The sequence below is a fragment of the Urocitellus parryii genome, chromosome 4 (genome assembly GCF_045843805.1).
Source record: "Urocitellus parryii isolate mUroPar1 chromosome 4, mUroPar1.hap1, whole genome shotgun sequence".
In the NCBI taxonomy this organism is placed as follows: Eukaryota; Metazoa; Chordata; class Mammalia; order Rodentia; family Sciuridae; genus Urocitellus; species Urocitellus parryii.
In genome coordinates, this window is record NC_135534.1 from 205,416,697 (window position 1) to 205,484,786 (window position 68,090).

Sequence of the window (68,090 nt, forward strand, 5' to 3'; positions counted from 1 at the left end):
GATGTGATTAAATGGAGGATCTTAGGATGGGGGCTTACCCTGGATTATCCAGAGGCTCCCAGATGTTGTCGCAGGATAAGAGGTGAGCGCAGGGATAAGAGGGAGGCAGGGGAAGATTCCTGAGGGTAGAGGTGGCTCCAAGACAGAGGGGAAGCAGGCGCCAGCCAGGAAATGCTGGCAGCCACCAGAGGTGGAGGGAGAGGACCCCTTCCCCCCAGAAGAACCCACCCCAGCCGCCCCGTAAGGACGCAGAACCTCACCTCCAGAGCGGCAGAGAAGAGGTTTCTGTTCTTTTGAGCCACCAGGTTTTTAGCCCTTCGTCACTAGTCCAGCAGATCACTGGGTCCCGCCGAGGGCTGTGGCTCAGGGTCTGTATTCTCACAAGCTGTCCCCACCTCTCCCTCCGCCAGGTGTTCTCACTGAAACACCAGCAGCTCTGCAATGAACAGCAGAGGAACCCGACCGCAAGCGGCCAGTTGGTTAGCCGCGGTTTGGGGCAGCTTCTTTGGGGCTCTGGGGACACTGTCCCACCTGGGTTCCAGTTCCCACCTGCCCCCAGGCCTTGGCACAGGCTGTTCCTGACCTAGGACAGCTTATGACCCCTCCCCCCTCTGGTCATTTCTGGCTCTCTTCCTGGTCCTGTCCTGCACCCTCCCACACAGCCCGTGACCCCCGTCAGAGCACCGGCCTGTAGCTTCTGCTGAGGCTGTAAGATACTGGACCTGCTGACCTGACTACAGGTACCATGCCCACCTGCTCACCTGTTCACTGGCACACACTAAGGACCAGTCAACTCTGTGTGTGTGTGCGTGTGTGTGCATGTGTGCGTGTGTGTGCACGCATGTGTGTGGCGCTGGGGTGGGAACCCAGGGCTTGTGCATTCGAGACAAGCGCTAAACCCCTGAGCTGCACCCCCAGCCTCCTCAAGTATCTGTCTGTCTGTCTGTCTATCTATCTATCTATCTATCTATTTATTGGTACCAAGGATTGAACTCAGGGGCACCCGACACTGAGTCACGTTCACGGCCCTATTTTGTTTTTATTTAGAGGCAGGGTCTCACTGCGCTGCTTAGCTCCTCACTTTTGCTGAGGTCAGCTTTGAACTCCTGATCCTCCTGCCTCAGCCATCCCCCAGAGCCACTGGGATGACAGGTGCGCCACCCCACCGACTCCTGAATGTGCTGAAGAAGACACTGATTGATCTCCACCCCAGAGCTCCGTGGTTGGGGGCAGGGCGACCCAGCCAGCCTCCCCAGTGCCCTGCAGAACTTACACGGGGCCTCAAACACCTTTCCTGCCCTTGCCTGGGCACCCTGCCTGGGTGGCAGCCTAGCAGGTAAAGGGGAGATGCCAGCCACTGCGAAGGAAGGGCTCAATGTTGGGGAGGTTGTCTTTAGGGGCCACCTCTGTTCTGGATTCTGAGCACCTGCTTCTCATCTGGCCTCTGCCTCCAACCAGTTGAGTGGCCGGCCACGGGCAAGACCCTTTCCCTTGCTGGCTCAACCCCAGGGCCCTGGAAGCTCAGCAGCAGGAAGCCCGGCTCCTCTAGTGCTCTTGTGGAGAGCACCCTGTCCAGAGGTTTGCCTTCGGCACCAATGCCCTCCATGGGGGCCAGTGACCCCACTTCAGAGTAGGCCTGCTGCTCCCCATGTGCTACCCCAACAGGCTGCTTGGGCTCCTTGAGGTTCCAAGGCTCCGCGGTCACATGGGTCTTTCCTCTCTGCTCCCAGACAGAAAGCCACCCTGCAAATGAGCATTGCCGCTTCCAAGCCCACACGAGGCTGGTGTGAAGCCATCGAAGGCCATCGTCTGCCTCCCAACCCAGGCCAAACTGCCACCTCCACGTCATGACCTCCAGAACCCTCGGTGGCCCCCACAGCCCACAGCGTGATTTCCACACCTCCCTTCAGCAGGGAGTCTCCCCCTGAACCTGTGTTAGTAAAGCAGACAAGGCGGCCCAGCTGCATAGCGCAGAAGTGGCTGCAGGTGTGTCTGCCAAGGCAGTCCCACCACGGGGGCCCTCCACTCATTCTTGACACAAAACACTGGTAGGAGAGGTGTGGGCCTGGCCCACAGGTCTCCCGCCCCTGGGCATGCAGGCTGAGGGCCTCAGGGGCAGGCGGCCTCCCCAGGGCGAGCTGCACCTCGGTCCAGCAGGGTCCCCTCCTCCCAACAGATGCACCTGCAGATGCCGGACCACTGTCAGCCAGGGCCCAGCACCGGGCCACATGGAGGGCAAGAGCCTGCCTTCCCAGGGCAGCAGCCTCCGCAGGAGGCCTCAGGAAGGAGACAGCCTAGGGCAGCCAATGGCAGTAAGCGCCACAAAAGCCAAGAAGGAAAGAGACATCTTGAGACCAGGGGGGTGAGGAGGGCGTGTCCGGGAGGAAAAGCTGGTTATAGCAAGGGCAGGGAGCAGAGTGTCTGGGGTGAGGGAATGCACATGCAAAGGCCCTGGGCCTCTGAGGCTCCCAGTCAGCCGGGAATCAGGCAATGAACCGAAACGTCACTTCCAGCCTCCAACTCCACAAACGCAGGTCCACGGGCACCCACAGCAGCTCACCCACTGGACTCACGGGCAGAAACAACCCACGTGGTCACTGACAGGAGAGGGGCCAAACAGTGAGATTCTGCGGAGCCATTAAAAAGGACAGCTAGCTAGTAAGGCAGGCAATGACGATGGATCCTCCAAACATAGTACCTAGCAAGAGAAGCCAGGTTCCAGTGCACAGCAGCTTGCAAGTCCATGGACAAGAAGGCCCGAGGACTGAGGTCAGCCTGGGGGTTAGTCGAGGTGGGCATGAGACTGGGAAGGGCCACAGGGAACATTCTGGAGAGACAGGAACATTCTGTGTCTTGCTCCTGGTGACACAAATGTAAGAAATCATGCAGCTCTGGGCTTAAGATGACAGCATCTGCCACCAAGCTGGCGCAGGCTTGTAACCCAGTGGCTTGGGAGGCTGGGGCAGGAGGATCAAGAGTTCAAAGCCAGCTTCAGCAAAAGCGAGGCCCTAAGCAACTCAGGGAGACCCTGTCTCTAAGTAAAACACAGAATAGGGCTGGGGGTGTGGCTCAGTGGTCAGGTGCCCCTGAGTTCAGTCCCTGGTACCCTCCCCCCACCAAAAAAAAAAGATGACAGCATTTTACCAAGTGTAAAATATACCTCAAAAAATGTTAAAAAGAAGGCGAAGCCCGGTCTGAGGTTCTCGGAGAGGACCTGGGTCCAGCCCACCTGCCTGCACCCTGGATCTCTGTGCGAGGTTTGGGCCCAAGTCAGACAAAGACCCCAAGCCCCATCCCCCCAGGACTGTCTGGGTCGGAGTCTGGGGTCCCATCGGTCCCCCTTTCTCTTCCCCTCCCAGCTCCTGTAGTCTCCCTCTTGAGGGCCGGAGTTGGAAGGGTCCCAGGGAGGGAACGAGGTGGACCGCGTGAGGACAGCAGTGGCTGGCTGGGCAGCTGGCTGTAACCCGAGCCTGTGGCCCTCTCCGGGGGCGGGGGTGGGGCCGTCGGGCAACAAAGGGCGAAACCCTTTGAAATCCCGCTTCCTGTCTCCAGCGGCAGAGCAGCCCCGCCACAGCCTTTGTGCCCAGCCGCCCTGGAAGCTCCCAGCTGGGGCCACACTCACACCGCCATCCCCAGGCCCCCAGGGGCCCTGTCCCCTCACCTTCTGCTGCGCTGACCAGAGTGGTGACCCCAACTCTAGACCCACTGTCAGGATCCAGATTCGGTCCCTGGGTGCGGGGGGAGCACTGAGTGTCCAGCCAGGCCAAAGGAGGCTGCCCAAGGAGGCTGCCCAGGAGGCCGGGTCTGAGGTGGCCGCAATGCCGAGGCCGGCTTGAGGGACCTGGAGCGGTTCACTTCCCTTATTGACCCCACTGAGGTGGCCCAGCTGTGGGTTCTCCAGCCTGGAGTGGCAGGACAAGGGCTGTGGACGTCTAGAGTATGGGTTTGGGGGGATTTCAATACTAAGAACCATCTTGGCCCAAGGCCATCCAGCCAGGCCAGCTGCTCAGCCTCAGAGCAGGGGAGGAGGTGAGGGGCCCCCAGGGAGGGGGAGGCAGGCGGGGAGCAGCCACACGCCCACACCCAGTCCTCACACAGTGACACAGTGACACAGTCACTGAACCCCCTGTGGTGTCCTCTGAAGGCCTCTCCACTCTCCAGAGACCGTCCCTGTCCCACCCCCACCTCCAGGCAGCGCTCTCCTGCCTTCCTGGCCTCCCTTCCTGGCCTCGCAGAACTGCCTCCCCCCTCCCACCCCTTTCCCACCCTCAGCCTGGGCTGTCCCCTCCCAGTGCAGGCCAGGACAGGCCCCATGGCTGGCCCCTGGAGTCTCCTGGGCACCCACCCCCCCACGGGCCCCTCGGCTGCTCCTCCGGGACCCGTCCTCCGGCCCTTTTCTTCCCCCTTCAGGCCCCGCTGTCCGACTTCTTCCTGCCGTGTCCAGGCCCAGGGCCAGGGGTTTCAGGGCCACTGAGGACCATTGGAGGAAGTCCCCAGTGCGGTCCCCTGTGAAGGGAGGCAAGGGCGGGAGGAAGCAGGGCATGTCACAGGGGCTGAGCCCGGTGGGGCGGGGCGGCAGGCTGGGGTGCAGCGCACGGTGCTGGCCCCCTCTGGGACCTCTCCTCTCCAGGCAGCTGGACTGACCTCCCCACGCTGGCCTGGGGGTCTCGTCTGAGCTCCTCAGCCCCCGGAAGGCCCCTGCACTGCACGGAGCACCCCAGTAGTCCCCACCCCTGCAGCAGGACCTCCAGGGCCCTGCTCTCTGCCAGTGTGAGTCGGGGACCTTCCGCGCTGGCTCCCGGCTCCAGCAGGCCACGCCTGGCTCCTGAGGAATCTGCCCAGCCTCTGGGCCACGAGCCCAATGCTAGACCTGCCTGGTCAATGAACAATTAAGGAGGACAGGGTCTGACCTCCAGCTGACCTTGAGTCACCCCACCACGCCCGACGACGCCCCCCTCAGTGGAGTATGTGGGCATTCAGAGAGACCCTCTCCCTCGCCTTCCTCTCTCTTGGTGGGTTCTGAACCCTGGGACCTACCAGACCCAGGGAAGTCCTGGGCACACCGGAGGCCCCAGCCATCCCTCCAGGTCACCTGCTGTGGGGACTCCTCCTCTCTGCTCCTCCCCAGAGCCCAGAAAAACAGAACCAAGTTCCCCTCAAGGGCTGGGCTCTGCCACTGAGGTGCCAAGCAACCTGGGGGCAGCTCTCTGGACTGGCCAGCCCAGCGCTGGGCCTCGCTACCCCCTCAGCCACAGGACGAGTTCAGCACGATTGGCAGTCATCACGGGGCTGTGGGAACGGGGAGCCTGTGACAGTGGGAGCCAGCTGAGGCCTGGGGAGCCACTCTGCCATGGTGGGTGACTCAGGGCTCCACCTGGTGAGTGAGGCAGCACTTGGGAGGAAGCAGGGTCCCCTAGTCCTGGCCTCCCCTGGCTGGGAGCCCTGTCTGATGAGCCTCGTCCCTTGTCCTGTTCTGTTCTGCTCATTCAGGTCTTTGAGACAGGGCCCAGAGGGGACCAGGCAGGCTCTTGGCCTCAGGAGGCTCCATCTAGACCCCCACACCACCCAGGGCAGCTGGGAGCGGTGCCAGCAGGGGAGCTTGCCTACCCTCCCCAGGAGCTGGAGGGGCCTGGAGCAGGCCTCGCCCACCAGAGGCCTCCAGAAGAGCCTTCAGTGGACCTGATGAGCCATGGAGGAGCTGGAATCCACCCAGAGAACACGAGGAGCAAACGGTCTGCATCTGGGGAGGGGGTTGTTGGAAAGATGGCTCTGGCCACTGCTGCCTGGGCCTGGCCACTCTGAATGTCGCCCAGGTGAGAGGGGGTCGGGCTGGTGAGAGGGGGAGAAAAGCTGATAGATTCTAAAGTCACTGGTGCCATCCTCCTGCCCCAGCCTCCCAGATAGCTTGGATCACAGGTGCATGCCGCTGTGTCTGACTGACACACTGATTTCCAAAAGGCTGGAGAAACGGCTGTACCACTCCTGGTCCTTCATCCTAAAGAGTTAAAGTCAGGGGCTGGGGACGTGGCTCAAGCGGTAGCGCGCTCGCCTGGCATGCGTGCGGCCCCGGTTCGAGCCTCAGCACCACATACAAACAAAGATGTTGTGTCCGCCAATAACTGAAAAATAAAATGTTGAAATTCTCTCTCCATCTCTCTCTTCTCTCTCTCTAAACAAAAAAAATTAAAAAAAAAAAAGAGTTAAAGTCAGCATGCAATAGTCACACACGCACACCCGTGTTTACAGCAGCACAATTCACAATGGCTAAAATGCGGAACCGTCAACAGAGGAAGTGTGGGGTAGGCACACAGGGAGCTTTACTCTCCCAGAAGGAAGAATGAAATCATGTCACGTGGAGGAAAATGGGTGGGACTTGGGGGCACTGTCCAGACTCAGAAGGTCAAGGGTCATATTTTTCTCTCAATTTTAGAAGCTAGAGAGGAAAAAGGAAAAGTAAATTCAGAGGGAGGGGGGGTCTCATGAACATCAAAAGGAGACCAGTAGAATTGAGGAAAGGGACCCAGGGAGAGGGAAAAGGGGAGGCACAAAATTGACTGAATTCTATTGTTCTTTCTTTTTTCTAATTTTTGTATGATCTTTTTAGATATCCACAGCAGTAGACTTATCATCCGTACACGGAGCAAAAGTGCCCATTCTTGTGGTTGTCATGGTGTGGAGTCACACGGGTTGTGTGTTCACATAGGAACACAGGAAGTGAGTTCTGATTCATTCCACTCTTTCTCATTCCCATCCCCTCTTTCGGTCATTCTCCTTTGTCTAATCGATGAACTTCTATTCTCCCCCACCCCTTGTTGTGAGTCAGCATCCGCATTTCAGTGAGAATGTTCGGCCTTTAGTTTTTTGGGGATTGGCTTACTTCACTTAGCATAATATCCTCCAGCTCCATCCATTTACTGGCAAATGCCATAATTTTATTCTTTTTTAAGGCTGAGTAATATTCCTTTGTGTATGTGTACCACACTTTCTTTATCCATTCATCTATTGAAAGGCATTTAGGTTGGTTCCCTTGTTGAGTTATTTTGAATTGAGTTGCTATAAACATTGATGTGGCTGCGTCAGTAGAGTATGCTGATTTTAAGTCCTTTGGGTATATGCTGAAGAGTGGCATAATTATGTTGTTCCATTGTGTGCAGGTACAAATATGTCACAACAAATCCCACTATTTTGTGTAACTATGAGGCACCAATAAAAAATATGGAGGAAAAAACACAAAAGACTGGAGAAAAAATTATTTTAGAGGATTCGAGGGAAGCATGCCTAGGGTTCACCTGCGGCTAGAATAGTTCCTTCCCACCAGGCAGACTGGAAGAGTCCCCCTCAGAGGATGCTGGGAAGTCCACTCAGGAAGGGGTCACCTCTGAGGTGGGTGATGGACACGGACCCACTGAACCAATCCTAAAACGTGACCCAAAAGCATCAGTTGGTTCCCAAGTAACGTAACTGTTTCCCAGAACCAAACTCAAAAAGATTCAGATGGACACAAAAATGTCCAAAATGCACAACGTCCGGCATTCACTACAAAGTCACCAGGCATGAAGAGGAGGACGCTGTGACCCAGATGGACACCAGGATTCGAACCAACGGGGCTCTACAGCAGTTGTCAAAACTGCATTCTGTATTTTCAAAAAGTCAAGTCAAGACACAGAAGATACGATGGAGAGAATCGGACCTCACTTTCCCATGTTCACGTACACGGCCGTGTAACGCCCGGCAGGACAGCCACAGGAGCGGGAAGTGTGCTCCACGTGTGTAGACAGGTCCAGACACACTCTACCGCCGTGTACTAAAGAGAACAAAGAAAAAAAACCACGGAAGACATTAAAAGATCCTTATTGAACTTTTAGGGTTGAAAAGGACGGTGCTTGACATGAAAAAACACACAGAATGGGCTTCATGGATCAGACAAGGCAGAAGAAAAGATCTGTCAACTCAAGGACACAGCAAAAATGCCATGTCCCGTGTGCCCTCCTTGAATCCCAGGACCTGGGAGTCTGAGGCAGGAGGAGAGCAGGTGTGAGGCCAGCCTGGGGAACCCGGGGAGACCCCATCCCCAAAGGAGATGTAAGAAGAGCCGGGGAGGCACCAGCAGCAGAGCACTCGCCTGCCACGAGCAAGGCCCTGGGCTGGGCCCCCGGCTGGGGAGCAAGGGGACGGGAAGACATGCCTCCAGATGTCTCCCAGCTGAAGGACACCTGTTGGCCAAGAAGCTCCTCACACAAGCCCTTGGCAGTGGCTGGAGGAGCGGGGCTGGGGGGTCCCGGCTCCTGGCTGGGGGCCTGACTGGACAGGGAGGGCTGAGCAGAGACTGGTCAGGTCTGTGGAGATCCACCGTCCAGCTGGACAGGAGGACAGGGACAGAGGCCTGGGAGAGGGTGGCAAGCCCGGGCCCTTCTGGGGAGAGGGAGGGCTGGTGGCAGAGATGGGTGCGGCCACAGGGAGGGCGGGCCAGCAGGCTGACCAGGTGACCTTGTAGTGCCCAGGAGGGAGACTTCAAGTAGGGAGAGAGGATTCCGGGGGACCCAACGTCTTCCGGGAAGATTTTGTGAGTGGCTAACCCAGGGCAAGAGCAGCCAGAGCCACAGAGGGAAGGGACTTCAGGGAGGGGTAGACATGTGGGTGGCAGGCCGCACAGACTTAGTCTGGACTTGCCATGGGAGAGGGAGACAGAGAAGCTGTGCACCTGCAGCCCCGGGGACTCAGGAGGCCGAGGCAGGAGGACCACCAGTTTGAGGCCAGCCCTCAGCGACTTCATGAGGCCCTGTCTCAAAATTTAAAAATAAAAAGGAGGGCTGAGGGGCTGGGGTTGTGGCTCAGTGGCCTAACATGTGTGAGGCACTGGGTTTGATCCTCAGCACCACATAAAAATAAAATATTGTGTCCACCTATAACTAAAAAAATAAATATTAAAAAATAAGAAGAAGAAATAAAAAGGACTGGGATGGGGCTCAGTGGCAGAGTGCTCCTGTCCAACCTCCAGTGCTGTAAAGAGAGAGAGAGAAAGAGAGAGAGAGAGAGAGAGGCGGGGCCGCTGGTTTCCATGAGCTAGGCTCCCCCACTCACCCAGGAGGGCAGCCCAGGGAGGGGTGCTTGTCATGTGGCCTGGCGCGGGCTCCAGCTGCCTGGGAGGAGCGTCTGGGCCCAGCCCCAGCCTAGGCCTTGAAGCCAGGGCCCTGGATGTGGAAAAAGTCGGGAGAAGCCAGACCCCAGAGCCTGGCAGCGCAGTGGGTTCTGCAGGTGGAGAGGCCCAGGGCGCAGGTGTGCGAAGCACACACGGTGGACACGGTGGCAGCAGCACGTCCCTGGGCAAGGGGCCCAGGGGAGGCCTCAGCCTGCTGGCAAAGGCCACCTGCTGTCTCCTGCCCCCAGCCCTGGAGGCCATTCCCCAACCCCAGCTGAGTGAGGGGCAGCTGGCGGCCCTGGCTGGCCTCAGCAGGCGGAGCCAAGCCCCACCCTGTCCTCTCTGTCCTCTAGCGCTTGCAGAGCCCAGGAAAGCACCCCCTTCCCGGGGCAGAGTGCGGTGCCGCACACCCAGGGCTCTGTGCGTGTGCTGAGGGCGCGCAAACGCCAACACGGGCATGGAACAAGCAGCAGCACCTGGGTGTGCAAGTGCCTGGGGAGCCACCCACACTGATGTACAGAAGCGTGTGAAAGAGCCACCACGGGCACAGGACGACCAACCATGAGGTGTGCACCAAGATCAGGCACCAAGATCACAAACAGGCTCCGCCCTTCCACACGCAGCCACACGACTCCACACATCTGTGGAGAAGCCCATTCACATGCAGAAATGTGCACTTTCATGTAAGTGTGCGCTGATGACCACGTACAGACACGGGCAAGTGCAGATGTGCACGCGAACATGCACATCCATGTAGAGGCGCACCCAGTCATGTGTGTACGGTGCTGTTCATACTTGTGCACCTGTACGTGCAAGTTTAGCAAAACGCGTGGAGTCATGCCACGCACACAGGCATGCACGCTTATACACCTACAGGGACGTACACACAGATACACAGTGACCTCAGATATCTGCACGCTTACTGTACAAGCCCAACTAGAGGCACTGACCCACCTCTGTGGACACACACGCATGCGCATGTTCCACACTCCACAGGAAGCTACCTGAGGGCAGGGACCACAGCCCTGGTGCTCAGCCACCCCCCTGGTGCCCAGCTCGGAGATGGCGGAGATGGCGAGGTGGAATACTGGGAACAGCCTGGGCGAAGGCTCAGAGGAAGAGGGTGACAGCAAGTGCTGGGAATGGCCAGGAGTCCCCTGTGGCAGGATATCACGGTGGGGGGGGGCAGGCGGAAGGTGGGCGGGGCCGGGCGGGGCTCTGGTCTCCTCCCGCTTTCCCCCTGGACCCCTCTGCTGGAGGCGGACTGTCAGATTTGGCAGAGGGCAGGGGAGGAGGTTGTCACAGAAAACACTTGTCACTCCTGGGAGGTGTGGCCGTGCCCCTTATTTTCTCTGTGCCTCCGTTTTCCTCCCTGGTGGGGGGATGGGGAGCAGAGGCTTAGGGGCCAACGTGTCCTCTCTCAGTGTCCCCTTAGCAGGAGCTCTTCTAGGTCAGGAATCCCAGGAACTGGCAAGGTGGGCCCTTGAGCCCTGGGGCGCTGGGGGCAGAACCTCCCCAGCCCTGGAAGGGAAGGCCTCCGGGGAGCCTCCATTCTCCTGGGCCTCACTCTTGCCCTCTGCCCAGTAGAATCCTGGCCCCTACCTGACAGGCTGCAGTTCGCCAGCCACCGGGTGCAGAGCAGGGAGCCAGCGGCACACCTGAGGTGTTCACTAGTGGACATCTGGACAAAGTGGGCCCCTGTAACACATCTGGATGGGACCCTGGAAGCTGGTGGGGGACAGTTTTTATCCCCGTCCCCACAGGTCAGCTTGTCCCCTGTTGCCACCAGCAAGGGGTACGGTTTCCTCAGCTTGATTCCCTTCCCCCAGGCCACCCCTCATTTCCTCACACTAGTAAGGGTCCCCAGGCCCCAAAAGGGGAGGCAGGAACAGCGGGCCTCCTAGGCCCCCAGCCCCCCCGCCCTTCAGCATCAGGCCAGGGCTCCTTTGGTCAGCAGAGTGGCTGCCACCTCCCATCCCAGCAGGGACCTGTCTGGATTTTTTTTTTTTTTTTTGGTATCAGGGATTGAACCCAGGGTGCTTACCCGTCCCCAGCCTCTCTCCTTTTATTTGAGACAGGGTCTTACTAAGTTGCTTAGGGCCTTGCTAAATTGCTGGGGCTGGCTTTGAAATTGGGCTGCCGCTGCCTCGGCCTCCCGAGTTGCTGGGATTACAGGAGTGCGTCACTGCACCCACTCCTCGTCTGGATCTTGAGGACCACCTCTGAGCCCCTATCCTGGAGCCAGGACAGTGGGAGGCTGCAGGGGACTGGCCTGCACATTTGATCAAGCCATCTGTTAGCACGGCCCAAGGTCCAGGGCTGTTCAGGAAGGACAAACCCAGGCCTGTCACCCAAGCCCACAGCCATCCCACAGCACAAGTCATCGTCTCTATCTTACAGAAAGGGAAGCTGAGGCCCAGAAAGCCCACACACAGAGCCAGGCCTCCAGTGCAGGATCTCCGTATGCCAAGCCCGTGGATGAAGGGCATCCCACAGGCTCCCAGCAGGGGCTGAACTTGACCCTGGCACCCTCTGCTTAAACCCTCCCAGTGCTCCTGCCTTCATGAGGGAGTCTAACCCGGGTGGGACAAAGCCCAGGCCCACAGTGGCCCCCGGCCACGCTCTCACCATGTCGACCCTGTCCCTGCCCTCTAGCGGGGCTTCCTTGGGTCCTCTTATCTTCTGAGAGGAGACTTCTGGCCCTGGAGGCGGATGTTATTTAGATGCCAGGGGCTGAACCCAGGGGCACTTAACCATGAGCCCATCCCCAGTGCTTTTTATATTTCATTTTGAGACGGGGCCTCGCTAAGTTGCTGAGGCTGGCTTTGAACTTGGGATCCTCCTGCCTCAGTCTCCCTAGATGCTGGGATTACGGGCATGGCCACTGTGCTGGGCTTCCTGAGTTCTTTCGGGATCAGCCTGGGCAGTGCCCTTCTCCCTGTATGAGCGTCTCCCTTGTCCCTGCTGCCACCACCTTCAGTCTCACCCAGTGTCACCCCTTCCCCAGCCCATCCTACCCGGCTGTTCCCCCAGTTCACCACACACAGGGACATGACTGTGGAATGATGCTTGGTCCCTGTTGTGTCTTAAGGGGACAGGAGAGGGGTGGGTTTTGTCCTCAGCTCTGCCACTGTACCCAGCACAGCTCCAGGCTCAGAGCAGGGGCTTGAGGAGGATGCGCTGTGGCAGCAGGGGGCCAACAGAGCCCAGGGGAGCCTTGGGGGCCATAAGGTCAAGCCCCTCTCTGTAGGAAGCCTGGAAAGGGACAGAGGCTTGCTCCAGGTCACCCCCTGGTGAGTGAAGGGGGAAGTTTAGTACTCAGATCCCCTGCCCCAGCCTGGAGCCTGTCTCCCCAGGTCTGGGCTGGGAAAGGAGGGGGTGGCTGGCCTCCTCCTCTGGCCTCCTCCTCCAGCCTTCCCTCCCCTCCCCTCTTTCTGCCCCACTTCCCTCCTATCTGGAGGCTGCAGAGCCACTGGCTGGGGGAAGCCTGGGGACCCTGAACTGATTCTCCTTCCCCATCCTTCATCCCTGGCTCTGTGATAAGACCTGCCCCCTCTGCAGCAGGTGGCAGGGTCCCCAGTGCCAGAAGTCACCTCCAGCTGTTCCTGCCCTTCCACCTCTTCCATCCCACCCCCAGCCCTCTATAGCCTGGTTCTGGCGTTTTGGGTGTGCTTGCTTGCTGTGTGTCCCTGGGCCAGGGGTCTCCCCTCTCTGAACTTAATTTCTTCTCCAAGCCATCTCCTAGAGGGGCTGGAATAATCATGTAATTCAAGGTCAAGCCCCAGCACGCTTCCGCTTCCAGCTGGGTACCCTCAGCAAGTGCAGGCGCTTCCCAGGAACCCTCTCCACAGCGAGAAGCAGGAACAATCACCGCCCAGTTTCACCCCAGTTTACAGATGAGGAAACTGAGGCTCCGAGAGAGAGAGCCGGGTGGGTGTGCGGAGGACCGGGCTGGCTCCGCCCCGCGGCACCCTGAGGTCTAGGGGAGGCGCACTGGGGGAGGAGAGGGCAGTGGAGGGGGCGCCGGGTCGGCTGAGGGTCGATACCGCGGTGGGATGAATGGGAGAGGAGAACGCGGCGGCCCAGGGCGGGCGAAGAGCGGAGGGCGAAGGGCGGAGGAGGCCGGGGAGGCCGGGAGGCCGGGAGGCCGGGAGGCCCGCCCTGCCGCCCTTGCTGCCCCCACCCGCCCCGCGGGCCCGGCCAGGGTCTGCAGCCGTCAGCGCCGAGCGCGGCCCCGCGGCCCCGCCGAGGGATCGATAACTAATTTCACCGCAGCAGCCGCCCCAGTTTTTTCCCGATAATTGTGCGCCAGCAGCTGCGAGCGAGGCCCCCAGCCCGCGCAGCCCCCGCCCGCGCGCGATCAATTGACACCGCCACCGGGCGGCAGGAAAACTCATTTTTCTCTCCCTTCCCGGCTCCCGGTGGGCGCGGGCTGAGCTCCGCCTCGGGCCGGGGCCGCGGACCAGCGCGGGCTGGGGAGGAGGCTTCCAGGGCGTCGGAGGAGGTCGGCCGGCGGCTCTGCTTGCCCACGCCACCAGCAGGGCTGCGGTGCACCCACCGGGCCCTCTCGGCTTTTGTGGTGGTGGCCAGCGACGCACGCGGCCACCCCTGGCTGCTGCGGGCACGTGGGTTCTGCCCAGGGTGTGCCTCGGTCTGCCCGAGCGCCCCTGGCACAATCCCGGGCTTGCAGAGCCCGGGGCTCAGAGGCGTGACATGGGGCCACGCAAGGGTTCCCAAGGTGGGCTGCCGAGAGCTGTCAGTCAGCCGCGAGCTGGCCCAGGCCCTGCTGGTGCGGCAGCCAGCCGGTCCTGATGGTGGAAGTGGCATTGCAATGAAGGGGGCGTAAGAGAGTCCGCAGGGGCTAGACCCAGAGGGCAGCCTGGCAAGAGCCCCGCAGAAAGCGAGGCGAAGGCGCTGGCAGTGCGAGGCCGCCCCCAGGACCCACCCAGGACCAGGCCTGGGGCCAGAGACCCGCCCAGGATCCCCGGCAAAGCTGAGCTGCCGCCTCCCAAGGTCGCTGGAAACCTGCAGACTTGGCATTCTCCGAGGGTGGGCAGGAGGAGGGAGAGCAGAGGAGGGAGAGCAGAGGAGACATGGGTGGAGAGTCTCCCTGGGGAGAGTCCAGGAAAGACCAGGGCGAGAGATGGAGGACCGCAGGGCAGCAGAGGGGGTGCACACAGAGGCCAACGAGAGTCCTGGAGGCCTCCCCAGGGACACCGAGTCCAGGAAGGTTGCTGGCCAGTCCCACCTGGGCCCCTCAGTCTGGGGGTAGGAGGCTTTCCAAGGCCACAGAGTCTGGCTCCTGGGTTCTGCAATCAGACCCTGGAGAAGGGCGTGAGGGGCAGGGAGAAAAGGAAAAGAGACTCCCTGAGGGGAGGGGGCCCTCCCTCTGGTCAGAGGGCTGAGGGAGCCCTGATCACTCCTCAGAGGCCAGCAGGGCCAGCAGGACTTCCTGGGAATCCCATGGCTGGCGTGGGATCTGCCGGAGGGTCTGGCATGGCTGGCGGGAGATCTGCTGAGCAGCCCCCTCCCCATTTCCAAAAACCTCGAAGGGGAATCCTCAGGCTCCCTGTGGTGGCGGTGGCCATGCAGAGGTAGGACTGTGGCTGCTGGGGCAGTGGGTATTCCAGAGGTGACAGACCCCTCCCTGCCTCAGTGTGCTCCTCTTACAAATGGAGCTGGGGTGAGGTCCCAGGTTCTCGTCTCTTCCCTCCACATTGAGCCAAGAGCAGCCAGCTCTGAGCAGGGCACTGAGCCAGAGGAAATGAGAAGAGGCTGTTGGAACCTGAGGGGTCTGCAGAGGTGCACTCTGGATCCTGGCGCTGGGGCTTGGGACAGTACAGAGCAGGGTCTGGCCCACCTGTTGGCCCATCCATCTGCCCACCTGAACACTGAACACGTACTTAGTAAGCACTAGGAGGAGGCCACCCTTCCCCTCCTCTGCCTTACCCCGCAATCCCCACACCCACCTTCCTTATCTTTTGGGCTAAGGCCATGACAGCACTGGACAGGGTGTCAGGACTGGGTCTGGCCTGCTGTGTGACCTAGGCAGGCCCCTCGTCCTCTCTGTGTCTTGGTTGACCAAGGACCATTAGCAGAATTTTTGTGCTCCCTGGGAGATGATGGCTCTGGATTAATAGCCAGTCTGGGCCAAGGCCCTCTATGAGTCCCTCAGTCCCCCACAAAGTGAGATGAAGGAACAGAGACCAAGACTCACCCAGGATCCCAAACCTGAGGTCAAAAGGGATGAGCTCAGGTCTGCGTGACCCCAGACCCTTGTCCCCTTCTCTGAGCCTTTGGAAGGGGTTTCGTATTCTGGTAGGAACCAGACCATGGGGATGGGGCTGAAGAGGCTCAGAGTCCCCTTGTTCTGTCCCTTAGTGGGTGGTTCTGGCTGCTGGCCATCTCTGAGAGCCTCTGAATAGCAGGAGCCCAGGAAGGCCACCTGGGGTGGCCTTGGCCTCCTGGACATGCTCTGGATCAGTGCAGCAGAGAACAAGTGCCCCTTTTTAAAGAGATGTGAACTCAGGCAGCTGTGAGGGGGGTAGGCCAGCAGGCCTGGTCAGTGGGCTCAGGTTTTGCAAGGTCTGGGTCCACCCAACTCTGTGGCCCTAGCACTGGGCCCTGGGCTAAGCTTCAGCCTTCCCATCTGTAAAATGGGCAGATGTCAGTTTGGTAGGAGTTGGCCATGCCCACAGTGCTGAGCCCTCCTTGACCTGCCCTCTGGGCCCCCAGGGGTAGCACAACCCTCCTTCCACCCCCCTGGACCTCCCCTCTGGACAGCCAGACGGACAGAACCCCACGACCCTGCATCCAGAAGGCAGTTCTGAATGCTCAGTTGGGGATGAGAGGTCCTACTCCCTGGGGCCACAGGCACATTTGATGGCAAGGGAGGGTCACAGTGGGTATCCTGGAGCAATGGGCCCAAAAGGATGTTGGGATCCCAGCTCTGCAACATCCCGAGACCAGAGCCCCCAGGACCCTCCCTGTGCCCTTGTGGATTTGCATCCCTACAGTTTGTGAGAAGAGAGGTCCTGGCCACCGGGGCAGGTGGAGAGGGGAGGACAGGGAGGAGAACAGGGATGGGGTCTCCACAGGGCGCAACATTGGCCCTACTGGATGCCCAACCAAGCTGCCTCCGATCACACTGGAGTCTTCGTGTCATGGGCCAGTGACCAGCAGGCCACCGTTCAGGAGTGGGTGATGGTCCCCCACTGTGGCTGCCAGGCTCCCAGCTGGTCCTAGTAACCCTCTTGTGCAAAGCCTGCAGGGCAGAGGGGGCGGCCCAGTGGAGGGCAAGGCCCAGCTGGGGCCGCAAGGGGTGGACCCTACGGAGCAGCACCCCGAGCCCCTTGGAGCCTCAGCCTCCCAACCCAGGCCCAGCTCAGGAAGCAGCTCCACGGGCTCAGACACGCTCTGTGCAGCCGCAGCCTGGCACCTCGCCCTCAGCCTGGGAGCCTGGGCTCTCCTGCCCTGGGCTTCTCCGTGCCACCCAGGGGATCACTCCTGCTCCCCGTAGCCCCCGCTCCACTGCAAGTGCAGAGGAGCTAACAAGGGGACGGGCCTGGGCCAGTGCTTCCCCCTCTCCTCCTCTGGGCACATGGTCCAGGAGCCTGGACACCCGGGCTTCTAACTGGAAGAACTCAGCGGGCACGGCGTGCTTCCCTCGGCCGCCTCACCTGCCGCCCGCCCCTCCCTGACACCAGGTGGCCCCCAAACCCACTACAGCTCTGTTGGCCTTGCTTTGGGGCCTGTTCTCAGGAAAGCCCAGACCCAAATAGGTGTTATGGGTGGAATTGTGTCCCTCCAAGCACTGACCCCTACAGCCACCAGCGTGACCATATTTGGAGGTAGGCGCTGCTGTCTGACCGCCTGCCCCTCCCCCAGACTCAAACATGGAAACACTGAGGGCTTTAGGAGGTGCTGTGTCCTCCTGAACCAGACCAGTGGCCTCATCAAAGGGGCCTTGTCCTGCCCCCTGGAAGGAGGCCCCACCCAGCACCCAGGAGCGGCCCTCACCAGCCCCCTAACCCCTGGCACCTTGGTCCTGGACCTCCCCCCAGAACTGTGAGCCGTGAGTGTCTCTGGTTAGAAGCCCCCAGCAGATACTGGGTCTTTAAAGAGAAGATTAAGTTGAAAGGCAGTCACCCGTGGCCCTAATCCAGTATGACCTGTGTCCCTGTAAGAAGAGGTCAGACCGGTCAAGAGGGAGGACTTGGAGGTGCAGGGAGCAGGTGTCCACAGGCTGGGAGAATGGCCTAGAGGAAACCCCCTGCTGCCCCCTGCTCTTGGACCCTGCCTCTGGACCTGAATGGACAGACGTCTGTCAGTCGTTCAAGGCCCGGGGACTGCGGCTCTTTGTGGATCTTTCTTTCTAAGAGACAGGTCCCCTGTGTTGCCCAGACTGGCTCCAAGGTCCTGGGCTCAAGGGTCCTCAGCCTCCCGGAGCTGGGCCTGCACCCGCGCTGGCTGGCTGTGTGCTCTGTTGGGGAGCCCTGGGATCCAGGCCCTGCTCTCTGCTCCCATTCCCATGGCACACGGAGAAAACTGAGGTTAGAGAGGCCAGGATGTCCCCACCCGCCCCGCCCCCGCCTGTCACACAGACAGCAGCGCAGAGCCCAGGCTCCTCGGGCAGGTGCAAGCTCTGGGCCTGAGGTGCCTGGGCTGGGCCCCGGGATGGATCTCCAGGCTCCCTGCCTCCTCCCGTCCCTCGCCCTGGGCCCAGGCTTCCTGGTGCCGCAGGATTGAGATTTTCCAGTTCATTCCCTTCCCTCCTCCTTTGAAGGCTCTCCTCCAGCCTCCCTCTTCCTCCTGTTCTCTCTCTCTCTCTCTCTCTCTCTCTCTCTCTCCCTCTCTCTCCCTCTCTCTCTCTCTGCCCACCCCTTTTAGGCAGCCCCTCCAGGCTCCCTCACCCACCTGCCTCCTTAATGCCTGCTGCAGACCAGTCTCAGAGTGGCTTTGGGGGCTCCTGGAGACCACACCCGTGCATCTACAGCTGCCACTGCCCGCCCGGGGAGCGGCTCCCATGGGTGCAGAGCATGGTGCTAGGAGATCTAAGGGTCACCTCGCTGACTCCCACCCCAGAGAGTGGGGCTAGTTTACCTCCATAGCATAGGTGAAGAGCTAAGGCCCAGAGAGGGAAGGGCTCTGCCCAAGGAGGCACAGCCATGAGTGGGGGATGGGATCCTCCTGGGACTCAGGACCAGCCTCTCTCAGGAGGAGCTAAACACAGAGAATGCTATGGATTCCAAAATGTGGCTAATGAAAGGCTTTCGCTCAGAGCTGGTTGCAATGGAGGGCAGAGGGCAGGAGTTGGCATGTGCAACCAGATGTCACCGCTCCCGAGTGGCTCTGACCCTCGCTGTGGAGTAAGCCCAGTCCTGCACCTGCCCCACACTCACCCCTGTGTCAGCCCCAGCTCCTCAGGAGGCTCTGCAGAGACCCTCAGAGACCCCCACTCCGAGGAGAGTTGCTAGCAGTAGCACCTACTGTGCGCCGGGCCCGTTGCTGGGCAGGAGCAAGGGAACAGGGAGCCAAACCAGGCCAGAGCGCAGGCAGGAGTGGGCACAAATACACGCGCTGATCCGCAGCAGATCTAAGTCCCTGGCCGTGACGAGGCTGGGACAGAGAGGCACAGGCCCAGGCAGTCAATAATGGGGTGATGCAGTCTAGGGGAGGCTTCCCAGAGGAGTGGCAGGGCTAGGGTTAGGCCAGGGTTAGGCTAGGGTTAGTTCTAGGGCTGGTCTAGGGTTAGGGTTTGGCTGAGGGCTAGGGTCAGGGCTAGGGCTAGGGTTAGGGTTAGGCTCAGGTTTAGGCACAGCAGGGACCAGGTATCCAGCCCTCGCCTCCAACCTGGAGGGACCCTGGGGACACCCAATTCATTGATGTGGTTGACAGGTCCGAAACCGAGGCCAGGAGACAGGAAATCGTGTGAGGCGGCTGTTGATTCACCTGAAGGTCTTGAGCACAGGGCTGTGGGGCAGAGGCAGACAGGCCTGTCCTGCCCTGTGCTGGGGCGATCTGCATTGTACTGAGCTCAGGAAGGAGTAAAAGAAAGGAGGGAAGGGGACACCCTGAGGCCAGTGGCAAAGTCCTCCTTTCTGAGCCTTTACTGTGCCAAAGGGGAGAGTCTTCAGGGATTAGGGTCAGAGAGGCGGGTGACCTGCTGGGAGCTGTGCAGCCTGGGCCGTAGGCTCCAGGCCTCGGAGGCAGGGACGGGTCATCTGCTCAGGCTCAGGCTGGGCCCCACCCATCTTCCCCCACAGCCTCCTCTGACCTCCTCCTGGCTGGGCCGGGGACCCAGGTAGGATCTGGGGGCAGAAGATGGCTGGACAGAAGGGCTGCTGGGCGGGGCATGCCCTGGTGATCCTGGGAGGTCTCTGCCCCTCCTCCCATTCAGTGGAGGGGCCCCAGCTGGGCAGTGCAGGTCACAGGGAGGTCAGGGAGGGAGGAAGGAGCAGAACTGTCCCTGGTGCAGGCCACAGGCACCCCCTTCCTCCCCTCCCCCACAGCAAGGCCACTCAGGAAGTCCATCTGCTGGACTGGGAGCAGAGGCACCACTGAGCAGGCTCCTTCCAACCCGCTCCAAGGCAGGTCCCAGTCCCTGGTCCCCCAGCACTAAATGCAGGAGCCACCTCTGCACACCCTGGCTGCGCACCCACCTAGCAGGTCCTGGCTCACCCCCAGTGCCCTGAGCCCTGTCCCGGCCAGGCCCCTTGCAGGGCACCAGGCACAGGAGAGAGTGAGGTGCCCTGGGTTTCCATCCTCGAAGGCGCGGGGCCCGAGAGAAGAGGGACCTTGGTGAGTGGTTATTGTCGATGTGGTCAGAGCCGAGATCAGGAGCACCCGGAGCGAGACGCCGTGGTGGCCATGCAGGGGACCCCCGGGCTGCAGGAGGCCAGATCTTTCCGACACCCGAAGCCTGAGCCAGTGGGTGAGGAGGAGCATGGAAGAGTGTCCCAGAGGGAGGGAGCAGTGTGGCCCACCGCCGCCTCCTGCAGAATACGGCCCCTCCAGGGGAGGGCAGGACCCGGTGGGCAGACGAGGTGCAGAGGCTGCAGGCCCTGGGCCAGGGTGCAGGTTTGAACGTCCTCCTGGAGCAGCAGGGCCACGAGCAGGTCACAAGTCCAAGGAGAATTTTGGAGTGCTCAGCAGGGCCGCCACACAGGGACGTGCACACGGCACCTGGCGCCCAGACACTGGCAGGGCGCTGGCAGGCCTGGCCCTGGACTCAGCTCCTCACATCGGCCGGCTGCGTTTACAGAGGAGACACTGAGGGGACAGGGCCCTGACCCAAGGGCACGGTGACGCACCCCGGGCAATGGATCCTCCTCCTGAGCTTGTGACCACAGGGCTCAGAGGCCCTGGGGAAGAGGGAGGGGCGGTGGCCAGTGCAGCCTGACCCCCAGAGCCCAGCAGCTCTGTTCCTCTGGGGCATCTCCTTTGGTGACCTGAGCTTCCTGATGCCCTGCAGGCTCAGCCCGCCCAACAGGCTGGTTTGGTCCAGAGAAGCTCCCCATGAAAGGCTCCAGGAGGACCCCGCCTGGCCAGGAGGTCTCGCGCAGCCCCATGTGCACAGCACAGGGCCACACAGGTTGTCTTTCCTTCCAGACCCTTAGCGCTGGCTCAGAGCTGGGAGGAAGCTGGTGAATCCCGCCGTATCCGTTTCCCATAGTAGCTATAACTAATAACAGAAAATTTAGTGACTCAAACAACAAATTAATTCTCTTACAGTTGGGAGGTCAGAAGTCCCCAAGTGAGGGTGTCTTCAGGGCATGTGGGAAGTGGGTTTGTTTTTTTCTAGCTTCTAGAGGCCACCTGCCTTCCTTGGCTTGTGGCCCCATCCTCCTTCTTGAAAGCCCACAGTGTAGAGGGCTTTCTGTCTCCCTGACTGTGACCTTCCTGCCTCTCTCTTACAAGGACCCTTGTGATCATGGTGGGGCCACTCTCTCCAGCCTGACTGTGAGTGCATCTCTAGTGCATCTCTGCCAATCCCAACTGCCACATGCTGCCCAGAACAGGGATGGAAACCAAATTAGTCCATTTTCTGATGCTATAACAAAAGACCTGAGACTGGATACTTTATAAAGAAAAGAGGATTGTTTAACTCACAGTTTCAGAGGCTGAAAATCCAAGATCAGATGGGCCCATGTGTTCAGCCTCTGGTGGGGGCATCACAATGGCAAGAGCAATTGTAAAAGAGATCACATGGCAAGACAGGAAGCCATAGAGACTCGGCCCAGGCTCACTCCTTCTACAACAGTCCCCTCTGCAGGGAACTGAGGAGTGGCTGAAGAGCTACAGGAGCCTCTTCTGAGGGCAGTGACCTGTGACCTAATGACCTCCCACAAGGCTTCCCCTCAGCCACCCTGGGACTGAACTTCCTTACCTGAACTTTTGGGGGACCAATGCAAACCATTTCCAAATCACAGCTGGGCCATCACCACTGAGGGGACCGAGAGCCCTGGCCAGGGCCTCCTGGGAAGACAGCCAGATGCTCCTGGGGTCTCCGGCTCCCTGGGCCCAGACCTGAGTCCTGCAGATTTCCCTAGGCCTGACGGTTCTGGGGCTCTGCTCCCCAGGGGAGAAGGGGGGCATCCATGACTGGGACCTGGGGCACTGCCAGGGAGCCGGGAGCAGTGAATTCCTGCTCTGCCAAGTACCCACTGGCCACCCAGGGCCACTGCTGCTCCCCCTCCGAGCTTCAGGACCCATTTGGAAGATGGGGACACTGTGGCTCCTTCCTCCTGGGTCCTGTGGGGCTCTGAGGCGACTTGCTGGGCAGGTGCCGCAGATGAAGAACACCTGGCAGGGTGGCCCAGGTCGAGGCAGGGGGACTTCCCGTTTGAAGCCAGCCTTGGCGACTGAGCGAGGCCCTGTCTCAAGGTGAAAAAGAATTAGCAAATTCACAAAGTCGTGGCTCAGTGGCCCAGTGCTTGCCCAGGGTGTGCGAGGCCTTGGGTGGGGTCCCCAGGACCTCAAAAATGAATAAAGATTTCAGGATCCTGGGCACACAGCCACTCAACAGGGAGGTAGGTGTCCTCCACAGCCCGTCCCTGCCCGGATCCCGGAGAGGCCACAGGAGTGGAGCTGTCGCACTCCCGCAGCTCCAAGGCGAGCCCCGAGCCGAGTGCTGTGGCTATGGCACAGCTGCCCCTCCCCTTAGGTCCCCACCACCCAGGACCCTGGCTTCTGGCTCCTCCCAGCTCCACTGCGAATCTCCCTTCCCTCCCCACCCACTCTCTCTCTCTGGTGGGTGTGATGTCTGCACCACCCCCAATTTTTGGTGCAGAGCAGGGTCCTTAACCCAGGGTGTGCTATGGAGAGCACTCGGTGTGTTGGTGACCAGGGAGCAGGAAGGTGGCCCTCTTCTCACTAGCGGGACTCTGGTTGGCATCTCCCTCCAAGACGGACATGCCCCGGGAACCCAAGCGGGCAGCACCGCAACTCCCAAGTAAACAGAGATGTGGGTGCTCTCTGTTCTGTCAGGGTGGGTGCGCTCTCCGCCCGCCACTTCACACCAACCACCGGAGCTTGGTGAAGAGGCACCTTTCTGGCTCTATCACGACTGAGGCTTAAAAAATATCCTGATGGCTGTATTCCAGATTACTTGGTCTGCTGCATGATCCTAATATTTGTTATGCAATTAGAAACAAGGCAGGATTTGACGTGCCTCTAGATGCCCCAGCCATGGGTGGCAAGGTGAAGGTCAAGAGGACCACCCCCTGCCACTGCAGAGAGAGGCCTGGGGAAGAAGCAGGGCCCTCGGGCTGCCCAGAGCACAGCGGACACTCTAGGAATCAGACGAGCCCTCGAAGGCAGGCGACCAGTGTCCACCAGGGTCAAGTGAGGAAGAGAGTGGCAGCCGGTGGTTGACGAGTTCTTCTCGTTCCAGCTGGCTGAGGCCACAGGCTGGAGGCCATGTCTTCCCAGGGTCCCTGTGCCACCAAACTCAGATTGAGTAGGAAACCCCAGGAAGAGCCCCTTGGTGGAGACACCCAGGCACAGGGCTGCAGAACACCAGCTGGGCAGAGTTCGGGGATCCTTGGGGACCAAGCGAGAACCTGACCAGATGTCAAGATCTGGTCATCAGGGGAGTCCTGGTGGGGCCACTCTGGCTCAGTACTGCCCTGGGAAGGGGCTGCCCTCACTCCCACCCAGTCCTAGTACCCCTGGTTCTCTGGAACCTTCCATCAGAGATGTCCCTGCCCCATCTAGGAGCTGGCCTGAGTCCTTTTGGATCAGTGCAGACCTGGGCCAGCCCCAGGGACAGCGGGAGGAACTCACACTGATGGGTGCCCAGTCCACTTATGGGGCACGTGGGGTCAAGAGCAAACCCGTTGGGATTGTCCTTCATTATGCAACTATTAGTAGGGCCTCAGAGAAGTAGAGAAATATCAGCTCTGAAACCAGGAGGCCCTGGTTCAAATCCCAGCTTTCTCGTTTCCAGCAGGGTGACCTTGGGCGGGCGATTTGTCCAACACGCTTCCTGACTGTCCCCACCTCCACAGCAATTGGAGAGACTGAATGAATGAACACTATGTAAATATTGAGAATGCATCGGCTCTTTATGGCCATTTTATTATGAGGATGATCTAGGAGGTGGGGCTGTGACAGTCTGCTGGGTTCCTTGTTTCCTCTTTCAAAAGAACACCACCCCCCAATCTGTAGCTGGGCATATGGCTGCCTGCATAGACTACATTTCCCAACCTCCTGTGCAGGTAAGTGTGGTCACGTGACCAGGTTCTGACCAATGGAATGTCAGCAGAAGTGGTTTGGCCCACTTCCTGGGGGTTTTCTTTAAAAGACAGGATTGCCACCTTTTCTCTTTCTCCTCCTTTGGGCTGACCAGAATAGGGGCACACAGGCTGGAGCCAGAGCAGTGATTATGCACTGTGAAGCTGAAGTGTGTGTGTTGAGAGTGACAGAGATATAAGTCCAGGTCCCCTGGGGCCCCATACCAGTCCTGGACAACCTGCATTTACTTGCACAAGAAATAAACCCTTTCTTAAACCACTATAATTCGAGATCTTCTCCCTCTCTCTCTCTCTCTCTCCCTCCCTCTCTCTCTCTCTCTCTCTCTCTCTCTCTCTCTCTCTCTCTCTCCCCCTTCCAGGGCTGGGAACAGAACCCAGGGCCGAGCCACACCCCCAGCTCCTGAATCCTTAACTCAGGCACAGTGAGCAGGAAGCCCTGTCCTGCCCTCCAGGGGCTTCAGCCTTGCTGTGGGGGAGATGGTACCACAAAAACAAAGAAGGAAGCAGGAGCATTTGGGAGAAGAGCGTGAGAAGGGACAGGAGGGGAGGCGCTGGCCGCCTGGGAGGGTGCTCAGCAGGCGGGCTTCTTGGAAGAAGGGATGACTGAGCACTGAGCAGTGTTGAGATCCCTGCAGAGATCCCCCCAGCCAGGGGCACGGAGGGAGCCCTGCCCGGCCCTGTGGACCTGGGAAAGCCCCTGCCCGCCCAGAGCCCAGTGCTCAGCAAGCCCCTGGCGCCCAGAAGGTGCTCCTTGGGAGATGGCTGCTTTAGAGGAAAAAAAGGGGAAAAAAAGAGGGGCGCAGCCTGGTGGGACGCCGGCAGTCTTCTGTCTTCCAAGGGGAGGGATGTTTGGGCTGGGGAGTGGAGGCTGGAGAAGGAGGTGCAGGAGAGGGCCAGGGCTCCCCCACCTTCTTGGAGCCCAGCTTTGAATTCCTCCATTGCAGTCTCTGGCCAATCCATTCAGGGGCTCTGAAATGTAGCTGAGGAGTGGGGACATCCTGGGCTGGCTTGCTCCACCAGGGCCCTGCCCATCCCCTGGCTTCCCCTTCCACCTGCTCCTGCCAGCTGCCTTGCCTGCCTCTCCCACTCACAATCCAGCCACACTGCGGCTTGCTCAGGTCACTTCCTCCAGGAAGCCTTCCCTGACATCTGTGGCCCCTCCCCCACAGCTGGACCTACCGGTGGGTCCAGGGCTGCCTTGGGCTCAGGGGGCAGGTAGTAGGAGCTCAGCTGTCATCTATGTGTTAAGGGAAGAAAGGAGCAAGTTAGTCCAGGAAAGATGGGGAGCCGGCTGAGAAGCTGGGCCAGGGCGGGGGGGGGGGGGTCACCCCTCCTGTGTCCTGCTGCTGCCCCAGGTGAGTCCTCCAGGCCCCTCCCCTCACCGTCAGAACTGGCAGTGAGGATGGACGTGGGAGAGGTGGCTGGGGGCTTCCGCCAGAATAATGGGGTTGCGGGAGAAAAACTGGAGCTGTCAGGAGGGGAGGCTGGAAATCACATCTGGTCCCTCCCCAGGCCACAGCTCCTGCAGGCGCAGGGCCACCAGCAGCAGGCCACCCTGCACCTGCCCAGCCCCTCATCTCCCACTCCCCGGAGGCATAGAGCCCCTCCAGGGCGGCAGGCTGAGCTGGTTTGGGGTGGCAGGCGCGGTCAGTCTCTGGTGCTGTGTGCACAGAACACCAGCTCCTGGGAGAGGACGCTGAAAGCTGCCCTGAGCCCCGGGGTCACTTGGCTTCTGCGTTTCACATACTGAAGCCCCCTCCCTCCCTCTCTGTGGATAAACAGGCCGGAGGGCGCTGAGCCCTCTGGACCTCAGGGGCCCTGGCTGAAGGGAACCCGGGACTGGGGCCCCTCTCAGTCCACCCGCTATGGGATCTGGGCTTCCCTGGGCCTCAGTGTCCTCGTCCGGAACTTGCACCTAAAACTCCATCCCCAGCATGAGCTCCCAAGTGCTGGAAGGGCCTAAGAAATCAGCAGGCTCCTGGGCCCAGAGAGGTTCCAGCAGGGCTGCAAGGCATCGTGGGAGATGGGGGCAGAGCCCAGGAAGCTGGGGCTCTCTGGGGCTGCCAGGGGTGGAGCCCAGGGGCTGAGGCCGGCAGAGAGCAGGGCGGGGCTGGAGGCGGGACACAGGGGTTGACCTGCTGCGTCACCTGAAGTGCGTGCGAGGAGGGGAAAGAGGATGCCCCAGGACCCTGGACTCTGAGCAGCTGCCCTCGGGGCTGGCCTGTCCCCCAGGCTCGGTAGTATTTTCAAGCACCATTATTGCAGGGCCCACCCTCCAGCCGTCCAGGCTGGGTCACTGGAGGACACCCGCCCTCCAGAGCTCCCTTCTGAGGTTTGTGGCAAGGGAGCCCTACAATATGCACAGCTGCGGGGCTCCCTGGGCCATGGGCTAGGAAGGAGGGCCCAGAGAAGAGGGATCAGGGTTCAGGGAGGTCCACAAGAAATGACCCCCTCAAAGCCCCCCGGGATGGCCCAGAGGCCAGGGAGTGAGGATGATGGGAAGGGAGTCCCTGGCAGAAGGAACAGCACGTGCTGGGGCCGAGATGCGGCAATATCTGGGGCCACTGAGGTTCTGTCAAGCCGAAGGGCCGAGGGGGAAGCGGGCCGGGCCTTGGATGCACGGTCACTGGTTTCTTGGCCCCTGGTCCTTTGGAGGTCCTTTGGAGGGCTGCAAGGGGACCTCCAGTCCCCTGGTCCCAGGAAGGCTGAGAGGGCCCGCGGCTGCCTTTCAAGTCAGAGTCCCCTCCTCCTCCAGGAGCTCGGACATCAAAGCCAACCCAGGCAGATCCGGTGGCTTAAGGGGCGGGCAGCACAGGGCCACTTTGGCTTCGGGTCCCCTTTCATCCCTGCGTGGGGCGCAGATCTCTGCCTGCAGATCCCTGGGAGGCCCTGCGCTTCCCCACGCATCCCCCCACACCCGAGAGTCCCCGCAGGCCGGCAGCGAGAAGACTGAGCCCTGCCAGAGCCGCTGGGCTGTGTGATGTCGCGCCAGCGCCTGCCTGTCTCTGGGCCTGGCTTTCCCAGTGCCCACCACTCTGTCCAGGAAACACTAGCACAGGGTCTTGGTGGGGAGAAGGGGGAAAGGCTCCTTTGGGAACATTCTGTGTCCTTTGGATCACTGAAATAGAAGAAGAGAGCTGGACAGTGAGTGGGGGCTCACCTGGGGCACCTCACCTTCACCCATCCCACCTGCAGTCCTTGTCCCTGCCTCCCCACCTCTGGGCCTCCACTTCCTAGAACATGGAGGCCCGGTGGACATTGACAGTCTTCCCGCCTTCTTGCAGCCTGGAGTGAACTGGGGGGAGGGCCCTGTCTCCAACGTGTGTGACCACAGTCACAAGGACTTTAGCTGCCTTCTGTAGCCGACCTGGGACCCTCCCACCTCTCTGCCTGCACTGATCACGGGGTAGATGAGGTCTCCTTTCTCAGGTAGGCAGCCTGAAGCTCAGAGGGGACGGTGGCTGGCCTGAGTCCCACGGCCAGTGGTGGGAAAGTGCAGATCCCTGGAGAGGACGCCTTGGAGCCTCCCGGGACCTCCATGCATCCTGGGTGAGGCTGGCCGGGAAAGATGGGCGCAGACGTTGGGGACACTGAGCAGCCACCGTAAAAGGCAGGGGCACATGGCACCCATTCCACAGAGGGGGAGCCAAGGCCTGGGCACTCTCACTGCCAGCCGAGCACAGAGCTGGCTGCTGACCTGGATATTTGGACTCCAGAGACTTGAGGCTCAGCCACCGCCTCTGGAGTGAGGAGAGCGGGACCCACGCAGGGAACTCCAGCCAGAGGCGCTGGCAGACAGGCAGGACACACAGACAGGTACTGAAGCACACAGGACCGGTGGGGGGTCTCGCTGGGGGATCTCGCCGGAAGTGACTGGGCCAGGTTTGAACGCTGCTTGTGAGCTCCTGAGGTGCCCCCTCCAGCTTGACTTTAGAGCTTTGGCCAAAGAGCTGCTGTGCCACCTGGGGATGCAGCCCTGGGGGCTCCCCTGGGCCAGGCCTGACTGCCGGGAGGGGGCAGTTTTCACAGATTCCCCCAGGAGACCAGGTGCACCCAGGCTGGAGGGTGGGGTGGTGCCCAGGTCTCCCACAGATGCCACCCCAGCCGGAGATTGAAGATCCCCCCTGGAAACCAGCTGATCCCGGAAGGAAGCCAAATACCGTGAAATGAGCAGGGTCCTTCCAGAAACACAGGAGGAGCCCAGAGAATCGTCAAAGGCGGTGCGAGTGCGGGGCCTCGTGGACGGGAAACTGAGGCACAGGGTGCGGCGGGGACAGGCCCATGTCCGAGGCACCTCTGGGCCAGGCTGTGTGTCGGGGCCTGTCCAGCCCCGATCCTGGAGCTCAGGGTCTCCGCACTCCAGGTCCTGCCATCGAGGTGCCGTTCGGAGTGACGTGAATGCACCCTGAGCCCCGGACTCCTGGCTTCACTGGGCGGGCCTCCCTGAAGAGGCAGGAGGCGGCCTGTGATGTGAGCCGGGTCAGTGGGGCTGACAGAAAGGGCTTCAGGGTGGAGAGGAGGATGTGCCAAGGCTCTGGGCATGAAGGATCCAGAGAGGAGCCTGCTCAGGCTGGTGCTGGCTTGGGGAGGGGACAAGCAGGGTGTCCAGGCTGGCTGGTGTCCAGGAGCTGGGGTGCCCGGGACTTCAGGCCGCAGGAGGAGCTGGCTGAACCTCAGGAGAGGGTGTTGCTGGGAACTGTGCTCCTGGGCTCCTACAGCCAAGGGAGGGAGGGAGATCAAAAGGGAGAATTTGCAAGTTAGATTCACCCTCAATCCCATTAAACCACCAAAAGCTGTTGGGAAATGGCATGAGGGTCTGTCTCCACTGCCCGGGAAGCCACGACCTGTCCTCCTGGCTCGCAGGGCTCGCAAGCAGCGGGCCACAGACCCTGCGCTGGCCCTAGCCCGGGCATCTTCCTGCCCTCAGAGGCCTGGCAGGACCAGGGCTCCCCAGATGCTGGCTCTCCTCAGAAGCCTGCTGTGGACGGGACTGGCCGCTGGCTCCTCCTGGGGAAGCAGTGCTCAGGGGTGAACCATGTCCAGGTCTAGGCGTGGGGGAGGGGGCACAGAGAGAGCGGGAGGGAGGGAGGCAGAAGAGAAGGGAAGAGGAGAGAGGAAGGAGGGGAGGGAGGCAGGGAAAAGGAAGGCAGAGGGGGAGGAGGGGAGGAGGCGGAGGGAGGGAAGAAATGAGGCAGGAAAAGAGAGGGGGGGAGGCAGGGAGGGGTGGGCGGAGAAGGACAGGCCTGGCAGGCGGGCTGCTGCAGGCTGGCACCCCGGGGAGGGCTGACCCACTGTCTGGAGCAGCCCTCACAGCAACATCAGCCCCTACCTGCTGCCTGGCCCTGTGCCAGGGGAGCTCCAGGCCGGTCTCACCTGGGGCTTAGGAAGGATGGGGTTTCAGTCCCCTGCCCAGCCAGGCTCCCAAGGCCCCCAAGCAGGGGCTCAGGGCCGTGTGTGTGTGTGTGTGTGTGTGTGTGTGTGTGTGTGTGTGTGTGTGTGAGGTTAGCCGTGCAGACCTGGGCCAGACTGGCTGGGCTTGGATTCTGGTTAGTGTCTTCCCTGATGCGTCACCTTGGGTAAGTGACCCAACCTCTCTGAGCCTCAATCATGAGAAATAAGTGAATCTGAGAAATGTCACAGCACAGGGTCTGGATTTAGCTGCTAGGACTGTTATTCCCCAAAAGCAGACCGTGGGATTCCTTTAGAAAAGGGCTCTGGACTGGAAGGAGAGTTTGTGTGGATGGGTCTCAGAAGATTCCAGAAGCTTCTGGAATTCCTTGCAAAATGTTGTGTAGGAGGACATTTTCCAGGACAGATGCATCCTGCCCTGCCTCAAGCCCAACTTCATTCTCACACGACTGTCCCTGCTCCCGGGCTAGCAGGGGCAGGGGCAGGTGGGCGTTCTGCTGTCCTGCAGGCCCACCTCAGGCTTGAGCACAGCGGGTCAGGGTGCGGGGTGGAACCCGGGGCCTCAGGCAGGCCAGGCAGGGTCTCTGCCACTGCCCCAGGGGGGCTATTTCAAGGCTGTGACAACATAGCACCTTGAAGCTCCTACTCTGGGACCAGGAGACAAGAAAACAGATTTCAAAGGGGTTTTAGATAAACACAAAAAATAAGCACTGTGAGCCCAAAGGCACAGCCCACCGGCTGAGGTCACCCTGCATGGCCACTAGGAGTCCAGGAGCCTCAGCTCAGCACAGCAGTAGCCAGCGTACCTGCCCTGCCCTGGCAGGCCACCTGGTCCCAGCCTGACATCCTAGCCAGGACTCCAGCCAGTTGGGAGGGTCCTTTGCCCAATTCTCACCTACTGAAGTGGGGGCTTCCCACCTGGCCCTGGGGAGCGGGTATGCTGGGAGTCAGAGCTCTGAGGAGAGTAACAGTGTGGGGTCAGGCACTGGTTTGGCTGTGTGACCCTGGTGCAGCAGTGGCACCTCTCTGTGCCTCCTGTGAAATCATCCCAGACCTCCCCTCGCTCCCTCCACTGAAGCCCTTGCCATGGGGAGGAGGGTGAAAGGCACACAGTATCCTACGACGCATCTCCTACCAAGGCCACGCTCCTGCCGCTGCCACCAGGATGCCCACACTTGCCATGTGACACTCTGGGTCCCAGTTTCTCAACCTACACAATGCAGTGACCTTGAGAGAGCCTTTGGAGGCAGGGCGCTGGGTGCAGGAGCAGGCAGTACGTGCGTGAAGTCCCCACGGAAACAGGAAATCCAGGCGTGTGCCCCTGGGTACGTGGGAGGCCCCTGGAAGGTGCGGGGAAAGTGGGCTAGGCGCTGGGCCAGGTGGCTGGCCAGGGCCTTCCTCTCCTCGCTGTTCCTGTCTGTGCCCCCCAGTGCCCAGCCCTGTGCTTGTGGGATCTAGAGCAGATGCCCTAGATCTAGGGGGTAGTTTAGAAGTTCTTCTGGGGCTTTGCTGGCACTAAACCCCCCCGGTACTGGCCACCTCCCAGGGAGGTGCCCTGAGGAGTCTGGGGGCCCCTGACAGAGCTTTGGGGTCATGCAGGACAAAGACCACTCCTTGCTCTCATCTCCAGCCTCGCTCCTGCCCCTGAGCCCCTCTGGGACCCCCGCCAGCCCTCCATGGGGCCCCAGTGCACTATGGGTCAGCGTCTAGGTTCAGGGTGGCCACGCAATGTGTGGGGTCCAGGGCAAAATGGAAATGCAGAGTCCCTTGTTCATAAACTACCACAGATTTCAAGGGGGTTGCAGCTGAGCATGCAGCATGAGCTCAGGTCCTGCAGCAGGCAGCGTCCATCCCTAGGGACAGCGCCTGGGACAGGAACCCACTGCCTCGCTCACAGCCCAGATACGGTGGTGCTCAAAGGTTGCCTTCTGGAAGGAGTGAGGAAGGAAGGGGTCAGGTGAGGAGCGGGCAGAGCCTGCCCAGAGAAACCGCCTGGGCTTGCCCTCCCGAGATTTAGACTGGCTTCCGGGAGAAGGACACCTTAGCCTCGTGGGAGCTCAGCTGTGTGACACTGGTCAAGCTATTTAACCTCTCTGTGCCTTGGTTTCTCCATCTGTAGGGTTAGTGTCTACTTCCCAGAGTTGTGCCCTCTTTGAAGGGGAGGTACTTCTCGGGCCTTCTTCGCGGCTCCTTGGTGATTTCTGCTGGACCCTGAGCGCTGGGTGAGCAGGCCCGGTCCATCTTGCCCTTGTGGATTCCCAGTTTTCCTGATTAACATGGGGCCACCTGTTCCCATCCCTCCTGTGGAGAGGCTCCCTCTGGACAGTGCGCTTCTGGTCCAGGAGGTCCCTGCAGGAAGGGGGTCACTGGATCTTCAGTCCCCAGAGCTGGAAGTCTGCTCAGAGCCCAGCAGGGGGCTTCCTGGGAGATGAGGTCCTCTCTGAAGTCCCACAGCTAGGAGAACCTGAGCAGGGGAGTCCTTGAGGGTCCTCCAGCTCCATGGTGGGGGGACAGACAGCTGCTCCTCACAGCCAAGGCTCACTGCCCAGAAGAGTTCCAGTGCCCCAGCGCCACCCGGGGTCCTGAGCCCTGATTCCGGCTGACCCCGCAGCACCCAAGGCTGGCTCTGAAGGGCCCAAATGGTCCAGAAGTGAAATGAAATGGGTCACTTGTACGGATGGGCTGCCTGGAGGCGGTGACCCGGGTCTGCACGGAGGAGTTCCATCCCCTCCCACAGGAGCCCCTGCAAGCTGCAGGCCATCTGCCACTCAGGGCATATTTGGGAGGTCATGACAGAAAGACCCAGAGAGGCAGAGGGGGACTGAGTGTGCTTCGGTCCCAGCTGGGGAGACACCAGCCTGTCCCCTGCCTTCAACAAACCTACCACCCCGAGTTGTGACAGGATGATCTCCTCCCTGGGTCTGGCTCAGACAGTGTCCCACCCTGCTGCTGGCAGGAGGGTTGGGACCCCTCTGGTCTCTCAAAGCCACAGGCTTCCTGCCATAGCGCCCCCGTGCGTGGACTACCGGAGTGCATGTCCCCAGCGGATCGCAGGCTCCTGAGGGCAGGCCAGCTGCCTGCACCGGCTGCGAGCCCAGGGCCCCTCACGCGTGCGTGGGGGACAGCCGTGCTTGTCTTCGTCCACTGCAGTGGCCGTGGCACAGCCCGGTGGCTTCCAAGCAACAGAAATTTATTCTTCACAGTCTGGCGACTGATGTCTGAGATCAGGGCCCACGCGGCAGGCTCTGGTGAGCGTCCCCTGGGGACATCTAGCTCCTTGCTGGGTCTTCTCTTGGCCAGCCAGATGGCCGCCCCCTTCAGAGGGCACTCTACTCATTCGGGGGACTCCACCCTCATGACCCGATCACTCCCTGGCCCCACCTCCTCAGACCCCCACACTGGGACTAGAGCCATCACAGTGCTCCCTGAGCCACCAGCAGATTGACAGTCACTGAGCCCACAGGGCACTCCGTGTCTCTGGAGCCCGCCTGGGGCTGGCCCTACCTGGCTTCCACAGGGCCAGAGAGCCCCACTGCCCACCTCCCCCGCTGGCCCTGCCTGGCCTCAGCCTTCCTGGGTCTTCCCTGGGGTCCGCCTGCCCTGGAGGGCAACTTGCAGGCTTCCTGTTCCCACAGACCCCCGTTCTGCTTGTGGGGTTCCATGTTCCCTCGAATTCCACCTTCTCCTAATAGGTCCTTCTCCCTCCCCGGCCCGGCCCTGATTCTCCTGCCTCTGAAGTACCCTGTATGCTGCAGGCAGGGTCCCCCAGACCGCACCCTGCCCCAGGCACCCTGGGAGGCCCCCTGCCCGAAGTGCGTGTAGTGGAGGTGCTGAGTTTGAATGCTGACTCCAACACTCAGTATGGCGTGACCTTGACAAAGAGCTGGGGCTCTGTTGGGAGCAGCTTCTGAGGCCACTCCTGTGCGTGGCTGAGGGCTTTGTGGCAGGACACCTTGGGGATGGCAGGACTCTAGCTCCTCACAGATCACACGGCGCACAACCTCTGGGGGACAGTTTCCTCATTGGCAAAGGGGACAAAGGAGCCACCCTGCAGGGCACAGACGCTCTGAGGTGGGAGCACTCTGGAGAAAAGAGCAGCGACTTTCCTGCCACCTCTTCCGCCGGTGTCGACCCAGTGTCCACCGCCCTCACTGGCCTGGCCCTGTGGCTGCCAGTGCCCAACCATAGGGTCTGGGTGGCAAGGCCTGGGCTCTGGCTGCCCACAGTTAGGTGGTAGGGGACCAGTGTCACAGGCAGCCTGAGTCTGGGGAAGCAGGAATTTTCCAGCCTTCCTGCGGCCATGCCACTCCCCGGAGCCCAGGCTGGCAGATGGCCAGCCCTGAGCGGAAATGTACCAGTGGAAAAGGCCCTGTTGGAGCCCTGGGGGCTCAGGGTCACCACGAGGGAGGATGGGGGACAGGGCCAACCCCACTGTAACACGCCACCTGCCCTCCCTACCCCCAGCTGGGTCTCCCCAAGTTCTGGCTCTGCTTGCAGGGGGTCACGCTGCTGGGCAGACAGGTCCCTCCCCAGGCCAGAGACCGCAGGGAAGGTATCTGAGGTCTCAGGGTGAAAAGGTGATCCCCAAATGTGGGGAACTGGGGTCCCTGAGAGGCCGTGGCTGTGAGGGGGTCTGAAAGCAAGTGCGAGGCCCAGGGCTGCAGGTGTGCACAGGGCGTGTCCGTGGGGCCCACACCAGTGTGCGATGTGTGTGGCTCTGTGAAGGGTGTCTCGAGGGACGTGTTGCCTCCCTGAATGTCATCGTGGAGTGCCGGTTCCTGCTTGGGTGGTGGGTTGCCCCTGCCCTTGTTGTTGCGCCTCCCTGGCTTGTGCCTTTGGCGGGTGCTTGGCGCCGGGGGTGGGGGGGGTGGGGGGGTGTTTGCTGTCGCTCGAGGTGGTGTCAGTATGGGTGTGCGTGCGTTCGCGGTGTGCCTGTGGGTGTGGCGCGCGTCCCCGCGTGCGTGTCAGTGTGTCCGCGCGTGTCCCCGCACGTGTGCGCGATCCGTGGGCGGCGGGCCATGCGACCCAGCGTCCTCTGGTTGTAGTCTAAAGTCCGGTCAGCGGCGCGGGGCAGGCGGACACCAGCGGGCAGTGGCTGCGGACAGGGTCCCCTCGAGCCGCGCTCGAGCCTCACAGAGGCTCCTGGAGAGCACTGGCCGGACCGGCGCTGGGCGCGGCCTCGGCCTCCAGGCTCGGTGCCCTCCGCGCTGCCGCGGCTGAGCAGTTTAGGGTCAGCAGCTTCGACGACAAGGACAACAACAACAAAGCGAGGGGGAGGCAGGGGCGCGCGCCTCCCCGGTCGGGCCGCGGCGCGGCAGGTGCGGCGGAGGAACGCAGCGGGCGGGCGCGCAGGAGGGGAGCGGGCCGCGCAGCCGGCGCCGCGCGAGGGGAAAAGTTTCCGACCCCGATCGACCGTGAGAAGTTGCGGCCGCGCCGGGCGGCGCCAAAGCCAGGCCAACACTGCCCCCGCGTGGGCGCGCGGGGAGCTGCAGCCGGCGGCTGGCCGGGGAAACTGAGGCGCAGAGCGGGTGAGAGGGCGGCTCAAGGTCACTGGAGGAGGTGCGGTAGAATCCCGCCCCTCCGGGACCCGCCGGCTCTCCAGGACATTGCATCCTGGGTCAAGGAGAAGGGCTGGCGTGAAAGTCCAGGCAGCCAGACGCGGGGAGAGACCTTCCCGGGGCCTGAGCCAGATCTGCCAGTTGCCTCTCTTGGAGAGCCAGGCGCCTCTCCATGAAAGGCCAACGACGTGCACAACCCATCCGGACCTCAAGGTTACCCACCAGCCGCTGTCCAACCCAAATCCCACCAGAGCAACCCGCTTCCTTTTCAACAAGGTGCCTACGATGGGTCCCGTGACGAATCTTCACTGGCCGCGAGGTGGCGATAAAGACCTGGATCCTGACTAGGACCAGGGGCTGGGGGCAAGGGCAGCTTCAGGGAGAGATGAGGAGCCGGCTCAGGCTCTGTCCGGGGATTGGCACGCAGGTGTATGGGGGCAGCAGGGTCAGCACAGCCACCAGATAAATCCGCGCAGCACCTACCACCTTGTCTTTCCCTCTGGAACACTGCACAGGGCGCACAGGCTGCCCCACACTTGCCCTCAGTGGATCAGGTCACGGTGAACCCACCTGGAAACGTTCCAAGCTAATGTTTGTCCACACACGGGGCTTTTTTTCCTGGGCTGGGGTCTGGATGCACTTACCCCATAGAGGGAGGTCAACGGAGCAGCCTCTGGCACCAAAGACAGAGTTGGGGAAAAGGGGTGTCATTCTTCACCCCTTTTCTTCAGAGCATAGCTGGGACCCTTTTCAAGCGTGAGCTGGCCTAGGTCCCCCGAGGCTCGGCTCCAGGCTTGAGGTTGTGCAGGGTCTCCCACTTCCAGAAGGAAGGTTCTGGGAACAAGACCTGACCAAAAGGACTCTGCCGCCCCACCTCTCAGCCATCCCTGCTGTCATTCTAGCCTGTTGCTCCCCCAGCCCCGGAACTCTGGAGACCCCAAAGCAGGCACCTGAGAGGCTGGAACGGAGACCTAGTGGCAGATCCCAGCCACCTGGAATGTGCGTTTATTTGTGGGGCAAGGGAGACTCTCCTCACTGCCTGGACTGTGTGCTCCCCTGGGCTGGGGCTCCGGTGGGCATTCACCTCTGCACCTGCTGCAGGATTGTGGGAGGCAGGAGGAGCTGGTAGCCCTTGGGGTGGCCTCGCTTCAGGATGGACTGCAGCACCAAGTTGGGCAGGAAGGACTCCTAGAGTGAGGAGGACCAGCTGGGCGCTGCAGGGACCTCAGGCAGGAGGCGGGGCTGCCTGGGGCCAGCAGGATTCGGACCCGTGCCCTAGCCCCCTGCTACAGATGAGGCAACTGAGAGGCGCACAGGCGCCAGGGCCTGCGGGCGCAGCTGGGGCCAGGCCAGCCTGTGAGCTTTGAGCCCACCCCTCCTGCGGCACCTCCAGGGAGACGCAGGAACTGAACACGGTCCCGGCCACTGTGAGCCCCCGCGGGCACACGTGGAGCACTGGGTGGCAGCTGCCAGCAGGTGCTCACCAGCTGTGACCTCCAGGAGCAGGGCAGTCTGCCCACCTGATCCAGGATGTTGGGGGTATCCAGGGACTTTCTGAGGGCCCCCCTTTGCCTCTGGGTGGTGGCCCTGGAGGTGAGTGGCCCTGGCAGCCTGTTCTTCATTGAGGCATCCTCAGAAAGGTAGCCCTGCCGCTCCTGGCGCAGTCTGGGGGAGACAGGAGCTGTGAGCTCTGTGGACCCCAAGTCCGGTCCACCCGAGGCTTGGACCCCCGCCCTCCTGCTGCTAAACGGGGAGGGCTGCAGGGGCAGAGCCCCGTCAGTGCTTGTGAGTCCCCCGCCTTCCCCAAAGCCTCACAGCCGGGGGCGGTCCCAGCACCAGGCGCTGGGCCTGGCTTCCTCCTTGGCCCTGGGGGGCAGGGCTCTGGGCAAATTCTCCAGCCATTTCTGAACGTTCCCAAACGCCTGGTTGGAGACCTCCGGCAGCAGGGTGGTCCTGCTCTTGATGTTGTTCGGGACTGGAGGAGAGAGGGCATCGTGAGTCCTTACCCTAAGGGGACACTGGTACCCCCTTCCCTCCTCCCTCTGGCAGGCAAGGCCGGGCAGAGCCTTGTCTCCATGGCAACCCCAGGCTCCCCAGTGCCTCTGGCTGCTCCAGAGAAGGCTTGGGTTTTAAAACTGCTTTGCGTGACTGTTCTGCTGCTACCACCCAAGCTGTGCCCCCAATACCCACACTCCAGCTCCAGCCCCAACAGACCCCCTTTTCCTGCAGAGGGAAAGCCGGTCACCCACCACAGCCATCCCAGAGACAATACTGAGAATCCTCAGGAGAGGCAGGGAGGGGCGTCTCCAAGCTGGGAGCCTTTCCCCATCCCAAAGCCACCATTCAAGCTGGTCAGGATCCCGAATCCCGAAGCGACTGCCTTGGGATGGACTGGGCTAGTGTGAGCCCTGGGCCCTGGTGCCCTGAGGTACAGCTACAACTCCTTGTGGCCAGTGGCCCATACAGAAGTGTCTCCCAACTGCCATTCAGGCTTATCCTGTCCTTGGGTTTCCAGGGACACTCTGGCTTCTATTCCTGGCTTCGATGTCACCTCCATGAGCCCCTTCTGCTTTGGTTTCCCCATCAAACAACAAGGAGTTGGGTGAAAACCACAGCTTTGGTCTCCAACTTCCTGGGACTCTAAGGAGACTGAATGGGGTCCCTCCTGAACCAGCAAATGTCCTAGTTTGTAGGACAACGAACAGTGGAGTTGGGGGCAGCTACTTCCTGAAACTGCACAGAGCGGGTGCTCAGGAAATAGCTCCAGGGTGTTGCCCCCAGAAGCCCTGTGCTGGGGGGTGCTGGGAAGAGGCTGGACACACGGAGCAGGTGGACTCCATGAGGGTGACTCCAGGGCAAGGGCTTCCTTCTCCCTCCTGCTCCTGCTCCTGCCTCCACCTGAGTGAGCTTCCTGGAAACCGCACCAACTCGGATCAATCACAGCCGTCCCCGAGAGCCAAGAGCCAGCTTCTGCCTGGGACCCTTGGCTTGGTGGGTCTGAGATTCTGCTGGAATGTTGGTGCCAGTGTCCCCAGCAGAGAGGTGTCCTCTTCTGGTGGCTTCTGGACCTTTTCCAGGCTGTGTAGCAGGAGATGTGTGCCAAGGTGCAGTCAGGCGCTCAGAAGTCCTTTAGTGGTCGCCAGGCCTGGGCAGCCTTTGTTTTCTGGGTCATTCTGCAGTTGCTCCCTGATGCCACGTACCTTGGGACACTCTGCTTGGTCCTTGAAGGTCACCCTGCTGACACCCTCCAGAGAGGACTTCCTCTGCAGGGTCAGGGGCCAGCCCTTGACTCTGGGAGCCCAGATTCACAGGCTCTGCCCTCCACACTCCAGGATGTGGAATTTGGAATCCTGGGGCTTCCTGTCCTGCCTGCTCACCTGTACAGCGTCGCTCCAAGTAGCGGAGTGTGCTGTCTCGTAGGGTCTCGTCAGCAAATCGGACCCGGAAAGGACAACAGCGCCTGCGGTGCCCCAAGCCTTCCCCAGAGGAGTTGGGGGCTCTGGTCTTGGGGACCTGTGTGTTGTGGAGCCTGAGGAGAGAGCAGTGAGGGCAGTGGGCCGAGTGTGGAGCTCCCCACTCCACTCGACACACATCCCCAGGCCCGGTCTCTCGGAGTGATCCTGAACAGGTGGCAGAATAGCCCTAGTAAGACAAGGTAGCAGAATAGTCCTAGTCACCGCCACTGGCCTTGGCCAAGCATTTCCCACCTGTAGGTCGTGGATCCAGTGGAAAACACCCACCAAACCCACACTCCACCCACCAAACCCACACTCCACCCACCAAACCCACACTCTCTCACAGGACGTGCCTTTTCTGCCCATTTTGTAGATGAAGAAACTGAGGTGCAGAGACTTTGCAAAGTGTCTAAGGCTACACAGTTGGAAAGCGGTGGAGCTGAGATCTTCACCAAGTTAGCAGAAAGGGTCAGAACTCATGCCCAGGCACCAGGTGGTCCTGGGTTTCAATCCTGACTCTTGCGAGCCTCAGTTTCCTCACATGTGAAATGGAATTGTGCACGCCTCGGGATAGCAAAGATGCGGCATAGGTGCAAGAGGATCCCACCAGGCATGGTCTGCTGGCCCAGCAGGAACACCCCCAGGTGGGTGGTGTTCTATGTCTGTCCAAATCAATCAAGCCCTGTCCCATCCACATGTCCCAAAGCAGACTGCCCTCAGCTCTCCATTCTGCAATTTTCTCCTTTAAATCGTGTATTCTATATTATAGTCACGATAATACCATCCTCATATGAGTTGGATGAGTGTCAAGTGAGGCATCTAATCCAGGGCCTGGCATGGGGTTTGTGCTCCATGAAGTGTATCTGTTATGTTTAAACGTAGCACAAGAGCTAGGCATAGTGGTGCACCCCTGTCATCCCAACAACTGGGGTGGCTGAGACAGGAGGATCACAAGTTCAGCCTCAGCAACTCAGTGAGGCCCTAAGCTTAGTGAGATCCTGTCTCAAAATAAAAATACAAAGGGCTGGGGGTGTGGCTCAGTGATTAAGTGCCTCTGGGTTCAGTTCCCAGTACAAAAAAAAAAAAAAAAAAAGTAATGTGAAATGTATTATTCATCCACCCATGGCCTGACATCCTCCAATGGATGTTTGCATCCATTTATCTGACCACATTTTCGTGTGGATGCAGAGGGGCTGCTTCTCGTTAGCCCACTAAGAGCCAGGCTGCTGGGATGACAAGGACAGTGCCTGGCTGTCTTGGTCAGTGCCTGACAGTGCCTTGGTCGGGCCAAGCTTGTCAACTCTTGTGGGCTTTGGAACTCGGCTCTGTGCTGGCCACAGGGCCAGTGAAAGCCCTCCCCAAATCTGCCTGCAGCCTGAGATCGGTGTCTCTGCCTCCATGGAGGGTCTCTTGAGCCTGTTCTGCTGCACTTCAGTGTCCCCCACAGGAAACCTCACACCTGGGAGTTGCTTGAGTATAGGCTCTTGAATGTGCAAGTCTGGACTGTGCCTGCCGAGTTCTACCCATTCTTGGTGGCATCTTGTGAGAAGCTGGTGCATGTGTTTCATTTATGGTCCTACTCGGATCCCTTAGTAGTGTCTGTGTGGAGACCTGGGTCAGGAAGGATTCTGAGGCTGTGATCCCCTAGTGCTGTCCGCCGTGGTCTGTGGGAGGGGTGGGATATGTGGTGTTCCTCTGGGCTGCCTGGACTTTACACTCATCTCCGAGCTCTCCCGGGTCCTCTCTGCTTAAACCTGCTTAAGCCAGAGGAAAATTTTCTGGCTTTTCCCCTCCCCCTTAGAGCTCTGGCATCCAGGCCCAGGGAAGCTCCTCTCTTACTTCCCATCTCTTATTTTCTCCACTAATATTTGATACATAGTCAACCCAATAAAAGTTTGAAGAAATGAATAAATGATGGTGGGATGGGGGAAAAGATGGATGGTTTGACGGATGGGCTGTTGGATCCACGCACAGATCTGAAAGGAAAGACTGATCCAAGGGTGAACGCTAGAAGAATGATGGGGGCTGGATGAATATGCAGATGGGCATGTCGATTTGTGGAAGGGTCATGACTCAATGAGGGATGGACAGTATCCAGGATTTACAAGTGAAAGGAAGGATTATAGAAGGTTATCGTTGATCCATGGATGGAAGGACAGAACCCGGGGAGTTGGTAAATAGATGGCTGGCTGGCTGGCTGGCAAGATTCACCAATAGGATGAGCAGACCTGGTTCATGCATTTGACATGCGCAGGGAAGGGTGGGTGAAAGGGAGGTGGGTACATGAATGAGCTCAAGGTTGAATTAGGAATGCATTGCTAAAAGACCTGATTAATAGATGGACACATGGATGGATGGGTGGATGGATGGATGGATGGACAGGTGAATGAATGGATAAATTCATGAGTAAAAGACAGGAAGTAAGGGAGGAAAGAAATACCCTTCCACCCCACTCCCTACCACTATCCCGCCTCCCAACTCACTGGTTGGTGTTTCTGCCCGTGGTGATTTGTGATGGATTACCCTTTTGGTGATCCTGGGAAGGTGTCTGATGGAGCAAAATCTTGCTAAAATTGTCGTGGAAGTGCGATGGCTGGCCCCTTGAAGACAAATAGGCCACACCTAGCATGAGTGGTCAGATGGTTAGGGTCTCCCAACCTGTTAAGTATCCATGGCAGCCTGGTCCCCACCAAGAAGGTCCCTGACACTTACCACGGGTCTGCGAGATATGGGCAGGTGTGACACTGAGAAGAACCTCGTCTGGGATGGAACAGACGATTTTGATATTGCGGTGTTGAGGACACTGAGAGCCAGGAGGAGGAAGTGCTTGTGAGCTAGGGGTTAGTCCTTACTAGGAGCCTCTACTTTTATGACCCTGGGGAGACCACAGACCATCAGGGAGGGTCCCGAGACCTCGTGAGATCCTCCGCTAACGTTAGCACCAGCCTTGGAGCAGCGGGGTGGCGAGCCAGGGGCCCAGCCCACGCCCCCCCCCAAACGCCCCCCGCCCGGGCCCCGGCCTCACTCTGCGGCTCGGGCTGCGCGGCACACTCCTGTCGCAACTGGTGCAGGAACTCGCTGAACCTGCTGGGGAGGAACTCCTCCAGCAGCGCGCCCAGAGAGTCCTCCTCGGCCGCGCTCCTCCGGGGGTCCGGGCCCTGCCCGGGCTCTGGGAGCCGCCACGCGGACCCCCAGGACCTGTCGGTCCTGCGCAACGGCGGCAGCAGCAGGGACCTCAGCACCGCGCGGTCCTGCGCCGCCCGCGAGGTCTCGGTGTGCAGGGTGGGCAGGCGCAGCTGGGGGCTCCCGGCACCCGGCCCGGGCTCGGTGTCCCACCCCTGCCACCACGAGGAGGAGGCCCTGGAGGCCTGCGAGACCCCCGCGCGCCCCGCGCCGTAGCAGGCTCGGCGCTCCAGCGAGGGCAGCTTGGGCAGCACCTGGGGTCTCGGCCATTCGCCAGCGCTGGGACACCTCTTGGGCGCCACCTGCTGGGCCCTCTGGATGGGGTGACGCCGAAACATGCTGGGCGCTGAGCTCAGCTCAGGACGTCCTCACGCCAGCCTGGGTGGTGGGCGGCGGTGCGCATAGGACAGCCCCGGGCGCCCCGGTGGGGCAGTGTGGCTTGGTGGTAATGCCACCTGCTCGGCGACAAAGAGTGGCCTCAGGCTAGAACCCGCTCAGCCCCTAGTTCCCTCACCTGGAAAAGTGGTGACGGCAAGAGTACCCACCTTTTTGGGTTGCTGTGACGTTGACATGAGCAAGTACATGTCCGTCGCTTAGAATAGTGCCAGGCCCAGTTACATACTCAACCAGGGCAGCCGCCATTCTTATTAGGCTCAAAATGACTAGTACTCGGGGTCTTGGTTCCACTCCTCACCTTGGGTGAGCCAATGAATTTCTCCGAGCACTCTCTCGGTGTGCTGCTCCGTGGAACCGTGTGTGTGTGTGTGTGTGTGTGTGTGTGTGTGCGCGCGCGCGCGTGTGTGTGTGTGCGCGCGTGTGTGTGTTCAGGGCGGGCACCTGTCTCTTTGTGAAATGGCCCGGCGCTGGTAGACAGCACTTAGCATGGTGGAGGCTATTACTGTAAGCTCTCCACTGGGAACTAGGAAACCTGGAACCATCCTGGAAAGAGGAGAGACCCCCTCCCCCAGCAGTCTCCCTATCCCGGTGGTGCATTAGAACCCTCCACCGCCACCCCTCCGCAGTGGGAGCTTGCTGAAAATATACTGAATTTCCCCATCCCCCCCCCCCCCCCCCGCCAGATTCCGATTCTGTGTCTGGAGTGGAGCTAAGACAATTTGGGGGGCAGGGGCGTTGGGCATCAAACGGGGCCTCCCATCAAACTACATCCCAAGCCAACACTCATTTATAACAAACCCCATTCCCTTAGGGAGGCAGAGCCTCAGTCACCCCCTCGGTTCTAATACTGGGGGTCTCCAAGCCTACTCCCTCCCCACCACACCCCACTCCCAGATTGTTGGCAGCCCCCAGCTGGCTCCTAGGTGTCATCACACTCACCCTGCTGGGGATTCTGAGTGAGGCCAGCCAAGTCCCTGAGGTTAGAGCCCTCTAACAAGCTGGTCCTTAGAAGAGTCCATCTTCCCCTGCATAGTCCCTCTGCCAGCCCCTCCCAGCTGCCTCCTGGGCATCTTCAGAGTCATTGTGATCCGCCTGTCCTCACCCATGGCTATTTGAGGAACAGTGGGCACTGAAGCCTGGAGACAGAGGGCGGGGCCCTTGTGCCCTGGGTGCCAGGCTGCAGCAGGTGGCTTTGGCACTCCTGGTCAGGGCAGCCAGGCCTAAGCAGGGAAGGGAAGGTCTAGAGTCACCCACCCCTTCCAGATCCAGGAAACCCAAGTGGGTCATGTTTGGCTGGGTGGCTCCGAAGTGGAAGATCCACCTGGAATGGGGACAGAACATAAGGGGGCCTGGAAACTCAGAGAACCAATCTCAAGTCCATGCCTGATTCTTTTTTTTTTTTTTTTTCAAGTTCAGAAGTTAGAAGTTTATTAAAGGACAGCAGAAAAGACTTCTCCCGGAGGAAGAAGGGGACCCAAGAGGTGGAATCCCCATGCCTGATTCTTTTTGATACATGATGCTGAACAAGTTTCTCCCTTCTCAGGGCTCCATGGGAAAACTGACAGGACCGATCTGTGACTCTTGGCTGGGAGAGGGCAGGGAGGAAATTCATGATATTGTACAAGATATGGTTTAGGCAAGTATTTTACAGGCATGTTATAATTTTATAACTTGAAAATGACTGTCATTCAAATTACAGGACATCTACCTGGAGGAGACATCCAAAAAGATGTACTCCATTTTCTTTTTTCTTTATTTCTTTTGCAGTGCTGGAGATTGAATCCAGGGGCACTGTGCCACTGAACTATATCCCCAGCCCTTTTTATTTTTCAGTTTTGAGACAGGGTCTTGATGAATTGCCAAGGCTGGCCTTGAACTTGAAATCCTCCCACCTCAGCCTCCTCAGCAGCTTGAATTGCAGGTGTGCGCCACTGCACCCAGGCTGTAATCCATTGTTTGTAAAGCTCCTCGGCTAGGTTTGGAGAGGCATGTTTCCTCTGGAAGCTGGAATATCAAGCGAGAGAGACAGAAATGTCTGTATTTATTTAAAGGGTGTGAGATTAAAAAAATGGGCAAAGAACATTAATAGATGGTTTCTGTGTCCTCTAACTCTTGCAGTCTGCAAACATTTATTGAGCCACTACTATGTGCTAGGTTTGAAAATTCAGAGATGTGAGAAGAATTGAGGTCAGGGAGCTGGTTATACCTGGAAATGGCTTGGAGCCTGAGTGTGGAGAAGGGCATTCTCTTCCATTGTCAGGAAATACAGTATGGGTGGATTTTGAGGCATGTGAGAGCTTGGATTAGAGCTACCTCCCAAAAAAAGGATTTTAGACACCTCCAGCAATCAAAATTGCCTAGGATCTGTTCCAGAAACATGGAAAATGAAGCTTGAGAGAAGGGCCCAGACCAGGAGAACCGGGAGTGGCCTAGACTATAGAGGGGATCCCCCCAAACAGGTACATAAGCAGATTTAGGGGACTTAATGGCAGGTGGGACTTTCAGCACTCCCCACTTTTCATTGCATTAAAGCAAACACACTTTTTAAGCACTTCTTGTGTGCACAGCTGAGAGGAAAGCATTGTAAATCTAACATCAAGATGTTATTTTGAGGGAAATGAACTTACTTAAGATGAATATTGTCATTATAACAGCTACCATTTCCTGAAGGCTGGACGTGCAATATCCCACATGGTGCAATATCATCGGAAGTCTAGTCTAGTAATTATTACATTCATCTGGCAGAAAAGGAGATTGACGCTGGGAGAGGTTAACAGTGTCTACCTACCTGCAAGTTCACGTTTCCAACACGGAAAGATCCCTCCAGAATTTCTGTGAATGGAGGGTCCTAAGGAAGGTCAACGTTTTTGGAATGGAAAGTCCATGAATTGTTCTGTATATTGGGCTGGCAGGTCCCTGGCACAACCAAGTGTATTTCTTTTCCTTCTTTTTTTTTTCTTTCTTTTTATAAATTATTTTAAGATGGTAATGGAGATGGGTGAGCACCAGTGGCCCTTCCCCCCTTTTTTTCCCAGTGGAAAACCCCCGACACTCGTTTTTTAAAGTCCAGCCTGGCAGCCTCCGACTAAACTGGTGCACGCGCGGAGGTCGGGGGAGACCAGCGCCGTGGCCTGAAGTCCTCAAGGCGGGGATTTCGACCCCGCAGGCAAAAGGTTAGGTCCCAGCCCGCGGGACTCCGCAGGCTGGTCGCGGGGCGGGGCTGCGCATGGCTCCGCCCCCGGGCGCCCGGAAGTGACGTGTGCGGACAAAGGCAGAGCGCGGCGCGAGGTGTCGCGTCTGGTGGACCGGCTGACTGCGGCGGGCTCGAGGGTCCTCGCCGCCGCCCTCACCCGCTCTTCCCCGTCCCCTTCTCCCAGCCCCGGGAGCCCCCGCCCGGGGTGAGTAGCGCGAGGCGGGGCGGAGGGGAGGCGGCCGCCGGGTGCGGGGAGGCCCGGACCCCCAACTGCCTCGGCGCCGTGAGGCCCCGGTCGTCACGTGACCCGGCGCGTGCTGGCCTCGGCTCCACGTGCGTGTCCCCGGGCGGTCCACCGGCCGGACCTGGGCGGGGCACGGGTCGGAGTAGAGGAGGGAAGCCAAGGCCCCAGAGCCTGGGCAGGGTCCCCCCTAGCCTGGCCGCAGCAAGCCCTTCCTCTCGGAGCCTCGGTTTCCTCCCGTGAGATCAGCGAGCGCCCACTCGGAGGAGAACTCGAGGAGTCGGCGAGATGCTCGGCTCAGCCCCGCGGAGCACGGTGCCGGTTGCTTAGGCGTTGCTATCCCATTTAACCCTGGCCCAGCCCCAGCCCCAGCCCGGCCCCGGCGAGCACAGGTGCAGCTAAAAGACAGCTGCCGCCTGGAGCTCTTGAGGCCAAGGTCAGTTGGATTGCGGGGAGGCCGCCATCTCCCAAAGCCCAGGTTCTGCCCACCAGCTGTGTGATCTTTTTCCCTCTGGACCCAAATCTCTCCTGAGTACATTGCAGCCCCTGGTGTCAGAGGCCCTGACGGTGGGCCGGGGCAGGGCAGTGTGGGGAAGGTTGAGGTATGGAACCGTGGCGGTGGCCGGTGAGATGGGTTGAGCCCGGGGCTTAAAACTGCTCCTGATGTCCTGTGTGTTAGTTTAATCGCCTTCTTTTAGGTGTTGATTTTTCAGTTTGTCCACTGGAGACTGGGAGGTTGAAGGTACCCATGTCAGCTCTGGTGGGGCCAGAGGCATAGGATCTCCAGGCCAGCCTCTTAACTGCTGCAGTGGTTCTGGGCTTATGTGGAAAGGGAGCCCACCCTACCCCTGCTGATTGGAGTCTGCTGCTTGGTCAGCAGTGATCCTTTAAGTATGTTTCCGCACATTGCAGCCTGTAGGGCATTTCAGTGCATTTTTTCTTATTTTTCTTAATAATTGGCAGAGTTGTGGAGAATCCCATACCTGATCTTTAAGCTGGGGAGAGAATGTGTGCCCATACTCTGTGGGGTACCTCAAGCTTTTCATATGCAGTCATCACCGTCTTTCTGTAAGGTCTGTGTCACTGTTCCCATTGTATAGATGAAGAAACTGAGGAACAGTGGGGTTAAATGCGTTATCTGAACTTACACAGCCAAAGAGCAATGAACACAGCCAAGATTCAGACCCAGTTCATGTAACTCCATCAGGGCCTTTGTTTTTAAGCACCACCCCCGCTTTTTTGTTGTTGTTGTTGCTTGTTTTTTGGTACTGGGGATTGAACTCAAGGGCACTTGACCACTGAGCCACATTCCTAACTCTGTCTTGTATTTTATTTAGAGACAGGGTCTCACTGAGTTGCTTAGCTCCTCACTTTTGGCTGAAGCTGGCGCTTTGAACTCCCGATCCTCCTGCCTTAGCCCCCCACACCACTGGGATCACAAGCATGCTTCCTGCTTCCTTTCCTCCCTTCCTCTGCCTTTCTCACATGTCCAGTTGCTGTCCCCATAGGTCGAGGGAGCACAAGCTTTCTGTCCTCCAGGCTATCTCAGGCAGGCCTTTGCCTCCTGTTGCTCTCAGACTTTTTCTTAGGAATACCAAATGCAGAGCATGAGGTTACTGCACAGGTCTTCTGGTGACAGTTCAAGTACCGTTCTCCTCCCTGGGTCCTGGAAGAATAGAAGCAGCTGGGACAGGTGCTCAGGTGTTTCTCTAAACACTTCTGTGGAATGCGGGAGAGATGGCCACATGCTGCCTGCTGTGGGGCAGACAAGATGAGCAAAGGATTTTCTTCTCTCTGAGCTGGCCCAGAGCCGCTGCCCCAGCCCAGCCTCTGTAGCTGTGCAGTAGCTCTTCATGGTGCTTTGGAGCAGAGTGTAGGGGGACTTATTGCTGTGCGCCCAACCAACCTTGCTGTGTCCTCTGGCTCCTAGGACTTCCTGCCAACTCATATGGACACTGGAAGGAAGGCCAGGTGTAGACAGGAAACGAGGGATCACACTTATTCATGAATCAGCAGCAAATATCAGAGTTAGACTTGCTGTTTCCTGGGCCTAGATGTGCCTCTCCTTGGTGGTTCATTCCTAGAATCTGTGTGCAAGTGGGATTCTTTTTTTTTTTTTTTTTTTTAAGAGAGAGGTGAGAATTTTTTATATTTAATTTTTCAGTCCTTGGCGGACACAACATCTTTGTTTTTTGTATGTGGTGATGAGGATCGAACCCAGGCCGTACGCATGCCAGGCAAGCGTGCTACCGCTTGAGCCACATCCCCAGCCCCACAAGTGGGATTCTTGTAAATTAGATTATTCAGGGACCTTGACATCGAAAGGAATCATTGTTGTAAGGCTTTTATTAAAACAAACAAAAAAAGTCATATTGTCAGTAATAGCTTTCAGTGTTATTAGTTTTCAACAGTCGAACTGTGTAGGATTTTCTTAAAAGTAAAAATGGCTGTAGCCATGTAAAGTCCATGCTTTCATTCACTTGACAGCCAGTTAGTAAATGTCTACCTTGTCCTGGGCACTGGACTGATGATATGTACAAGGTAATGCCCCTGCTCCTAGAAAGCTTGCGCCCTGGGAGGGGAGGCAGAGAGAATGAACTCCCCATTAAGTGTCTGGCACCAATCTTTCTGTCCATTGGCTGAGAAGTGAAGTTTTTACCCCATGTGCTACATGGGGTACCAGAGAAACAGAGAGATAGATCTTGGGATGTTGCTATTGCTCCCCAAGGACCTTCCAGTCCAGTGAGGCTCAGATTTGAACATAAAACCAGAAGTTCATTCACCTAGACTACAGGCAGTGGGGCACAGAGTCAGTCCTGCTGAGCTTCGGGCTGAGTGGGAGCTGGGGTGGAGAGTGACGTGTCCTCCCTAGGGGATTGTGGGGAGGGGGCTGGAACATGGTTTGTGGTGCCTGTTGGCAGGGGGTATGCAGCCCACTTGGCCTGGGTCCTCATCCTTGTTGGGTTCCATCCTGCTGTGACATTCGGGCTTGTGACTTTTTTTCTTTTTTAATTTTTTAGTTTTAGGTGGACACAATATCTTTATTTTTATTTTTATGTGGTGTTGAGGATCGAACCCAGCGCCCCGCGCATGCCAGGCGAGCTCACTACTGCTTGAGCCACATCCCCAGCTTGTGACTTCTTTCTGTCAGCTTCAAGGAACAATAGTGCCAGGTGCTTGCCATAACTAGTAGTCTTGGGGATTGGTAGGTCTTGCCACATCACGTCAGGGTTGGAGCGACAGTGCACTCTAGGTAGTGTGCTGCTTTCTTTCTCCAGAGTCACTGCTCCCAGCCCTGGGACACTGATGTGGGGACATTGTGATGCAGGGGGAAGGTGCCATATTTAGAACCAAGGGCCCTCCAGCCTGCTGTTTTGAGGGCCCCTCAGTTAGAGTGCAGGGATGGCAGCTGGTCTTGGTTGTGACCCCAGGCCCCCGTGCCTCAAGATTGAAGTGGAGAGTCAGGCTGTAGGCTGATTCCGGAATCTGAAGGGGGCTTCCAGCAGGCTTCTCCCTGGGCTCTGTGAGCAGGTTCTGTAAAATCATGGATCTTTGGAGAACTGGACCCGCATAGGGCACATAGACCTGATCACCTACATTCTGGTCCCTTGGTGGGAAAGTGTGTGGCCTTGTCTGAGAAGAATTCCCTAATCTGCTGGAGGAGCAGGGTCTGGGATGGAGAGGAGGGTCCCTTCCTTCTCACAGCAACCTTGGTGGCCCTGCCCTGCTGCCCCCACTGGCTCACTGGCTCTCTGGATCAGGCTGCCAATGGCTGAGGTAGAAGTGCATTGAGATAGGAGCATTCTTCCTTTTTTTTTTTTTTTTTTTTTTTTTTTGGTACTGGGGATTAAACCCAGGGGCACTTAACCACTGAGCCACATCCCCAGCCCTTTTTTTTATTTTGAAACAGGGTCTTGCTAAATTGCTTAGGGCCTCGCTAAGTTGCTGAGGCTGTCTTTGAACTCCTGATCCTCCTGCCTCTGCCTCCTGAGCGGTTGGGATTACAGGCGTGGCTACTGCGTCCAGCTTGAATAGGAGCATTCTTGAGCTGTCTGCATAAGGTGGGTGTGCTGCTTTTGGAAGGTCCTTCAAGTTCATAATACAGATGTGTATTGGGGACTGGTCACAAACCTTACCAAGGACAGATTTTTGGCTTTTTTCATGTTTCTTTCCCTTCTCCCCTTTTAGTCTTTGAATGACTTAATGGGGCCCTTTTCTGTTTTCTGACTTCCCTTAAAGCCTCCCTTGGTGTTGGGGCTTTTCTTTTTCTTTTTGGTGATGCCAGGGATCAAGCCTAGGCCCTTGTACACCAGGCATACACGCCTCCACTAAGCTCCATCCCCGGCAGCCAGGGTTTTTCTCATAGTTCTGTTTTGTTTTTGTTTGGTACTGGGGATTGAACCCAGGGGTGCTGTACCATGGAGCTACGTCCCTAGCCCTCTTATAATTTTTACTTTTATTTTTTGAGATAGATTTTTGCTAAATTGCCCAGGCTGGCCTGGAACTTGCAGTTCTCCGCCTTGGCCTCCTGAGTCACTGGCATGACGGGCAGTGCCAGCTCTCAGTTTTTTTGAGGATTTCTCGAGTTCCACAGGTTGACCCTTCTTTGTTGACCCTGTAGTAATAGGGGTCCGTGGCTTAACTGCTGCTCACTGCAGTCATGTGAAGGTGGGTGGGTAGAACCCCAGAACCCAGAGGCTTACCGTTTACCTGGAGGATTCAGGTGCTTCCCCTGCCTCACCATCCAAGTCCACAATACAGATGTGTGTTGGGGACCATCCAAGACCTTATTGCCAGCCTGGTCTCTGCTGCTTTCCCACCCAGTACTGCTCCAGGGGCTCAGTGCTGGGTGGAGGTGAACCGGCAGTTGGCAGAGTCCTGCCCTCTAGAGCTTTCATTCTAGCCACGGCTGATAGACAGAAGAGAACAGTGTGATTCCAGGTGGAAATACCCCGAGAGGACAGCAAGCCCTGCAGTTAGCCCAGGGTGTTGAAGGAGTCATTTACACAGGCAGCTCAGGGAAGGCCTCTGAGGCGACATCTAGGCTGAGGTCCGCATGGTGGGAAGTTCGCTGTTGAGTCTTGGTGTTCAGTGAGTGCAGGGCCCCCGACCTCTTCCCTGTGCATTGGATTCCTTGTCTGCACGCTGATGGTGGCAGTACTAGTCCCCTGGGCAGCAAAAAGGGCTGAGGAGTCATCAGCTGCCCCTGCCATTGTCGTCCCGCTGCTGCTGCTCGTCCTATGTCAGCTGGCGCCGCCATGCATTTCCCATTTCCCCTGCCACCCTACAGGGTAGTGCCAGCACACCCCCTTGCCCTCAGTAGACTTGGTTGTTTAGCTTCCTATTATTGACAGATGAGGCCCAGGCACTTTGCATGCACCTGGGGCCACCATAGCCCAGGCTGGTCCTCCTTCCCAAGCTCTTCTCGGGATCTTCTCCCTCCTTCCCGAGTCATCTGATGGTACACACCATCACCGCCTCTGCTGCTGTTGTATCTGCCCCATGCAGACATGTCTCTGGGCTGCTGTCCATGCATTGTTCAGGAAGGAGTCCTCTGTCATCTGAGGGATGGGAGCAGATTTAGCTGCCTGGGTGTTCTGGGTGCCAGCAGGGTCATGTGGCTCAGAAAGCCTGGATGGCATCTGGCTGGGCTGACTTGCTCCTTGTTCCTCACCCAGGAGGTGTACCCTTGCCAAGTGTGGAGCTTGAGTAGAGCCGGGGCTGGTGAAAACATGACAAGCGAGGTGATAGAAGACGAGAAGCAGTTCTACTCGAAGGCCAAGACGTACTGGAAGCAGATCCCACCCACGGTGGACGGCATGCTTGGGGGGTATGGCCACATCTCCAACATCGACCTCAGCAGCTCCCGGAAGTTCCTGCAGAGGTTCCTGAGGGTAGGCAGGTCTGATGTGCACTCCAGGAGGAGATGCTGTGGCTCTGGTGGCACCGGTGGGGCTGCATGGGGAGCCACCTGCACATGAAACACTGCCAGCTCTCTGGTCCCCTATCGGTGCCTGCCACCGAGGCCCTAGAGCTGGGGGGTGGGGGTGCAACTTCTAGATTGTCGACTGTCTCAAGGCTACAGGCCGGAGCTGATATGCTGGGGGACTCTTAGGTACTGGAATCTAAGAGTCTTCCTTTAGACTCTTCCGTTGCTGGGGACGAGGTGTCCTGTCGTGGCCGTGGGTGCTGGGGCTGTGGGTATCGCCTCTTCTGCAGCCTCCTAGTTTCCAGGTCTTGATGCTGCTGCTCCCCACCCCTCTGTGCCGTGCCGGGTGCTGGTGTCTGGAACCTTCCCTGGGCCTGCTCCCTCTCGCCCCCTCCCTGGCGAGCACTAGAGGGAACCTTGCTCTGTCCTGTGCCTCCCACCACTCTTGTTCCATCTTCACTCCATTATTTACCAGTTTTCCCTCTTCCAGTTCCTGTGGGAATCCACTCTTGTTGTCATTTTCTGGGGTCTCCTTCACGTGGAAATGGCTGCTCTCCTTAGAAACATGAGGCCCAGCAAGAGTGTCCCTATGACCAGCTGGTGCCGGGCCCTGACTGCAGTTGGATCCCCAGGCTCAGGAGGAAGGCCCCTTTGCAGTGACAGGGTTCCTGTCAGTTGTGCTTGCTCTGCTTTTCAGGAAGGCCCGAACAAGACAGGAACTTCCTGTGCCCTGGACTGTGGAGCTGGCATTGGGAGGATCACCAAGCGGCTGCTTCTGCCACTATTTAAAGTGGTGGATATGGTCGACATGACAGAGGACTTTCTGGCCAAAGCCAAGAGCTACCTGGGGGAGGAAGGCAAGAGGGTGAGGAACTACTTCTGCTGCGGTCTGCAGGACTTCAGGCCGGAGCCGGGCTCTTATGACGTGATCTGGATCCAGTGGGTGATAGGTGAGTGTCCCTCCTGCCTGCACCTGCCCTGCCACTCAGGCTCCCCGGGCCTGTGAGGAAAGGGCCTCAAGGGCAGGTCTTCTCTCCTAGGCTTTGTTTTAATTAAATACCTGCCAGCTGTCCAGGGGCAGCTTTTTGAAAAATGTTAAATGGCCAGTGCCTTTCTGCATTCAAGGGAAACTGAGCTTTGTTAAGAGTTTTAGAGTAAGGTAGAGAGTATGACTGCCAGGAGCAGTCCTGCTGATGCCCCAGGTGTGCCCCCTGGCCTAACCTGCCTAGGGTGCTGTGCCTTGGCTGCTGACCCTCGTAGGCAGCACCACCCTGCTGTGGCCCTCTGGGCCTAGCCCTCCCTGTACACTGTGTGGACTTCAGGGAAGGTGGTTTCGGGTGCTCCTGCTTCATTCGCCCCTCTGCCTAGTCCTAGCGTAGGAGGGACGGGTGGCGTGGCACGGGTGTCAGGCTGGAGGCATCTTGTCAGCTTCAGTCCTAGCTTCGGGCGTAGGAGACTTGTGAGCTCCCGTGGCTTCTTAAACAAATGGGGCTTAGGATTGTTGAACACAGTGGCTGAAGAATGCTTCCCATGCACCCCACCTCCCCCCTGGTGACCGTGCCCTCACCCTCCACAGGCCACCTGACTGATCAGCATCTGGCCGAGTTCCTACGGCGCTGTAAGCAGGGCCTCCGCCCCAACGGCATCATCGTCATCAAAGACAACATGGCCCAGGAGGGTGTGATCCTGGACGATGTGGACAGCAGCGTGTGCCGGGACCTTGATGTGGTCCGCAGGATCATCCGCAGTGCAGGCCTCAATCTCCTGGCTGAGGAGCGACAGGAGAACCTCCCTGACGAGATCTACCATGTCTACAGCTTTGCCCTGAGATGAGCTGCGGTGGCTGGAGAGGCCAGGGACCAGAGCCAAGGTGGGGGGCGCTGGCAGCCAGTGTGGCTCAGGAGTGTCAAGGGGCCGCTAAATATATCTGTCTGCCGTCCACTTGCTATAGACTTGCTTCTTAAAAGGCAAAGTGGGACTCACTGGGGAGGGTCCTGCTGACGCAGGCAGGCGGGCCTCACTGCCCGTGAGGTGCAGATTGGGCCAGAGGCCAATGCCACACAGCCTGCATGACTCCCGTGCGCTTGATGCTCATTTTGTGGGAACTGGTGGTCACTCCACAGGTGGCCTGCCTGGTGGGGAGTCGCCCCTAACTTACAGAGGCCTGGAGGTGTGAAGGAATGTGGTCTTTACCAGGGAAAGCCGGGTTGGGCAAAATACTGGCCAGGTGAACCCAGAAGGGCACCTGCCAGGTGGAGCCATTTATGGGATGTTCGTGGCCCAGGACCTTTTTGGTGATAAGACCCTGGTATCTTTCATGTGACAGTCACAACAGCCTGCAGCCAGGGGAGACATCTGGCTGGCCTCCACTTGTACTTGAGGGTCCTTCATGGCAGGCACTTTCAGGCAAAAATAAAAGGACAAATCCCTGTGCTCTGAAGGCCCTCCCCAGGCCAGAGAGGTGCTCTGTCTCCTCCCCTCCCACCCCTTCCTCCTCACTGGTTGCTGCCGGTCCTTGACCCTGAACGAGAAAGGAAGATGAGAATCTTATACAGGACCCTGTATAAGGGTCAGGAGTTTCCGTTTAATTTTGTAATATAAACATACCACACCAGTCTCAGCTTATTCCCAAAGGCATATACAATGACAACATGACTGGAAGTGACCGTGAGGGATTGATGCTGGGTAGGGCAGGTGGCATCTGGTTTTGGTGGTTGGCTCCCAGCAAGCTACTCAAAACCAGACCCTTGGGAGGGGCTTTTCCCTGGCTTTGCACTCATGATTGCTTTTGGCAGAAGGCATGGTCCCTGAGACCCTGGGTTTGGCACAGTAGAGCACAGCCCTGGTACCCTGGTGAGCAGGGCCACAGGCAACCCAGCCCCTGGGGGGGGGGGGACCATCAAGTGTCAGCCACAAGAGTCAGCAGGGGTAGGCCTCGAAGCGCAGCCTGTGGTGGCCCTTGGTGCCTTCTCCCCCAGCTCGCCCAAAGCACTTCTTGAGACAGATCTGGAGTGAAGAGGCATGGGTAGGACCTCAGCTGGGCGGCAGCCACAGCTTCCCTCTAGAAGGTTCTAGTTATGCCTCCACACAGGGACAAAGCAGACGCTGGCAGTTCCAGGGGCTGCCTAGACTCAGTGCTGCCTGGCTCCCCTCCAGTGCAGAGGCAGAAACTCAGTCCATCTACACAACTATTCTGCCCAGAGTAGACTGAAACTTGGGCTGGGGGCAGGTGCCAGAAAGAAGGGGCAGACGTACCTCTCCCACTAGAGCAGTTACCTCACCACTAGAGCAGTCACAGCTATGGGCTTTGTGCTTAGTAAGGTTAAGCCTTACCTCCCAGATCAAAGGACCCTCCCCTGGGGTCACCACAGGTGCCAAGTCTACCAGCAGGTGGGGGTTTAAGGTTGTCCAAACCCTGTCCCCTAGTCCAGCACCTGTCAGCTGTCATCCTCTTCTGTACCACTGTGCTCACTGAGGAGGTACCACTTCAGCCTGTCTGGCAGGGGCAGGGCTTTGACCTTCACATCCACAGGCCACGGCTGGAGGTAGAGCCGGATGTACACGCGGCACAGGTGTTTGAGGGGCGGGGGGTAGCTTTCCAGCTGCCTCAGTGAGGAGTGCAGGGCCTGGATCTTTTCTGCCAGGCTGCCCACTGGGTGGACATCAAAGTTCTGGGGCAGCTGGAGCCTCTGGGAGTTGGTCACCATGAGGTCCAGGACAGTCTCGGCTTTGCGCAGAAGGTCCACGTGGCTCTCATCTTCTGCACAGCCCGGGTGGGAACAGAGCCTCTCAAAGATGATGTGGAAGCCAGACCAGCAGGACGCGCCGTGGAGGGAGCAGTTGTAGGCAGCCCCAGATTCGAGCAGGAAGCGCAGGAGGGGAAAGTGCAACTTGAAGCTCTTGAGGCAGATGTGCGTGAGGGACTCATGGGCAGGGCACTCACTGGGGTCAGCCCCATGGGCCAGCAGCAGCTGTGTGACTTGGAAGCAGAATTGGTTGATCATCTGAGCCTCCTCTTTGTCCCCACCCACGGTCTCGCCAAGCAGGAAGATGATGTAGGTGAACACAGTGTCCCCATCTTTGGTGGTGGCCTTGACATCTGCCCCTGGAAGAGCCATCAGAAAAAAAAGGTGGGAGGAGGTCTGCAGCCCTGACCAGGCAGGGAAGGGGGGAAGCAGAAGCTACTGTGGGTGAGAGGCTGGGCTGGGGCATGGGCAGCCTCACCTCCTTCCAGCAGGAGCCGGATGTTGTCGGTGTTGTGGACCTGCACCCCGTCGCTGCTGGCCAAAGCATGCAGCAGAGCAGTCTTCCCTAGAGAGGGACAGGAGGAAGTGGAGGCCAGGGCGCTGAGGTCAGGGCAGCCCCACGGGTAGAGGTGGCAACACTCCACCTCTACCCATGAGGCTTCAAAAAAGCATCAAAGAACTTTAAAAACTTACCAGGGCTGAGGGGGACAGGCTTCTGGCCATCTTTTTCTACCCACACAAATCTGGAGTAGATTTAGGGGTTTTCTGTACCCCAAGCTACTGAGGCCAGCTGGGCCTCTCTTCACAGCAAGCCACTATCTCCAGAAGTTGATGCCCATTCCCATCTCCTACAGAAGGGCCTCAGGGCTGGCAGGGGACAATGACTGCACTGCCTCTCCAAAGCCTCTGGACTCCAAGCTACGGCGCGTCAGCAGATCCACCCTGCACCAGCCATGTCGTGCCGCAGCCAGGCTGCCTCCAGCCAACACGCCAGACACCCCCGGGTCACCTGGTTTCCCTCACAAGGTGCCCAGGGCCCAGGCTGTCCCACTTTCCTTTGAGGCACCTACCATGCTTGTCGGCTGCGTTGACATCGGCTCCTAGGTCCAGAAGGCGCTGCAGGCAGGGCAGGCGCTCGGGCTCCTCGCTGGCCAGATCCAGGGGGCTGCTCTCGTGGATCTGAGCCAAGACAGCACCTGCTGGGTTGGTGTGGGGGCTGTGGGCTGCTTTGGGACCCTGGTGCATTCCCCCTGCGAGGCTGGGCCAGCTCTTACCCGGTCCCTCCGGTTGATGTCAGCCCCATGACGCACCAGCAGCTCCACCATGTCGGGCTGGTTTCGGAGAACGGCGATGTGCAAGGCCGTGTAGTAGGTGACAGGGTCTGAAGGTAGACAGCACAGGTCAGTCCTGCATCAGCGAGTTTTCACAGGGTCCAGGGCCTGGCCTTGGAGTCCAGCGCCAGCACTCGCCCCAGAAGCTGCAGGATTGGGCCCTCTCAACGTTGTCCTCACCAGGTACTAGAGGGCCCTGGGGGAGATCTGGGGCCACTACTTGACCCGTGTGTGCCTTGTTTCCTCCTCTCCATGACGGGCCATAAAACAGCCCTCCTCTTAGCTCGCTGGGGGAGTCACTGAGTGGCTGCTTCTTGGCTGCTGTGCTCGAGCAGGGCCACAGAGCAGGTTCCTGGGATCCGGCTGACGGACCTCAAGCCAGACCCTCCTTCCTCACAATCCCAGGAGCCCAGAGCCTCTGAGCCTGTGTCCATGGTGAGGGGAGACAAGCCTGGCCACATCCTGGGTCAGCACAGACCTGCACTTGCTGTCCAGGCAGTCGTGCCCTCTCCTGACTCAGCTGTCCTCAGGGGAAAACCATAGACGCCAGGAGAACAGTCCCATCGCCACCCTCCCTGGCACTTATCAGCCAGAAGCTGCTTCTTGCAGAGACTGACACCCAGCATGCAGTGTGGCTTATCTGTCACATACTCCCCCTCCCCCGCCCATGGCATAAGCAAAAACACAGGACAGCTCAGAGTGAGTGGCAGGAAATCACCTTCCCTTAGCTCTGGGCACAGTGCCAGCAGCCACATTTCCACACTAATGGAAGCGGGATTAGGCCGGGAGCTGGCAGGTTTGCTGAATCAATCATGGCAGAGCAGCAGCACACTCGCTGGGAGCAGAGGGGGCAGGAGCTTTTGAAAGCCTGCAGGGGAGTGGGAGGCTATCCAACAGGGGCTTCCCTGGCTCCTCCGGGCTCCAGCTGACCTTCAAAGTTGAGATTGGCCCCATTCCTCAGGAGAACATCAGCTGCCCGAGTCAGCCCCAGCTCAGCCATCTTCAGCAGGGCGTTGCTTATGCCTTCCTGGTAAAAGGGAGAGGGGGCCTTCTTCTCCAGCAGCTCAGTGAGAACGAGGATTCGGCTCTCCTCGCTGGCAGCATAACTGGGCCTGGGGCAGCAAGAGGCAGACCAACTGAGGCCTTGAACCATGGTGGGACCGGGATGCCCTGCCTTAACCACCCATGAAAATGGGACCCTGACAGTGGGGCAGAAAGTCCTTCTTGGAAGGTCTGAAGAGGAGAGAGGCTGGGCTTTCTAACTTGCAGCAGACTCCACCCCAATGTCTGGGTACACAGCCTCACACTTGGGCTGTTGGGATTGCAGAGAACCTTGGAGTCTGGAAGCCAGAATCACTGACACGCATTCTTCAGGAAGCCCTCACACTTGGAGACATCCTTTGCTCCCTGAGCTGCAGGATGGCCCCCATGGCTGGCCAGAGTGGTCAGCAGAGGCCCCTTCCCCTGTCACCCAGCTGCCCTCCAGCCCAACCCCACCTCAGCTCGCCCACAGCCCTCCACCTTTCCTGGCCAGCACTATTAAGAGCTACATTGGCTTTCCCTAAAAGTTCAGGCCAAGGACAGCTCCATGCTTTGCACACAGTTTTGACAATGTCCCAAACTCCTTCATAAGCTGCCACCTCCTCCTCGGGTGAGGGCTCCCTTCTTGGTATTCCCACTCGCCCTCTCCCTGGTTACACGCATCAGTACCCCTTCAAACCGACTGGCTCAAGGTTCAACTTCACTGCTCCGCAGGATTTTCTCACCCCTTGGCTAGATCCTTGCTCTGCACAGGGGACAGAGCTCCTGGTGAAGGCTGGGGCACCTCAACAGGCCCTGCAAGCTTCACTGCACTGCCCTTGCCCAGCACCACCTCAGAGCTCGGGAAACACCTGCATTTTAGAGAATCTCCTAGCGAACAGAGCTAAGAGTGTCCCAGCTCCCACCAAAGGTCTTGACTGGACTGAGATCAAGGCCTGCTCGAAATTCCAACGACAAGCCCCTGCCCACACGAGGACCCCTTTCTTCTACACATCCAGCAATTGCTTATGCCTGTCGGCCTCTCTGCAGCCGAAGCACCACCAAGGCTGGGGCCCGTTAGCTCACCCCAAGCCCCCGACACAGCAGGCCGTGTGTACTGCCCACTCACTCCCCTACACCTTCCCCGCGGCTCACCGAGAGGCCGGTCGCCCATAGAAAAAGCAAACGGCCACAACAAGGTCCTCTTTGCCCTGCTCTGGGGGCAGGATGGAGGCCCTCACCAACTGTGCCCTGCTTCCCCGCACGGGTGGGGCGCTGGGCGGAGGCCCGCCGACACCCGCCCTGGGGTCTGTCTGCCCTCCCGGACGCTGCCCGGGAGCACTCTCGCCTCGCCAGGGCTCGGCGCGCAGGAGCTCGCGCTCCGAGCTCGCAACCGCGGCTTCGGCCCGAGGCCCCGCATCTGCCCAAGGACACAGCCGCCCCGCCCGGCCCCGCCCGGCTCGTGATGACCTAGTGGACGCAGCACCGGGTCGGAGCGCCTCACCCGTCCAGGGGCTCCTGCCGCTCGGGGTCCTGGATCCCCAGGGCGCCCAGGATGGCGTCCACCAGCGGCTGGTACTCGAAGATGATCCTGCGGAAGCCGTGCAGGAATGGCATCGCGGCGGCGGGGCGCGCAGGCCGGCTCCTCTCCGCGAGGCCGAGACGCCAGCCGGGCGTGGTACAGCGGCCGCAGCTCCCGCGGGGCTGAAGTGGTCCTGACTCCGCGCCGGGCCGAGTCCACCGCCCAGGTCGCCGCTCCGTGCCGGAAGTGATCCGAGCTCTCTCACTTCCGGCCCGCGCCGCTCTGGGAAGCGCGCGAGGCCACAGCGCCCCCTGCGGACGCGGGGGACCGCTGCGCGTGGGGGGACGCGACCAGGCGCGGACCCACCGGGAGTGTGAGGGAGTGGGGGGCGCTCCGCCCAGGGCGGGCCGAGCCCGCCGGTCCCGCCCGCGCCGCCCCCTGCCTTCCCGCCCTTGGCCGCTGGGCGCCGTCCGAGCTCCGCCCGCCGCGCGCCAGCCCCGCCTCGGGTCGCGCCTCCCCCGGGCCAGCGGCGGCACCCCAAGCGGAGCGACGAGGACCGCCCTCCGCGCGCTCCGTCGCAGGGGACGGGACCTTCTGTCTGTGCGGCGGCTCCGGCTGCCTGCCTTTTCCGCCCTCCGCCTGGGTGGACTCTCGTCTCCTCGTCTGTAGTGGCCACTGCCCAAGGTCCCCGCAGGTGTCGGGTGGGTGGAGTCGGCATCTGATCTCCGGCGGGGTTTGCGCCTCTGCAGCCCCGAGCCCCCTGCTGAAGCCCACCGGGAAGGGTGCTGGCCTTAAAGGCCCATTTCAAAACAACCCGATTTACCTTTTTTTTTTTTTTTAGTTGTAGATGGACACAATACCTTTATTTTGTTTTATTTTATTTATTTCATGTGGAGCTGAGAGTCGACCCAGTGCCTCGTGCGTGCTAGGCAAGCGCTTTGCCACTGAGCTGCAGCCTCAGACCCACAACACCAAGGACAAAACAGACTTCGTCGCCAAAAAATCCGCAGCCAGTCGAGGACCAGCGTTGGGGATCTGATAGGAAAAAGGATGCAGCAGGAGCTGGGTAGTTGCTCGCAATTATTATTGTTAACCACGTAATGCAGACCATACAAGCTATGGAAACCACATCAGGCCGTCTAAAGGGGCAGGAAGGAGGGGTGTGGGCGGCAGCCCGGTCAAGCCCCTTTAAGACAATGCCCATTTGGGCTACTCAGAGGCAACTGTGGGTCACAGTGGCACCCAGGGCACCTCTGCCTTTGTTTCTTGCCCCAGGAAGGAATGGCTCCTCCCTGAGTGACACAGGAACATTTTGCTCACACAGAAATGGAAGTTTCCAGTTTGTCTTGAAAAATCAGAAGGGTCGAGTTCCCAGGTGGCCACAGTGAGCATCCGGTGGTGCATCTGCTCCAGTGGGCCCCCCTTTCCCATTGGGGGTTGAGATAAACACCCGCCATGCTCTAAGTGCTCCTGCCTCCCACCTCCCCTGAATGCCAAGTTCCAGAATGGCACGCCCCCCCACCAGGCCCTCTCACTGATCCAGGGTTGTGGCTCCACCACACAGAGGGGAGGACTGAGCCTGGCCTGGGCTGCCCAAGGACATAGGACAGGTAGCCGGAGAAGCCCCTCGGTGGATGGGGCAGAGCTGGGGGGACAACCTGGCACAGCCCTGCCTCACCCTAGTCTCCTGGGTTGCTGCAGTAAAGTATGGATCGCATCCCTCGGATTTCTCAGGGGATTGTTTCCAGGACCCTCAAGGACACCAAACCCAGCAGATGCTTAAGAGCCTTAAGTAGAAAGGCATAGTAGTGTTTGCACATGAGCTCTGGGTCCCCCCCCCCATTCTAACGTAGCTGGGTGGCGTGTGCAAAGCACTGTAAGCTTCATGCCAGGGTCCTAGTGTATTGTTTGGGGATAATATCAAGAAAAAAGTCTGTTTGTGTTTGGTACAGACACAATTGCTTGTTTGATTTTTCAGAGGATTTTTTGTTTGTTTTGTTTTGGTTTTGGGTACCAGGGATTGAACTCAGGGGCATTCAACCACTGAGTCACATCCCCAGCCCTATTTTTTTTTAATATTTATTTTTTAGTTTTTGGCGGACACAACATCTTTGTTGGTATGTGGTGCTGAGGATCGAACCCGGGTCGCACGCATGCCAGGCGAGCGCGCTACCGCTTGAGCCACATCCCCAGCCCCGCAGCCCTATTTTGTATTTCCTTTAGAACAGGGCCTCACTGAGTTGCTTAGCACCTTGCTTTTGCTGAGGCTGGCTTGGAACTTGAGATCCTCCTGTCTCAGCCTCTTGAGAACCGCTGGTATTACAGGTGTGCCTCACCACACCCAGCTCAATTTTCAGTTTTTGAGGTGCAACCTCACTATGCTGCCTGTACTGGCTTTGACTCTGGGGCTCAAGCATTCTTACTGCCTGGGCCTTCGGAGTAGCTGAGCCTGCAGGTGCACCCTGCTGCACCTGGCTCACGGATGCAGTTTTTCCCTGTAAACATTTTCTTTATATGTATGTATGTATATATATACACACATATGCAAGTATTGTGTCCATCTCCAACCACATATATATTGTTGTAGATGGTCACAATACTTTTATTTATTCATTTTTCCGTGGTGCTGAGGATCAGACCCAGTGCCTGATGCGTGCTAGGCGAGTGCTGCCCCCCTGAGCCCCAGCCCAGCCCCCTCTAAACATCTTCATTCTGCGCTTGGTCAAAACCATGGGCAGAGCCCACAGATCCAAAGGCAGAGCCATGACAAGCTCGCTGGCCTCGGACAACAGAAATGTGTCCTCTCACAGTTCTGGGCCCAGACATTCAACCTCAAGGTGTGGGCAGGGTCATGTTTCCTCCAGAGAAGGCCCCGTCTGCCAGCCTCTGGCCACCGGTATCTGGTGGCAGCAGTCCATGTGGCCTACGTCTCTGTGCCTCCATTCCAATTGCTTCTCCTTTCAAAATGACACCCATCACTGGTCTTGGAGCCCTCTCTAATCCTGCAGGACCTCACCTTAACTTGATTACATCTGAAAAAACCTCTTTTTCTAAATAAGGTCACTTTCCAGGTACACAGCTAGGGCTTGAACGTGAATTTTTAGAGGATAGCACTCGGCACAATTACACCCACTCCATGGTGATCCAGGCGTGGCCCTCTGGTCTCTGGGCCTCAGTTTCCTCCCTATAATTCAATGCCCTTCAAATCTTCATCCTGGAACCTATGAAGAGCTCCTTGATGTCCTGAGGGGCTCTGTCAACAGGGGTCACAGAAAAACTAAGAAGAAGGAACAGAGATTCCCCATGTACTCCCTGGGCCCACACAGCTTCCCCCACCATCGACGTTCCCACCAGGACAGCACATTTGTAGAGAGGGGCTGAGGGATGACAACCGGAGTAGCAATCACAGAGCTGGCTTCTACTTACGGGGCCCTTTCTACGTGCCAGGGACTGTGCTGTGCGCTTAACACACAGCTGTGCGCTAGGACTCCTGAAGTCCTAGGCCATGCTGCATCCATTTCACCAATGAGGAGACAGGCTCAGAGAAGTCAGGTGCTTGCCTGACATTGCACAGCTGGGCAGCAACTCCAGCCTAGTCTGCAACCCAGGCTGCAGTTGGACCTCTGGCTGCAGAAGATCTGGCCGTGCAGGAGGGAGGAGCTGACCTCTGTCCTCTCGCAGCCTTGGGTACCACACTGGAGCCAGGCCCCGCTGCCTGCCCGTCATCCAGGCTCCTATCCTTCGAAACTCTGTGCCCCTTGACCTCCCGCCTGTCAGCAAGGGCAACCTTGTTTCCTCCATCTGCCTCCCATTAAGGCTGTGTCGCTCAGGGCTGGATTCAGCTGCAGCCCTTCCCTCTCCTTTCCTCGCCAGAATCCCTCACTGCCTGGCCAAACCAGCCTCTTCCTGCCACCCAGCTCCAGGGTACCTCAGCTGGATGGGGGTCCTGAGCTCCCACCTGGTGGGAGGTGGGCCTGCCTCCTACTCCCCAGGAATCACTCTGATTATCCAACCAATAGGTGGAGTAACCTTAATATATAAAGAATTGTCAAAAATCAACAAGAAGGCAAAAAAAAAACACATTAGAAACATGGGCAAAAGACACACACAGGTGAGTCACAGGATGAAAAATTGTCAACAAACACGAGAGGCGGTGAGCCTCTCTGGCAGCCCAACAACAACCTTAATAGGCCATAGACGGGACTTCCTATCCCTGAGACCTGTCCCCAGGCACTCGACAAAGCAGGTGACCGAGTGGGAGATTCTATAAGATCCCATGGAGGAGGCGTGTGCTTGGACAGGGATCCTTCCTGAGGTTGAGCTCCAGCTTGGTATTTCTGGAACCCAGAGCTTTGCTCTCCCTTGGTCTTGTACATATTTTCTACCTTTTTTCAAACGAGTGTGTCTTACCTGGGACTCAAAACCCTACTTCACGGAGGCTGAGAATCGGCCCTGACCTCCTCCACTCGAGTTGATCGTGAACTCCTGGGGGGGCCCAGGTGTGTCCAGGTGTGGCTCCCTCTGTGGCCGCCCTGCCCTGGGCCCTCCCAGCCTGGCTTGGAGCAGCCCGCCTCTGCCCCCAGTGGTGGGGAGAGGAATGGTCACTGACAACAAGGGCAGCCTTAGCCTGGGGCGCCCATGTCCCCTAAGTTAGGTTAGAAGCTCAACACCCGTCAGGTCTTTGACTCTCAAGACACCCTGGACGTAAGGGGCCTGGTGTGCAGGCCCAGAAGGACCAAGGAGAGGGGTGGGCGGCCTCGCTTGGTGCCTGGCTCTTGGTTCTCATTTCCTCTCACACTTGCTCTCAAAAGTGTTTGCATGCGCGCGCACACACACACACACACACACACAGGCACACACAGGTTCACGCCGACACGCCCACAGGTTGCCGGTCTCTTACACACTCACAAGCACACCCGAAGCCCACTCACCATCCCAGACATGGCTGGACTGGTCACTCACACACACCCAGTCGGGACAGGTCGCTCTAGGCACCCAGTGTCCCTAGTCCCATCCATGCATCCCCGGGGCCACTCCCTCGAGGAGGGGTGGTCAGCAGCCAGGCCTGCCCTTTGGCAGACCCTGCAGGTGGCGGGAAGGGAGAAAAGGAAGAGGCCCCCTTTTCTTCCTGTTCCTTCTTTCTTTCGAGCCTGCCCACCGAGTGGGTACTGGGGAAACCCAGTCACCACCCCAGGTCTCTGTCTTGTGTGGTGGCCAGCCCCCAGCTCCAGCCCCCCGGAGGGCTGGGGACATGGAGGCGCAGAGTGGACGGGCTGGGCATCTATCTGAAGTGTGGTCTCAGCCACCGCCCTCCCTCTGCCCCCTTCTCTGGCCCCAGCCCCCCTTCCTTTCCCTTCCTCCTCCCCCACACCCTGACCCCATCCTGACCCCTGACCCTCATGACCCAGAGTGTCACTGGGAAGGTCCAGTTGGCTTGGCCCTATTTGGCCACAGCCGCCGTGCTGGAGGGACAGGGCCCAACTCACAAGCCTCCTCCATGGGCTACAGCGGGGACACGGGCCTGGGCTCTGGCGCTGGAGCTGGGTGCCGGCCACTGGGAGGACCTTCCGGTCCCCCATTCTGCTGGCTGCCTCAGAAGACCCAGGAGCATTTCCTGCTGAGAAAGCCCCCAGGACTCCGTGCTCCCAGTGGCTGCCCTGCCCCCCCCCCGCCCACCTCCCCTGCTGGCCAGAGCCCCTGCTCCAAGGGACCCAGCCGCTGACTGACCCAGACACTGCTGGTGGGTCCTGTGCTCGGTCAGAACCAGGGACTCTGAGACCACGTATGGGCCAGGCCAGGCCTGGTGGAGCCCAGCTCAGAGCCTCCGAGCACAGCCATGGGCCCGTTCTCTGCCACCGAGTCAGACAGCAGGCCCTCCTGGTCCCCAGCTCTCCCAGGTGAGGAGAGTCCTCAGGGACCCCAGAGGTGCTCGGAGCCCCTGGCCCCTCGTGCTGGACCCCACAGGTTCTGGGCCCTGGGCTCAGGCCTGGCCCTCATGCAGCCTCCCTGGGGGGGGCCTTGCCTAGATTCCCCCCACTGCAGAAGTCAGGGGTCCTCTTGGGAGCCACGCAGGCAGGGCTCTGCCCATGACCCCAGTGACACACGGGGAAGAGCCCAAGGACATGGCCTTGACCGTCCCGGGAGATCCTCGCCTCTTTTTTGCTGGTCAGCCTGCCTCTTCCTCTCTGGGTCCCGGCAAGCAGATCGTGTGACCTGGCCAGGGCCTTGCCCTTCTCAGAGCTTTGGCCTTCCTGCCCCAGGGGGTTGGGACGGTGCCAGGAACCCAGCTTGCCCTACCTCTGGTGGGGAGGTAGACCTGGTGTCCTGATCCCAGAGATTCCCCTTCCCAGAGACCCCTGGGGCACCCAGCTGCCTCAGTCCTGGCCAGCCACTCCAGAGACGGTCGGGGAGGGGACGGCTCTGCACCTCCAGCCCTGCAGCCCCGCCCAGCAGGCCCTGCCAAGAGTGGTCAGGAGGACGTGGGCCCTTGGGGAATGGGGAGGGCAGAGGCGGGGGCTAGGGTCCTTTGTGCTCCCCGGGAAGCCCCCCTCCACCCCCGCCGGCCTGTTTGGCAATGCCGACAGCCGGGCAGGAAGGACCCGTCGGCCATCCGTCAGGGAGACAGAGTGGGCCCGAAGGCGGCCGCCTGAGGAGGGGAGCTGGGGAAATCTGATCATTAAGAACCCCTCCTGGCTGTCTGGGGGAACTTAATTAAATTTCTGGAGAGGCTGAGAGGGGGCCACATCTGGAACCAATATGTGGGCTTTGATTTTTTTCCTCCTCTCTCCTTCCCATCTCACTGCTGTAAAGGGGAACCGAGCAGAGCCTCGGACAGCCACTTCCTCGGGGACAGGATTCCTGGCAGATTGAGAAGGGGAGACAGAGAGCAAAACCAAAAAGTGAGACTGCGACCGAGACAGTGCAGGAAGGCAGAGATGGATGGAGACGCGGCCAGGAGGAGGAGGAGGGCAGCCAGGCAGGCGCTGTGGGGTCGGGCCCACTGCAGAGGTGGGGAGAGGAAGTCCCGGGCATCAGCCTTTACGAGCTCCCGTCCTGCCTGGCACTCAGGTGGAGCCTCCCGACACTCCCCGGGGGCAGATCCTGCCATTCTCCCCGTTTATAGCTGAGGGGAGGGGACTTGCCCAAGAGGACAGGGCACAGAAGTGGCAGGGCTGGGACTTGAACCTGTGCCTGTCTTGACAGTGTCTAGACATGTGCATGGGCCACTTTGACCCGAGCGACCTCTTTTCTGCTCCAGGGAGGGCGGTGTGGGTGGTGGGCCACGAGGTGCTGGCAGGGCTGCCAGAAGCTGGCCTCACCGGGCGGGCAGCCGAGGAGGAGGTGGGCCCTACTCTGGCAGGAGTTGTGGTAGCAGAGACCCCCAGAGGTGATGGCCCGGGGTGCTGGCTCTCGGTGGGCCTCCAGCCCTCAAGATTGAGCCCTCAGACAGTGGCCAGGCCTCTCTCTCAGCCAGCTTCCGGCACATGACCCTGTCCCTGGTCTCCAGGGTGACAGGTCCCCTCCCAGTCCTGGACCCACATGCCCAAAGCAGCTCCCACCAGCCAGGCCGCAGGGAGAGAGGTGGACTTGAGCGTGGGTGGCAGCCCCCCGGGGTGCCTCTCCTCCTCCCCACAGCCCGGTCCCAGCCCGGGCCACTGCTTCAAGGTGGCTTTGGCCCCTGCAGAGATCTCACTGAGGAGGGGCGCTTGTCAGGAGCCACCTGGGGGCCCTGCCCCAACTCCACCCTGCTCTGAGGGCTGAAGTGCAGCCTGGCCAGCCCCACTGGGTCCCCTATCTGGCCCTGGCCCAGCCCAGGGCAGGCAGGGGGAGGACCTCGGTACATTTTTATGGAATGGATATCCCATGACCTTGGTGCACACAGAACAGTTTCAAAATGCCACTTGAGCAGGGCACCATGGCAACCTTATAATCCCAGTGGTGGGAGAGAGGGGGGCTGACCCAGGAGGACTGTGAGTTCAAGGCCAGCCTCAGGAACTTAGCAAGGCCTAAGCAACTCAGTGAGACCCTGTCTCATCAAAAGGGCTGGGGCTGGGGCTCGGTAGTCAAGCCCCCCTGGGTTCAATCCCCGGCCCGGGGGAGGGGGGCATGAGCACAGGGAGAAGACCACCCACCAAACAGCGAACCAGGACCCCTCGCCCTGGGCAGGGAAGGCTGGGCGCTCTGGGCGTCCTCCAGGGCGGGCTCTGTGCCCTGCCCAGGGAGCCCTTCTCTGACCCCCATCTTCTCACTCCCTAATTCTCCGTCAAGTGTGGCCCAGGACTGGTCCGCCGGCCTGCCCACCGCGTCTCCCCAGTGCCCCGGCCCATGCGGGCCAGGCAGGCGCTCCGTGAAGACGTGTGGACAGAGTCACTAAGCCCTGGATTTAGACATGGCCCGAGTGGGAGCCCCAGGAGAAGAGGGAGACCCAGGGCAGGCCCTGCCTCCAGTCTGCTCTGGTCCAAGGAGCGATGGCGGTGGTGACAGAGGCTCTGCAGCCAGGGCAGGCAGACGAGGTGAGGGCCCTGCTGCAGCCTGTACGGCCTGGTTCCTACCCGCCGGGCAGATGCAGACGGGAGGCTGGGGAGTCTGCGCAGCTGGCCCACAGGTGCCCAGGCAGGGACTGGAACTCAGATCTGTGTGGGCACAGTCATGGGCAGAGCCACTGGGCCAGTCTGCCTCCTGGGGCGAGGAGGGAGCCCTTCAGGAATCTGGGGAGCCCGAGCGGGGTGGTGGGGTGGGTGGGAGCCTAAGGAGGTGCCTGCCAGGCAGGTGATCCAGGGGCGCAGGGGTGGAGCTGGCCTGGCCCAGGGCCCTGCCAGGGGCCGCTGATCCCACAGGACTGCGTCCCCGTGGGGCCTGACCAGGTGATGATACACAGGGTTCTAAATTACTGTCTCTCATTAGGCATGCGTTGTCTGGTGGGAGAAAAATGCAGCCCTGGCCCAGGCAGCCTCCCTCTTCCAAAAAAGAGAGAAGGGGAGGGGGGTCCGCTGCTCTGCTGAAAAGGAAATTGCATTAATACAGATTGTTTTATTTAAAAAACCTTGACCTCGACTTCAAAAAGAGTCATCAGGCATCCTCCTTCCCAGAGGCCGCGAGCGATTACGGGAGGCCTGCTCATTTCTCAATGACTTACTGGCCAGGCGGCTGCCCGGGGACCGGGGGAGGGACCGGGCTAATTTAAGGCTCCCTGCAGAAAGGTGTGTAAATCT

General features: G+C 59.2%; 2 protein-coding genes across 6 annotated transcripts; one reads left to right on the plus strand and one right to left on the minus strand.

Moving 5' to 3' along the window:
- The first annotated feature begins 45,168 nt into the window (after window positions 1-45,168).
- Ntmt1 (N-terminal Xaa-Pro-Lys N-methyltransferase 1) lies at window positions 45,169-53,193 on the plus strand. Of its 4 annotated transcripts, none has more exons than XM_077798022.1 (5): window positions 45,169-45,294; window positions 49,241-49,391; window positions 51,009-51,224; window positions 51,957-52,209; window positions 52,836-53,193. In XM_077798022.1, exons 3-5 carry the CDS (start codon window positions 51,063-51,065, stop codon window positions 53,090-53,092), a joined length of 672 nt encoding a protein of 223 aa, XP_077654148.1. In that variant the 5' UTR covers window positions 45,169-45,294; window positions 49,241-49,391; window positions 51,009-51,062; the 3' UTR covers window positions 53,093-53,193. The 4 variants fall into 4 exon arrangements, with proteins under 4 accessions (XP_077654148.1, XP_026242181.1, XP_077654149.1 ...); XM_077798023.1 differs by lacking the exon at window positions 45,169-45,294 and adding an exon at window positions 45,664-45,766; XM_026386396.2 differs by lacking the exon at window positions 49,241-49,391.
- Window positions 53,194-53,836: 643 nt separating this feature from the next.
- On the minus strand, window positions 53,837-59,294 carry Asb6 (ankyrin repeat and SOCS box containing 6). 2 transcript variants are annotated; one of them, XM_026386344.2, is made up of 6 exons: window positions 58,861-59,290; window positions 57,267-57,448; window positions 56,280-56,386; window positions 56,076-56,184; window positions 55,484-55,570; window positions 53,837-55,364 (listed from the first exon to the last, which is right to left on the minus strand). In XM_026386344.2, exons 1-6 carry the CDS (start codon window positions 58,971-58,973, stop codon window positions 54,697-54,699), a joined length of 1,266 nt encoding a protein of 421 aa, XP_026242129.1. In that variant the 5' UTR covers window positions 58,974-59,290; the 3' UTR covers window positions 53,837-54,696. The 2 variants fall into 2 exon arrangements, with proteins under 2 accessions (XP_026242129.1, XP_026242130.1); XM_026386345.2 differs by lacking the exon at window positions 56,076-56,184 and having other exon boundaries at window positions 55,160-55,364; window positions 58,861-59,294.
- Between the last annotated feature and the right edge of the window lie 8,796 nt (window positions 59,295-68,090).

Coding starts and splice junctions, on each gene's coding strand:
- Asb6 (XM_026386344.2), bottom strand. CDS start 58,973: ATGCCATTCCTGCACGGCTTCCGCAGGATCATCTTCGAGTACCAGCCG. Junction 57,449..58,860: donor CGGCAGGAGCCCCTGGACGG/GTGAGGCGCTCC, acceptor TTGCTGCCCCAG/GCCCAGTTATGCTGCCAGCG. Junction 56,185..56,279: donor ACATCAACCGGAGGGACCGG/GTAAGAGCTGGC, acceptor GTCTTGGCTCAG/ATCCACGAGAGCAGCCCCCT.
- Ntmt1 (XM_077798022.1), top strand. CDS start 51,063: ATGACAAGCGAGGTGATAGAAGACGAGAAGCAGTTCTACTCGAAGGCC. Junction 51,225..51,956: donor TCCTGCAGAGGTTCCTGAGG/GTAGGCAGGTCT, acceptor TCTGCTTTTCAG/GAAGGCCCGAACAAGACAGG. Junction 52,210..52,835: donor CTGGATCCAGTGGGTGATAG/GTGAGTGTCCCT, acceptor CACCCTCCACAG/GCCACCTGACTGATCAGCAT.